Here is a 72,089-nt window from a genome sequence, read left to right on the forward strand (position 1 = left end):
CTGATAATGTCCCCTGTATCCTGGTGACAGTGATTGTGCCATCCCAGCAGGTGACACTAGAGCCGCTCCCCGCTCTTAGGCTATGTGCCCATGAAAACGCTTGTAAAACCGTCTGCCATGCAAAGCAATGTGAATTGGGATGTGCTGTGCACATGATGCGCTAATTAGCGCGCCAAATTCGCATTGCGTTGCAAAACGCAGCATGACCATTTCTACCGCGATTACGCCGCAAATTCGCGGCCATTGAAAAGCAGCAACCCCGCAGGTATATGTGGATTTGCTGCTTTTCAATTAAATTCAATGGCCGAGAATTTGCAGCGTAATCGGGGTGCGTGTGGTACCCAGGATGAAGAAGAGACTACAACTCCTCTTCATCCCGGCTACCAAGCGGTGAAAAAAAGAAATAAATAAGTTAAAAATAAAAAACCCTGTATACTCACCTCTCCGGTCTGCTCCCGGCGGCGATCCTCTCTCCTCGCCTTCCAGCGGTGTACTTGCAGGACCTGCGGTGACGTCATCTAGTCAGCAGATGGTCACGCGACCGCTGACGTCAGCGGTCAGGTGATGGTCACGTGACCATCAGCTGACTAAATGACGTCACCGCAGATCCTGCCAGTACACCGCGCGACGCTGAAGAGAGAGAACGCCGCCGGGAGGAGACTGGAGAGGTGAGTATACAGGTTTGTTTTTACTTTTAACTTTTTTACTATAGATGCAGCATTTAAAGCATCTAAGTTGGTCACACAATATAAATCCATGCCGGTTGCATGGATTTATATTGTGTGACCAACTTGTCAAGCACTTTTCCAAGTTATGCTCAAAATCACTTGGAAAAGTGCTTGAAAAATGCTGAAAAAACACTTCTCTCTGGCAGAAAAAATGCATGTAAATCTGCATGTAAATCTGCATGTAAATCTGCATGTAAATCTGCCAGAGAGAGGCAAAAACGCTCTGCATCAAATCTGCTACGTGGGCACATAGCCTTAGCGTGTATGTGCTGTACTTATCATTCAGGACTGTGCAAAGACCTGCCTGTGACCAAAAGAACAACAAGGCTGTGTGCACACGCTGCAGATTTGGTGCGTTCTTCAATGGAACAGGCTGCCACGAGAGGTGGTGAATTCTCCTTCAATGGAAGTCTTCAAACAGAGGCTGGACAGACATTTGTCTGAGATGGTTTAGTGAATCCTGCATTGAGCAGGGGTTGGACACTAGGACCCTGGAGGTTCCTCCAATTCTAATGTTCTAGGATTCTATGTATAAACACCAGCTGCAATCTTCCATGGAGAAGTAACTGTGGTTTCAGGAGAACTTGCAGCAGAAGGTCTGTGCCTTCCGCTAGCTCCTCCCCCTTCCGCTAGCTCCTCCCCTTCCTTCTTTAAAGAGTATTAATAGCACTAACTGTCATCTATCTCACTAATAGGAAAGTTTGTCTTCACTGAATACAGATTTTACAGATGTTACCGTGAATTGAGACTGAAAGATCAATCCAGCAGGAAAAAGAAGACTTCTCTGATAAGATTATAAAATTACTTATTTTCATGTGTAATATTAATTTACAAAACAAAAATTAAAACAACGGTTATTCTTTAACTAATAAAGCACTTAGGACACGGATTCATTAAGACTGGCCATATTCAAGCTGCTCTTGATGAGGGAGCGTGCTGGAGTCAGACGGTCCAGATTCATTAAGTGGCGCATGAATTATGCGCTTCTGACAAGTGGTGCGTGCACCTTGCCACAAATCTTACTCCAGTCACGGACTGGAGTAAGATTTCTGGTGTAAGGGAAGCCACAGTTCGCTATGAATTAGACAAGCTGTGGTGCCACACTTCCATCCTGCCCCAACTCTGCCCATTTTGGTGAAGCTGGGCAAAACTGACGTGAAAACACCAAACGTCACAACATTTTTGATCAACTCAACAATGCACAAAAATTGTGACTTTTCAAAGTGATTTACACCAGTATTCTGGCATAATTGCATTGATCAATCAGGACTATAGTGTCCTAAGTTTTTATACTTCATTAAAACATCCTCCTCCTCCCAAGAGGTGGTCCTAGGTACTGACCCTCGCAGTGTTCGGTCACTTCTGCTGCAGGACTGCTCGTCCGGCTTCTCGGTACAGATGAGATCCTCTATATACCTTGCCCTAATGAAGCCGGCACAGGACCACGTCCACAGCTGCTCCCTGTGTGTGGGGGCCGTCCACTTCTATTACAGGGTCCTAGTACGGAGTGATCAGCTGGGGATACAGTGGGGTGGTCTGTTCTGGCAGTGTCATGTATACATTGCTGGGGGGCTCCCAGTGATGTCTGAGCACATAAGCTGAATCTATGGCAGTTATGTGATGGATCCTCGCAGTCAGTGATGGAGAGGAAAAGCCTCATGGAAGATTCAGCCGGACAAATCCACAACTGTGGACTGAATGGAGGCAGAGAAATCAGTGGCTGCAAACAAGACATTTCTTCTTGTAGATTCCCCGGATGATTGGGAATAGTTGCTTGAAGATGTAAGACCCCAGTCAGGTGGTCGCTGTTATTAACTCCTTTTGCCTAAAAAAAATACAAATAAAATCTGCAGTCACTTTTGATAATTTTTTGTCACAGCTTCTGGCCTTAGTCTTTCTTCTCTAATTCTATCCAGTAATGGAGATTACAATGATAGCATACACGGTACCATCTAGAGCCCACAATACATTTATATGGAAAGGAGTTATAGAACATCAGAAAATGTCTGTTTTGTCACAGAAACAATCACATTAAATAGGATCTGTCACTTGTCATAAATCTGTAACATTTATTTGGTGTAAATGCCGCTGTTCTTCTGAATCTGGGGTTGGTTTTATTCCCTTTTCCATCGGCCACTCCACTCCTCTTACTTATATATTAATCTTCTCCCTTTAGCTAAGTGGTAGTGATACAAAACTCCTCTACATGGGAGGCTTTTTAACCCCCTAATGACCGGAGCATTTTCCATTTTTGCATTTTCATTTTTTGCTCCCCTTCTTCCCAGACCCATAGCCTTTTTATTTTTAGGTCAATATTGCCATGTGGGGGCTTATTTTTTGCGGGACAAGTTGTACTTTTAAACGTCATCACTGGTTTTACCATATCATGTACTGGAGAACGGGGAAAAAAATTCCAAGTGCGGTGAAATTGCAAAAAAAATGCAATTCCACGGTTGTTTTGTTTTTACCACGTTCACTGAATGCTATAACTGACCTGCAATTATGATTCTCCAGGTCATTACGAGTTTGTAGACACCAAACATGTATAGGTTCTTTTTTATTTAAGTGGTGAAAAAAAAATCCAAAGTTTGCTAAAAATGGCGCCATTTTCCGAGACCCGTAGAGTCCCCATTTTTCGGGATCTGGGGCCAAGTGAGGGCTTATTTTTTGCGTGTCGAGCTGATCGCCCGTTATTTCATTTTATTTCAATGTTGTGACGACCAAAAAACATAATTCTGGCGTCTAGAATTTTCTCGTTACGCCGCTTACTGATCGGATTAATTCTTTTTTTTATATTGATAGAATGGGCGATTCTGAACGCAGCAATACCAAATATGTGTTTTTACTTTATTATTATTTTATTTTGAATGGGGCGAAAGGGGGCGATTTAAACTTTTATATATTGTTTTATCTTTTTCATATTTTTAAAAACATTTTTTTCCACTTTCTGCCTCTTCAATAGTCTCCACAGGAGACCAGAAGCTGCAGATACCTGATCGGCTCGGCTTCAGAAAGGCGATGAGCAGATTGCCTCTATGTAGCAGAAATGCTCATGTGCTATGAGCGCCAACCACTAGGTGGCGCTCATAGCAAGCAAGACATGACAACCACAAGGGTCTGCTGCAGACCCCGGGTTGCCATGCCCACGCATCGGTAACCCGCGATCACGTGACAGGTCACCGATGGGCGGGGCTAATGCCGCTGTTGCAGATTGACAGCAGCATTTAAGTGGTTAACAGCTGCGGGTGCATCGCAATTCCACCAACGGCTGTTGCAGCCACATGTCAGCTGTAAGAATCAGCTGACATGTGCCTGGTTCAGTGCGGGCTCAGCGCCAGAGCCAGCGCTGAACCAGGGGTGATGGCCTGGGGTGTACTAATACGCCCCTGGCCAGTAAGGGGTTAAAGACCACTCCGAGTTGGCTAAAAAGACTACTTTACACAAGGCGTAAAGTGCCATCTTTTAGAAACGAAGGGGCACAGGAAAGAAAAACTAAATGACGCAGATTCATGAGAACGGAAAAAATTACACATTTATGTCAAGTGACAGCTTCTCTACAAAGGAAGTTGTTCAACAGAAAAAGTTGTCTTAATGTACTTAAAATAAAAACTGATGAAACTTCCTGTAACACGGCTGGGTGTGGACCCACTGCTCCTGGGGCCGGGCTGACCCTGGAGTGGCGTGACTAAGCAACTAACTGGTTTTCACTAGAGCCTCTGGTGGCGAGGATAGTCTTGGCCACAGGTATTCGCCAGGTACCACTCCTGATCTCTGCAGGACAAAGCAGGGTTAAATTCCTGCAGAGACCGGCCACGCCCCCTAAGGCCAAATGGAAAACACCATGCTGTTGCAGCTGTGCAGAGGAGAGCGGCAAGAGGCAAACCTCAGCGAGCCGCCCTGATGGGAGGAGACGCCGAACGCTGACGATGGAGAGTAGGACGACGCTGAGGAGGCACGTGAGTTACTGCTGTGACAGCACCCCCCTGACGCCCCACTGTTCTTTAGGCCAACCCGACGGAGAAACTGCTCAAAAATCGCAGGGGGGAAGAGGGGGGAGAACGATGTTGTCGGCAGGCTCCCAAGACCTTTCCTCAGGACCGAAACCCCTCCAATCAACTAGACAGGCAGGTGTGGAGAAATGCTGCACAGTGAAAATGGTTTAAAATGTAGAAGTGTCTATTTTTATCAATTAACAAAATACAAAGTGAATGAACACAATACATCATCAAAGCATCAATTCTTCTGGATGCACTTACACAGTTTTGAAGGAACTCGACAGGGAGATTGTTCCGAACATCTTGGAGATCTAACCACAGATCCTATGTAGGCTTTCGCAAAACCTTCTGTCTCTTCATGTAATCCCAGACAAACTTGATGTTGAGATCAGGGCTCTGTGGGGACAGATCATCACTTCCAGGACTCCTTTTTCTTCTTTATGCCATTTACAGTTCTTAATGACATTGGCTGTATATTTGTGGTCGTTTTGCTGCTGCAGAATAATGTTGGAGGCAATCAGACGCCTCCCTGATGGAATTGTATGATGGAGTCCTTAATGCTGAAAAATACAGGCAGATCATAATAATAAATAATAATCTACTATATAATTGTCTTATCCCGTCTGTCTGTCCAGGAAATCCCACGTCGCTCATTGGTCCGGCAGCGGCCAATCAGCGCCGCGGGATTTCAGAAAAAAGATGGCGGCCGTTAGCGGGACAGAGCTCAGCGGCGTTGCAGCCGGGAGATGAGCGCCGCGAGGCGCTCATCTCCCGGCCGGTACCAGCAGAAGGACCCCGACCGCCGGACCCATCTGCGGGACGGAGATGCAGCCGGGAGATGAGCGGCGCGAGGCGCTCATGTCCCGGCCGGTAGCAGCGGAAGGACCGCCGGCGTCGCTGACCTCCATGCAGAAGAGAGGAACGGTGAGCGGCACTGCGGGTCGGGATACTTCTGCTGCGAGCACCCGCTCATGTCCCGGGTTCTCGCAGCGGAAGTAGCCGAACAGGCAGCGCCGCTTCCTGGTCCTCACCAAGACGATTCGATGATTGGTCGGGTCCGAAGACCGCGACCAATCACTGATCGTAGCGCAAAAGTTAAATACCGCTGTGCTGATTGGTCGCGGACGCTGCGCGCGACCAATCACCGATTTGGGCGCCAAATTTAAATATCGGCCGCGACCAATCAGCACAGTAGTGGTTAACTTTAGCCGCAAGATCAGTGATTGGTCGCGGGCCAAGACCGCGACCAATCACTGATTTGTGCGGCACATTTAAATAGCGGCCGCGACCAATTAGATGTCAGCGCCGCTCCCCGGTCCTCTCTTCACACCCTAGCCGCTGATGTCCCCACAGTATCCGCATGGTGTTACAAAGATCCGGACATTTGTGTTAAAAATTGCTGATTGGTCGCTGGAGCTGCCCGCGACCAATTACCGATTTGGGCGCCAAATTTAAATATCGGCCGCGACCAATCAGCACAGCGGTGTTTAAATCTGGAGCCAAGATCGGTGATTGGTCGTGTAGCACCCCGAGGGCTCGGCTGCTACAGGGGTATTGCACCTCAAACCAGAGGTGTGGTATTCCACTCCCGGGTAAGGATGGAGTGTGGACCAGGACTCGGTAGGCTGCATGCACCACATACACCCCATTTCCGAGGGACAGCCCAACGGTGCTCCCACTAGACAGAAGTGCAGGCACGACAGCATCTGTCCCTGGCTGGAGTGGGGGGGGGGGAGTGCACCCAGTGGTGTAGGAGCAGATAGGGGTGGGTCTCTGGGCATAGGTAGGGGCCCATTGGTTGCTAGTCACCTGGGCTCGGGTGTTAGAAGGAGGTATATAAGGTGGGCACCATCTTAGGACAGTAGTGAGTTGAGTCAGAGGGGAAGACAGGAAGCAGAGCCTCTGCATGGGCTCTGCTCCGCAGGCTGGCCTTGTCCGGAGGCTGGAGCCTGAGAGAGAGAGAAAGGAGAAGGAACAGAAAGGACAGTAAGCAAGGAACAGGAACACAGAGAAAGGCCCAGAGACATGAGTGAAGTAGGAACCTTAAGAACCCACGAGATAACGGGTGAAGGGTTGGCAGAGCAGGGTACCGGAACCCAAATTGGTGGAGGCGACTAATCCTCAGCCAAAACCGGAGGTTGTGACCACATCTTGGTGCGACCCCTCACTACATCCACCAGGAAAGCATACCACATAGGGTCAGGGAAACCGGAGAGAGTTTTCGCCAACAGAAGGCCCGAGGAAGCTGGACAAAGGTGGGTCACTGGTGGGGACGGCCAGAGAAGGGAAGAGAAGGGAGTTCTGTGCCACACTCTGGAATTGCCTGGGAGTTGACCGAGTCCCTCACCTGGTGGACGCAGCACGGCTTGGGCAGTCATCGCCTGCAGCATTGACACGAATAACAACTGTGAGTAAAGCATTGGAAACTGCAACCGCACGTCTCTGTGTTTCATCGCCGCACCAGCACCATTAGTACTGGGACGCTCGCACCATCACTCCCATCATCTCGCACACTAACTGCCCTGGGGCTGCACTCTTCCCGTGGGGAGTCACACTACCTAAGCTGCGTATACCATCAGCCCCAGCGGTCTGCCTTGCAGCGGCGGTCCCCACTGACCGCAATCCACGGGTGGCGTAGTCGGACACTTATTATAACACCAATAGACTGCCACTGGTTTGACCACCCTGGGCACGGACCGGGTCACCGCCACACGGAGACTACAACCCCCAGCGATCCGGCTCCGGGTATCCCCTGCACAGCGCAGGCCCAGGGGGCGAGTCAGTCGCGTCCGATATTTAAATTTGGCGCCCAAATCGGTGATTGGTCGCGGGCAGCGCCAGCGACCAATCAGCGATTTTTAACACAAATGTCCGGACCTTTGTAACACCATGCGGATACTGTGGGGACATCAGCGGCTAGGGTGTGAAGGGAGGACCAGGGAGCGGCGCTGCCTGTGCGGATAGTTCCGCTGCGAGAACCAGGGACATGAGCGGGCGCTCGCAGCAGAAGTATCCTGACCCGCAGAGCCGCTCCCCGGTCCTCCCTTCTCACCCTAGCCGCTGATGTCCCCACAGTATCAGCATGGTGTTACAAAGGTCCGGACATTTGTGTTAAAAATCGCTGATTGGTCGCTGGCGCTGCCCGCGACCAATCACCGACTTGGGCGCCAAATTTAAATATCGGCCGCGACCAATCACCGATCTTGGCTCCACATTTAAACACCGCTGTACTGATTGGTCGCGGACGCTATTTAAATGTGGCGCCAAAATCGTTGATTGGTCGCGCCCAGCGTCGGCGACCAATCAGCACAGCGGTGTTTAAACGTGGAGCCAATATCAGCGATTTTTAACACAAATGTCTGGACCTTTGTAACACCATGCGGATACTGTGGGGACATCAGCGGCTAGGGTGTGAAGGGAAGACCGGGGAGCGGCGCTGCGGGTCGGGATACTTCTGCTGCGAGCAGTCGCTCATGTCCCGGGTCCTCGCAGTGGAAGTAGCCGCACAGGCAGCGGCGCTCCCCGGTCCTCACTAATACGATTCCGCTCCCCGCTCCTCACCAATACGATTCGCTGATTGGTCGCGCTCTCCGCACGTGACCAATCAGCGAGCTTGGCGCCAAATTTAAACAACGCTCTGCTGACTGATCGCGGTCGCTGGCCGAGATCAATCAGCAGTATTGGCGCAAAATTTAAACAACGCTCTGCTGATTGGTCGCCGGCCGCGACCAGTCAGCAGTATTGTCGCCAAATTTAAACACCTCTTTGCTGATTGGTCGCGGTCGCGACTAATCAGCGATTTTGGTGCCAAATTTAAACACGCTCTCCATTCCTCACTAACACTTTTCGCCGATTGGTCGCGGCCGCCGCCTGCGACCAATCACCGATATTGTCGCCAAATTTAAACACCGCTTTGCTGATTGGTCGCGGTTGCCTAACGCGACCAATCAGCGATTTGGGCGCCAAATTTAAACGCCGCTCTGCTAATTGCTCCCCGTCGGCCGCATACCTATTCTAGAATACCCGATGCGTTTGAATCGGGCCACCATCTAGTAATAATAATAAACAGGCAATGGAAGAAAAGTGCACACTACAAATGTGAATAAAGGATGCGCAGCCCTGGAGACATAACTCATGGTAATAATAATATAACAATATTTTTGATAGGGGTGACATGCAGGTATATGTATACATGTGCTGCATTATTGTGTATTAGCATGGTCATAATTTTCATGATATGAAGGGGATAAACACATATATGTATACTAGATGGTGGCCCGATTCGAACGCATCGGGTATTCTAGAATAGGTATGCGGCCGACGGGGCACAATTAGCAGAGCGGCGTTTAAATTTGGCGCCCAAATCGCTGATTGATCGCGTTAGGCCGCGACCAATCATCAGAGCGTTGTTTAAATTTTGCGCCAATGCTGCTGATTGATCTCAGCCAGCGACCGCGATCAATCAGCAGAGCGTTGTTTAAATTTGGCGCCAAGCTCGCTGATTGGTCGCGGCTGGCGTCCGCGACCAATTAGCACAGCAGTGTTTAAATGTGGCGGCAAGATCGGTGATTGGTCGCGGCCGCTATTTAAATGTGGCGCCCAAATCGGTGATTGGTCGCGGGCAGCGTCCGCGACCAATCAGCACAGCGGTATTTAACTTTTGCGCTAAGATCAGTGATTGGTCGGGTCCGAAGACCGTGACCAATCATCGAATCGTCTTGGTGAGGACCGGGGAGCGGCGCTGCCTGTGCGGCTACTTCCGCTGCGAGAACCCGGGACATGAGCGGGCGCTCGCAGCAGAAGTATCCCGACCCGCAGCGCCGGTCCTCCCTTCCGCATGGATGTCAGCGACGCCGGCGGTCCTTCCGCTGCTACCGGCCGGGACATGAGCGCCTCCCGCCGCTCATCTCCCGGCTGCATCTCCGTCCCGCAGATGGGTCCGACGGTCGGGGTCCTTCTGCTGGTACCGGCCGGGAGATGAGCGCCTCGCGGCGCTCATCTCCCGGCTGCAACGCCGCTGAGCTCCGTCCCGCAGATGAGCCGCTAACGGCTGCCATTTTTTTTTCTGAAATCCCGCGGCGCTGATTGGCTGCCGGACCAATGAGCAACGCGGGATTTCCTGGACAGATAGACAGACAGACGGGATAAGACAATTATATAGTAGATATTGTTCTATTGATATTACCATGAATTATGTCTCCACGGCTGCGCGTCCTTTATTCACATAGCGATTTGCACTGTGCACTTTTTCTTCCATTGCCTGTTATCATTATTTTTTTTTAATAAATGAAGATTCATTTCATTAATATGTGTTGTAGCCTATGTACATAAACACAATCATACATGCGCACAAACACACACGTCACTCACCATCCCTCTGCTCGGCTCCTGTCATCCAACTCCTCTCCGGTGCAGCAGTGCAAGGCGCACTGCCTGACGTCACAGGGCCGTGTCTCCTAGCTATGACGCGGCCGGTCCAGCACACAAGAAAGTTTACAGGTGCAGTGCTGGCCCGGCCGAAAGAAGAAGCAGGGGCCCTGCGCAGCTGCTGGGGGAGTGGCACGCCTCCCCCTTCCTCGCCGTCCAGCTCGCCCCTACCCACCGGGATATGTGCGCCACATCAGCTGCGCACACATTATAATGAGGGCGATCTGGCCAAGGGCCCCTCCGGAGCTCCGGACCCCGGGCGGTAGCCCAGATTGCCTTCATTATAATGCGCCTATGATAGAGGCCACTATCTCCTTAGCTTGCTGGTGGTACTTTTCTGCAGGAATCAGCTTGGCTCCAACCAGCCTGAAATATTTTCAGTGAATTATGGCACGACGCCATGGTATTAGCACTGCCCCCAGTACCAGTAGCGAAGCCATCCACAATTTCCTTCTCAGGAATTTTATTTGGTAGAATGAGTAGCTGGCCAAATACATTTGTTTTTCATAAAGGAGCTGAAGATACTGAGTGGCAAGTTTCTTCAGTATGTTAGACCGGAGATTACGTAAGGGAATATATCAGGAGAGATTACACTGTGTTCCAAATTATTATGCAAATAATATTTTCTCAGATTTTCCCAAATTACCTATATGAATTGCAGTCATTGTAATTTTCCAGTCAAATAACTATTAGAGTACAATTGAAAGGTTTTTGTACAAACTGCCTATGATAACAGTATATTTTTAAAAAAAAATAAAACACTCAAACTGCACTCAAAATGCATGTTCCAAATTATTATGCATAGCAGAGTTTTCAACCTTGCAACCTTTTCATTTTAATAAAGAACAAAAAAAATGGTCATTTTTTAAATTATAAGCATTAGCAGGTTATTACAAACTGAAATCAAACAGTTTTCAACTCAAAACTTTATTCTAGGTGAAAGGAGCTTCTGAACTCTCTCATTCATTGAATTTGTCAGGTTTTGGATGGTTTCTGCTTCAATTGTTTTGCATGAGGACAGAATACCCTCCCAGAGCTGTTGCTTAGATGTGAACTGCCTCCCACCATCATAGACACTCCTTTTGATGATACTCCAGAGGTTCTCAATGGGGTTGAGGTCAGGGGAGCATGGGGGCCACACCATAAGTTTGTCCCCTTTTATGCCCATAGCAGCCAGAGATGCAGATGTGTTATGTGCAGCATGAGACGGGGCAATATCATGCATGAAATGATCTCGATGGTCCAGATGGATGGAGTGGAGGATGGCTGGTTGATGGACACCCCATGCAAACACGGCTACGGCGCCAACAAGGAGGAGGTGGAGTAATGTTTTGGACTGGAATCATGGGGAGAGAGATTGTCGGCCCTTTTAGGATCCCTGAAGGGGTAAAGATGAACTCCATAATGTATGTTGAGTTTCTCAAACAGTACTTCCTGCCATGGTTCAAGAAGAAGAACCGTGCATTCCGCAGCAAGATCATTTTCATGCATGATAATGCCCCGTCTCATGCTGCACATAACACATCTGCATCTCTGGCTGCTGTGGGCATAAAAGGGGACAAACTTATGGTGTGGCCCCCATGCTCCCCTGACCTCAACCCCATTGAGAACCTCTGGAGCATCATCAAAAGGAGTGTCTATGATGGCGGGAGGCAGTTCACATCTAAGCAACAGCTCTGGGAGGGTATTCTGTCCTCATGCAAAACAATTGAAGCAGAAACCATCCAAAACCTGACAAATTCAATGAATGAGAGAGTTCAGAAGCTCCTTTCGAACAAGGGGTCCTATGTGCAAATGTAACATCACCTAGAATAAAGTTTTGAGTTGAAAACTGTTTGATTTTAGTTTGTAATAACCTGCTAATGCTTATAATTTCAAAAATGACCATTTTTTTGTTCTTTATTAAAATGAAAAGGTTTAAAATTCTGCTGTGCATAATAATTTGGAACATGCATTTTGAGTGCAGTTCGAGTGTTTTATTTTTTAAAAAATATACTGTTATCATAGGCAGTTTGTACAAAAACCTTTCAATTGTACTCTAATAGTTATTTGACTGGAAAATTACAATGACTGCAATTCATATACAGTACAGACCAAAAGTTTGGACACACCTTCTCATTTAAAGATTTTTCTGTATTTTCATAACTATGAAAATTGTACATTCACACTGAAGGCATCAAAACTATGAATTAACACATGTGGAATTATATACTTAACAAAAAAGTGTGAAACAACTGAAAATATGTCTTATATTAGGTTCTTCAAAGTAGCCACCTTTTGCTTTGATGACTGCTTTGCACACTCTTGGCATTCTCTTGATGAGCTTCAAGAGGTAGTCACCGGAAATGGTCTTCCAACAATCTTGAAGGAGTTCCCAGAGATGCTTAGCACTTGTTGGCCCTTTTGCCTTCACTCTGCGGTCCAGCTCACCCCAAACCATCTCGATTGGGTTCAGGTCTGGTGACTGTGGAGGCCAGGTCATCTGGCGTAGCACCCCATCACTCTCCTTCTTGGTCAAATAGCCCTTACACAGCCTGGAGGTGTGTTTGGGGTCATTGTCCTGTTGAAAAATAAATGATGGTCCAACTAAAAGCAAACCGGATGGAATAGCATGCCGCTGCAAGATGCTGTGGTAGCCATGCTGGCTCAGTATGCCTTCAATTTTGAATAAATCCCCAACAGTGTCACCAGCAAAGCCCCCCCACACCATCACACCTCCTCCTCCATGCTTCACGGTGGGAACCAGGCATGTAGAATCCATCCGTTCACCTTTTCTTCGTCGCACAAAGACACGATGGTTGGAACCAAAGATCTCAAATTTGGACTCATCAGACCAAAGCACAGATTTCCACTGGTCTAATGTCCATTCCTTGTGTTCTTTAGCCCAAACAAGTCTCTTCTGCTTGTTGCTTGTCCTTAGCAGTGGTTTCATAGCAGCTATTTTACCATGAAGGCCTGCTGCACAAAGTCTCGTCTTAACAGTTGTTGTAGAGATGTGTTTGCTGCTAGAACTCTGTGTGGCATTGACCTGGTCTCTAATCTGAACTGCTGTTAACCTGCGATTTCTGAGGCTGGTGACTTGGATAAACTTATCCTCAGAAGCAGAGGTGACTCTTGGTCTTCCTTTCCTGGGGAGGTCCTCATGTGAGCCAGTTTCTTTGTAGCGCTTGATGGTTTTTGCAACTGCACTTGGGAACACTTTCAAAGTTTGCCCAATTTTTTCGGACTGACTGACCTTCATTTCTTAAAGTAATGATGGCCACTCGTTTTTCTTTACTTAGCTGCTTTTTCTTGCAATAATACAAATTCTAACAGTCTATTCAGTAGGACTATCAGCTGTGTATCCACCTGACTTCTGCACAACACAACTGATGGTCCCAACCCCATTTATAAGGCAAGAAATCCCACTTATTAAACCTGACAGGGCACACCTGTGAAGTGAAAACCATTTCCGGTGACTACCTCTTGAAGCTCATCAAGAGAATGCCAAGAGTGTGCAAAGCAGTCATCAAAGCAAAAGGTGGCTACTTTGAGGAACCTAGAATATAAGACATATTTTCAGTTGTTTCACACTTTTTTGTTAAGTATATAATTCCACATGTGTTAATTCATAGTTTTGATGCCTTCAGTGTGAATGTACAATTTTCATAGTCATGAGCATACAGAAAAATCTTTAACTGAGAAGGTGTGTCCAAACTTTTGGTCTGTACTGTAGGTAATTTGGGAAAATCTGAGAAAATATTATTTGCATAATTATTTGGAACACAGTGTAGTTCAGAGATGTACGGAGGAGAAAGGTTGTGGATGGCTTTGTAGGTCAGTGTTAGTAGTTTGAACTGGTTATGCTGGGCAATTGGGAGCCAGTGAAGGGATCTTATAGATTGCAATCTTATAGATTGCTGGAGCCAGTCCACAGTAAAAAAAAAAAAGCAGCCATAGAGTGTCTGGGAACCTTCACACAGACTTTTATTAGCCAGGGCTGCTTCTCAGAAGGGTTGGACATGCCCACCAGAGAATCAGAGACTCCTCCGGTGGGCCCTGGCTTCTCCTTCTGAATAGTTCATAGTGCAAACCTTACAGCTGCTATGGGGCTCTTGAGCGAGAGAGAAAGGTGGACCCTCAGAGAATCAAATCCTCTGGTGGGCCCAATGTTCTTCAGTCTCACACTGCTTCACGGTGAGAGTTGTATTTCACCACAGCCATATTCTTTAGCTCTGTGAAAGGACTGGTATAGAGGGAAACCGTATCTACTCCAGCTGTCATTTCTCCCAGGAAGTCCTCTAATGCAGCTTGTTGCATAAGCAATGGCAGCCCGTCCAACATCAGCTACCACTTCTGGGTGGTGCTTCAACATACAAAGATCTTTCTTTGTGGCTTGAATTTCATGACTACAGAGTTGGGCAATGGCCTGATCTGCAATGCGTTTTGAGAAATAACGTGCATAAGCACGTCCAATCCACAGTAAAAAAAAGCAGCCATAGAGTGTCCGGAAACCTTCACACATACTTTTCTTAGCCAGGGCTGCTTCTAGGAGAGAGTTGTATTTCACCACATCCATATTCTTTAGGTCAGATGAAAGGACTGGAATACAGGGAAACCTTATCCACTCCGGTTGTCATTTCTCCACCACCAGGTTCCGGACATTGTCACACACGACCATGTCTGGCTGCATGTTCAGCGGTGAAAGCCACAGATCTGCCTGCTGTGTTACAGCTTTCAACAACTCTGCAGCGGTGTGTGGTTTGTCACCTAAGCATAAGCATATTATCTTTGGCACAGCCTGTTGCCGCTTGGCCAAGGAAGTGCTGCAGTGCTTCCAGCTTGTGACTGATCATTTTGGAAATGGAGGCCGAACAGGAGGAGGATGAGAAGGAGGAGGTGCAGGAGCTGAACAATGTGATTACATTGAGGTTGTATTGTCGAGTCTGTTTTTTATTAGTGATGAGTGAGCATGCTCGCTACTGCTCGGTGCTCGCCCGAGCATCTCACTGCTCGAGATGCTCGGCGCTCGCCAAGTATTCCCGGGGTTGCTCGGGTCCCCTCCCTGCATGTTTGGCGCTCTTTAGAGCGCCAATCAACATGCAGGGATTGCCTGCCACTCATTGTAATGCCGCAGCCATGGTGGTTGTGGCATTACAGTGGTTGGATGGCCGCACAGCGTCATCAGGTCTATATCAGACCTGGCGCCGCTGTGCTCGTCACAGTCACTCCGGAGTCAGGCAGAGTAGGGAGAGGTGCTGCTGCTTCAGGGAGAGATTTGCTTGTGTATTAGGTAGTGTAGGGAGAAAAACCGTACATTACACTTATCCATCTTAACAAACAGTCATTTTGAGCACTGACTAATCCATATGCAGAGATATCAGGCAGGCAGTGTACATAGGCTGGCAGGCAGTGTATATAGCAGACTGCAGTGCATATAGCACAAGAGGCTCCATTCCAATTCTGCCTTCTGCTGCTGTTAGATATTTCTATACAAAGGCCCAGGTCTCAGGGGCCAGGAATACTTTTTTTTTTTAAATCCTCATTATTTGCTTAAAAAGCAATCCAGAGAACACCATTTTTTTCTGCGCCATTTGCTTGTTGGCACTGCAGAATACAGTCAGGTCCTTTCCATATTACAGCGCTAGAAATCCAGCTAGTTAAAACCGTGTTTTCTCCGTCACATGGATCACATATACGTATTCAGAAAATACTGCCATTTTTGGCCTCCATTCCAATTTTTTTTCACTGTGTCAGCAAAGTTTTTGACACCAGTTTGCTGTTCAAACTAGTTACCTACAGGCCAGGTATTTAAAACTTTGTTTTCTCCGTCACACGGATCACATATACGTTGTCAGAAAACACTGCCATTTCTGGACTCCATTAAAAATTTCCTTCAGTGTGTCAGTGAAGCAATTCACACCAGTTTGCTGTTCAAACTAGTTACCTACAGGCCAGGTATTTAAAACTCTGTTTTCTCCGTCACACGGATCACATATACAGTACAGACCAAAAGTTTGGACACACTTTCTCATTTAAAGATTTTTATGTATTTTCATGACTTTGAAAATTGTCTTTTGTGTCTACTCACAGATAACTTGAGACTGTCTTTGATCATCCTGGAGCTGATCATTGGCTGTACCTTTGCCATTATGGCTATTCTTCGATCCATTTTAAACCATTGGAGATCATTTTAGCTGAACAGCCTATCATTGTCTGCACTTCTTTAGAAGTTTTACCCTCTCCAATCAACTTTTTAATCAAAGTACTCTGTTCTTCTGAACAATGTCTAGAACAACCCATATTTCTTCTCAGGCTTTCAAGGAGAAATGCATGTACAACAAGTGCTGGCTTCATCCTTAAATAAGGGCCAACTGATTCACACCTTTTCTTCACAGAATGATTGACCTCACTAATTGAACTCCACACTGCTATTATTTTGAACACACCCCCTTTCAATTATTCAAATACACAGACTCAAAAACATGCAGATCATGAATGCTGAGTCTGTTGGTTTTCTTAGAATCTATTGCACCAACTGGTAAATTGTTTGATATGTGGTAATATAATTTATATCAAAAACAGTGATTAATCTGGTTAGTCATATTAAACTGCTATTATTTTGAACAGTATGTATAATGAATGGGGGGATGGATGCAGGGCAGGGACTAAGACTATGTGCACACATTCAGGATTTCCAGCAGAAAATTCTACTGCAAATCCTAATGTGTTGGCAGGAAAAACGTTGCATAAAATACGCTTTTTTGCTGTGCTTTTAAAAGGCGATTTTGTTGCAGATTTTTCTCCACTCATTGGAATGGGTGAAATATGCTGCAAGAATTGACATTATGCAGATTTGAATCTGCTGCAAATCTGTAAGGAAAAAATAGGCAGCGTGTGCATGACTTCAGGATTCTCATTCAATTTGCTGGTACAGTAAAATGATGCGTATTTGATGCAACATGTGCACATAGCCTTGAAATTAGTTGGGGGAATGTTAGACACTGACTAATATTTATTTATTGGGCTTCGAAAATTATAGTTAATGTGGGGTGGGGGGCACAGAGCTAGATTACTTATCAGTTTATATTTTTAAGGAGCAATGTGATGGAGACGTTTGTGTGTGTGTGTGTGTGTATATATATATACATATGATATATGTGACCTTATTATTTTCAGGGCTGCGGTGATCAGTGTGACAAGACGCGTCGTGGGTGGAAGATGTCGACATGAAGGTCTGACCAGATTGAGAAGAAACAACAGAAAATGGCTCTAATCAGACGAGATGTAAGTATTTATTCTGATGTGTATGACTTGGAGTAATACTGTTCTTTGTAAAATTCCTTAGGCCACTTTCTCACATTTGTGTGAAATGTCTGTGAGCTGCCAGATTTTTTTATTGGTCGGCACATGGACTCAGGGTTTCATAGATCCATTCACTTATCAGTAAAAATCATGGATCCGAGAATGAGGTCTGCGAGACTCGGGGCATGTTCTGTTTCTGATCTGATTTTGAAGATCAGAATAGGACTTACTCAGTGGGTCTGTGTGCTGTTCGAGAGAAAAAGAAAATTGAGCAGCACACTGATACAGAAATGTAGCCTTACTATATACAGCACCGTCCCTTATTGTATAGTGTACTCCCTTATTATGTATAGCACAGTCATTAAAGGAGTATTCCCATCTCTAAGTTCCTATCCTAATATGTAGTAAGTGTAGTAATATTAGCAAATGGCCACACACATAGTGACTGTTAGTCAGCTGTTAGTGGTCGTAACTAGTGATGAGCTCGCTCGCTCAGTTAACCCTTTCACCGAGCACGCTCGGATACTGACCGAGAATTTTCGGAGTGCTCAACAACTATGTTCGAGTCGCTACGGCTGCATGGGTCGCGGCTGTTACACAGCTGCAACACATGCAGGGATTGCCTGTTTGTTAGGCAATCCCTGCATCTTATTATGTATAGCACCGTCCCTTACATAGCATATTCTTGTTAGTTTTGATAATCACTGCGCCCTCTCTTTATCACATGGTTCTCACTTGTTAGATATATAATGACTGCTGATGAAGCAGCATCTGACCAGGAGACCAGTCCATCATCCGCCTCCATTAGAAAAAAAGCTTTCCCATGCTCCATCAGCCGTCATTTTAATTTATTTCTAACAAGAGTGAACGCAATGAAATAAAGACAGGGCACCAAAATATTGAGAATTTGACATGTAAAGGACAAGAGAGGACACTATATAAAATTATATTACGTGTATATAGCTTTGTCACCACAAAAGGATGGGGGCCCAGACACATTTCTTAAACAGGGGCCCCAACCTTTTAGTGTCCGCCCTTGGACGGTGGTATATACAGTTAGGTCCATATATATTTGGACAGAGACAACATTTTTCTAATTTTGGTTCCAGACATTACCACAGTAAATTTTAAACAAAACAATTCAGATGCAGTTGAAGTTCAGACTTTCAGCTTTCATTTGAGGGTATCCACATTAAAATTGGATGAAGGGTTTAGGAGTTTCAGCTCTTTAACATGTACCACCCTGTTTTTAAAGGGACCAAAAGTAATTGGACAATTGACTCCAAGGCTATTTCATGGACAGGTGTGAGCAATCCCTTTATGTCATTCTCAATTAAGCAGATAAAAGGCTTGGAGTTGATTTGAGCTGTGGTGCTTGCATTTGGAAGGTTTTTCTGTGAAGTAAACATGCGGTCAAAGGAGCTCTCCATGCAGGTGAAACAAGCCATGCTTAAGCTGCAAAAACAGAAAAAACCCATCCGAGAAATTGCTACAATATTAGGAGTGGCAAAATCTACAGTTTGGTACATCCTGAGAAAGAAAGAAAGCACTGGTGAACTCATCAATGCAAAAAGACCTGGGCGCCCACGGAAGACAACAGTGGTGGATGATTGCAGAATAATCTCCATGGTGAAGAGAAACCCCTTCACAACAGCCAACCAAGTGAACAACACTCTCCAGGAGGTAGGCGTATCAATATCCAAATCTACCATTAAGAGAAGACTGCATGAAAGTAAATACAGAGGGTTCACTGCACGGTGCTAGCCACTCATAAGAATCAAGAATAAAAAGGCTAGACTGGACTTTGCTAAAAAACATCTAAAACAGCCAGCACAGTTCTGGAAGAACATTCTTTGGACAGATGAAACCAAGATCAACCTCTACCAGAATGATGGAAAGAGAAAAGTATGGCGAAGGCGTGGTACAGCTCATGATCCAAAGCATACCACATCATCTATAAAACACGGCGGAGGCAGTGTGATGGCTTGGGCATACATGGCTGCCAGTGGCACTGGGTCACTAGTGTTTATTGATGATGTGACACAGGACAGAAGCAGCCGAATGAATTCTGATGTATTCAGAGCCATACTGTGTGCTCAGATCCACCCAAATGCAGCCAAACTGATTGGTCGTCGTTTCATACTACAGATGGACAATGACCCAAAACATAAAGCCAAAGCAACCCAGGAGTTTATTAAAGCAAAGAAGTGGAATATTCTTGAATGGCCAAGTCAGTCACCTGATCTCAACCTAATTGCATTTCACTTGTTAAAGACTAAACTTCAGACAGAAAGGCCCACAAACAAACAGCAACTGAAAACCACCGCAGTGAAGGCCAGGCAGAGCATCAAAAAGGAGGAAACACAGCGTCTGGTGATGTCCATGAGTTCAAGACTTCAGGCAGTCATTGCCAACAAAGGGTTTTCAACCAAGTGCTAGAAATGAACATTTTATTTGCAATTATTTAATCAGTCCAATTACTTTTGGTCCCTTTAAAAACAGGGTGGCACATGTTAAGGAACTGAAACTCCTAAACCCTTCATCCAATTTTAATGTGGATACCCTCAAATGAAAGCTGAAAGTCTGAACTTCAACTGCATCTGAATTGTTTTGTTTAAAATTCATTGTGGTAATATCTAGAACCAAAATTAGAAAAATGTTGTCTCTGTCCAAATATATATGGACCTAACTGTATATGAATGTATGTGTATATGCAAAACATAATACAACAACAGAGGACCTGTGTCTCCAGTCACGCACTGATTGGCTGCCGGCATGTATTGCAGCGCAGGGACTCGGCGGGTCCCCTGCACCGTAATACATTTCAGCTGAATGTGTGTACGATGATGCACATCAAGCTGAAATAGTCGCTGGTATCGGCGGGCCCCCTCCAGCTGCATCAGACATATGTCCGCCCCTGGTGCAGTGAGTAGCTGGGGTCCCTGACATCACAGCTGAGCCTAGAGCACATGCAAGGCCGTCCCTGGGACGCCATACTATGTATATTACTTATACTTCAGCAGTTGGGTGAGCAGTTTTTAATTATAACACAAGTGTTGGCACATTATCATTCTGATACAATTAAGGCTTTTTATCACTATATGCAAATACATGTGAAGTGGTACAGAATAAAAATGAAGTATTGTTATATGAGGAGATGAATATTATTGCAGTATGATTTCCTGATGTACAGTGATTAATCACTGATTATGGAGTAGATCTTATATATACCTTGTTTATGCACTGTGAATGTTCATGGCTTGAGAAAGGCTCACAGTATAAAGAGCTGAAATGTCGCACCTACACGGGTGAATAAAGATCAGTGTTTTTACTATCTCGCAGATGGAGTGCTGCCATTTTCTTGCTGTATTTCACTATAAATAAATATCTATATGAATCTCTAGTTATATGGTTACATTTTTATATGTAAAACAAAAACTGCATAGATTTGTCCTCATATATATTAGTGTAGAATATACGGACTCGAGAAAATCGGCAGGATCTATTGTAAAACTTCTTCGGCTGGTATTCAGACTAAAGCTTGTCACCGCAGGAGTCGCAATGTGACCCTACTCACCTGCATCACGCTACCATGCAGCAGCGGCATAGAACGAAGTTTGGCAGCTTGACCTATGTTGTGACCAAACTTCGTGTCACCCAAGCATAGGCTAGACCATGTGTGTGGGCTAACGTCACTGCCATGAAACGCCAATCCCTGGCACATCAACGTCAGCTGCTGCCCTCTGATTGGCCGGCAGCGTGTATTGTAGTCCAGGGACTCCGATTCTCTGCACCGCAACACACTTCAGTCCTGAGGTGCACATCCGACTGAAGTAGTCATATGGGTCCAGTTGCACTTTATGAGACCGCAATCATTACGCCCCTGGGTAATGTAGGGGACATGGGATGATACTGACATCATTGTGGATGGGGTGTGAGATGAAGTGATCGGTGCTGCACTGCCACAGATAAAAGCACAGGATCACTGCTCAGTCAGTTCCAATGCTGGAATGAATGAGGTCAGTGCTGGGGCGGATTACTAACAGCCAATGAGTGAGTATTGGGCGGGTAGAAGCAAGTGCTGGACAATTGAGCCAGGCAGTGCTAGCTCTGGTTCTGAGTCTACAAAAAAAAGCACAGGGAGCACAACCTAGTCTGGAGAGCAGCATGTAAACAGGGTGCAGCAAATAAAAAGAAATTCAGGAGTAATGAAAGGTAGAAATCAAAAACAAAGTTTATTGGGCTGTCATCCAAAATTGCCAGTAAAAAAATAAAAAAGTGGTATCTATCAAGGCAGGTGGTGGTATCTATCAAGGCAGGTGGTGGTATCTATCAAGGCAGGAGGTGGTATCGGTGGTATCAAGGCAGGCGGTGGTATCGGTGGTGGTATCAAGGCATGTGGTGGTATCGGTGGTATCAAGGCAGGTGGTGGTATCTGTGGTATCAAGGCAGGTGGTGGTATCGGTGTTATCAAGGCAGGTGGTGGTATCGGTGGTATCAAGGCAGGTGGTGGCATCGGTGGTATCAAGGCAGGTGGTGGTATCAAAGAAGGTGGTGGTATCAAGGCAGGTGGTGGTATCGGTGGTATCAAGCCAGGTGGTGGTATCAAGGCAGGTGGTGGTATCGGTGGTATCAAGGCAGGTGGTGGTATCGTTGGTATCAAGGCAGGTGGTGGTATCGGTGGTATCAAGGCTGGTGGTGGTATCAAGGCAGGTGGTGGTATCGGTGGTATCCTATATAGATTGGAGATATAACAAATAATATTGTTAAAGCGCATTAAAGTCACAAAAGTAGTCAGTGAACATCTTGTATAACTGTGTACATTTGGTGTGCTCTCTAAGTAACTCAACACACAGCCATTAATGTCTAAACCACTTACAACAAAAGGGAGTACACCCCTAAGTGAAAATGGCCAAATTGTGCTCAATTAGGTACTTTCCTTCACCGATTTCATGTGGCTCATTAACGTTACAAAGTCATAGATGTGAATTTGGAGCAGGAGCATTAAATTTGGTGTTATCGCTCTCACACTGCTCACTAGAAATTCAACATGGCACCTCATGGCAAAAAAAACTCTCTGAGGATCTGAAAAAAAGAATTGTTGCTCTATGTAAAGATGGCCTAGGCCAGGGGTCCTCAAACTACGGCCCGCGGGCCACATGCGGCCCGTGGAGGATTTTTATCCGGCCCGCCGGGCTGTGGGCAGAGGGGAGCTGTGCCAGCGCCCACCCTTCTTCCCCGCTTTCTCAGAGCCCCGGTAGCCCGATACTTACCTCTCCCCGTGCCTTCGCAGATCCACTGTCTTCCTGGTCTGCGCTCCCTGTGACGTCTCAGGTCAGAGGGTGCGGTGACGTCTTTACACCGCGCCCTCCCCTGAGCCATCACAGGCAGCGCAGAGAGGGACGACGACGCCGCGACGCTGGAGTCTGGACCTGAGCAGCGGCAGCAGGCAAGGAGGGAGGTGAGTATTGGATTTTTATATTTTTTTTTAATGTATGGAGGCATGGGACATAATATTAGGGGTGACATCCTGCATGTGGCATTATATGGGGGGGTGACTTCCTGAATGGGGCATTATATGGGGGAGTGATATCCTGCATGGGTCATTATATGGGGGGGGTGACATCCTGAATGGGGCATTATATGGGGGGGTGACATCCTGAATGGGGCATTATAAAGACAGGGGAGTGATATCCTGCATGGGTCATTATATGGGGGGGGGTGACATCCTGAATGGGGCATTATATGGGGGGGGTGACATCCTGAATGGGGCATTATAAAGACAGGGGAGTGATATCTTGTATGGGGCATTATATGGTGGGAGAAAGGGAAATCCTGCATGGGGCATAATAAGGAGGGAACAGCCTGCATAGGGCATTATAAGGGGGAAACAGCCTGCCTATTGGGGATATTTACTTGCCTATTCGGGATATTTACCTGCCTATTAGGGACCTATGCTGCCTATTTGGGACATTTACCTGCCTATTGGGGACCTATGCTGCCTATTGGGAACATTTACCTGCCTATTGGGGACATTTACTTGCCTATTAGGAACCTATGCTGCCTATTGGGAATATTTACCTGCCTATTGGGGAACTATGCTGCCTATTGGGGATATTTACCTGCCTATTTGGGACATTTACTTGCCTATTAGAAACCTATGCTGCCTATTGGGTACATTTACCTGCATATTGGGGACATTTACTTGCCTATTAGGAACCTATGCTGCCTATTGGGTACATTTACCTGCCTATTGGGGAACTATGCTGCCTATTTGGGACATTTACCTGCCTATTTGGGACATTTACCTGCCTATTGGGGACCTATGCTGCCTATTGGGAACATTTACCTGCCTATTGTGGACATTTACTTGCCTATTAGGAACCTATGCTGCCTATTGGGTCATTTACCTGCCTATTGGGGACATTTACCTGCCTATTGGGGACCTATGCTGCCTATTGGGAACATTTACCTGCCTATTGGGGACGTATGCTGCCTATTGGGGACATTTACCTGCCTATTGGGGATATTTAACTGCCTATTGAGGACCTATGCTGCCTATTGGGGATATTTAACTGCCTATTGAGGACCTATGCTTCCTATTGGGTACAGTTACCTACCTATTGAAATACCGGTTGATTTAACTTTACTTGTTCTTCATTTTAAATATTGTATTTGTTCCTGTATTGTTTTTTTTTACTACAAAATAAGATATGTGCAGTGTGCATAGTAATTTGTTCATAGTTTTTTTAAAAAAACTATATTCCGGCCCTCCAATGGTCTGAGGGACCGTGAACTGGCCCCCTGTTTAAAAAGTTTGATGACCCCTGGCCTAGGCTATAAGAATATTGCCAACTGTTAGAACCCTCCTGTTAGTTTTTTTCCTATTTTGTGGTCACGTGACCTGCTGCCTATTTAAGCTCCGCCCTTCTGGCTTTGCTGGACTTCAGTGTTACTTTGACTCTTAATCTAGCCAGTTGCTTTGTACCTCTCTCTATAGTTTGCTTGGTCCTTGGACCTCTAAGTATTTCTGTGTTTGTCTTTTTGCTCCACTACAACGTCTATCATCCTGAGTCTAATGGACAGACAGAAAGAAAGAACCAGGATGTTGAGCAGTTTTTGCGTTGTTTTGTGGCAGACAATCAAGAGGTGTGGTCTGAGTTTCTGCCACTTGCTGAATTTGCTCTTAACAACCATACATCCTCCTCTGCTGGGTGTTCTCCGTTTTTTGTTGTACTGGGAGACATCCGTCGTTTGGTTCGTTCTCCAAATTGGTGTCTGCTGTGCCGGAGGAGGAGAATTTTTCCGGTGATTTGGAGAGAGTTTGGACTGATGTACGTTGTAACCTTCAAGAGGCTAACAAAAAGTTTAAGAAGTATTTTAACAGGAAACGTCAAGAGGTTTTGTTTACGGTTGGTGACATGGTTTGGTTGTCCTCAAAGAATCTGCGGTTGAGGATTCCTTCTAAAAAATTGGGTCTGAAGTTTGTGGGACCATTTAAGGTGCTTCAGGTGGTTAACCAGTCTGCTGTTAGGTTGGAGGTTCCCTCCTCCTGGAAGATTAATCCGGTGTTTCATGTTTCCTTGTTGAAAAAAGCTGATGTATCGGATAGGGATGCCACTGTCACAGTTCCTCCGGTGGTGGAAGACGGTGAATATGAATTTCTCGTATCCTGAATTCCAGAGGGCATAGAGGGAGATTGCAGTATCTCGTCGCTTGGAAAGATTTCGTTCCTTAGGATAACTCCTGGGTAAGGGCAGATGATGTCTCTGTTCCTAGACTTATCAGAGCGTTTCACAGGAGGTTTCCTGATAGGCCTGGGCCTGGAGGATCCGGAGGATCCTCATAGAAGAGGGGGTACTGTTAGAACCCTCCTGTTAGTTTTTTTTCTATTTTGTGGTCACGTGACCTGCTGCCTATTTATTCAAGCTCCGCCCTTCTGGCTTTGCTGGACTTCAGTGTTACTTTGACTCTTAATCTAGCCAGGTGCTTTGTACCTATCTCTATAGTTTGCTTGGTCCTTGGACCTCTAAGTATTTCTGTCTGTTTGTCTTTTTGCTCCGCTACAACTTCTGCTAGGAGGTGTCCAATTTTGTCCCAGTCCTTAGTACTTTTAGGGACCCCCTCCCTTATATCTATAGGTCTGCGTTCAGACTAGCTGAGGACGAAGGCGGGTCTGTTCACAAGGAACAGGTTGCCCGCTGCATCATAGGGAATCAGCTTAGTCCTATTGTAGGGACAGTTTTCCTATCTTTGCTTAGCTCTTGTAGCAGATCATAACAGTAAGTCCAGCCCAAAATAAAATAAAAAATCCTAAGGAAAGAGATCCGGAGATCAGCATGGTGTCTGTTCAGAAATTGGCTCAACGCCTGCTGGGATTGTATCTTGAGGTGGCCGAGCTCCAGCAACACGTGAGTAGCTGTCCTGGAGTGCATTTTGTTGAACCGAAGGTAGGACTGCCTGATTTTTTTTTATGGTAAACAACAAGATTTTTTTTCCTTTAAAAATGCTTGTTTATTATATTTTTGTTTGAGACCCAGGTCCTCTGGGAATGAATCACATTGCATTGGGTTTATCATGTCACTTTTGCGCAAGGAACCACAGGGATGGGCCTTTTCTCTCCAACCTAATGATCCGTGGTTTAGATCGGTGGAAGATTTTTTTTCTGCTATGGGGTTGTTGTATGACGATCCTGGTCGAGTCTCTTCTGCTGAGACACAACTGAGACGTTTAAAGCAGGGGTCAGGTGATGTTGAAAATTATTGTACACACTTCAGAAGGTGGTCTTCTGAAGTGAGATGGAATGATTCGGCGTTAAAATGTTTGTTTCTTGCTGGTTTAAGTGAAAGGGTTAAGGATCTGCTGATTGCTTTCCCTGCACCTGGAAACTTGCAAGAAGCCATGAAATTAGCTATTCAGGTGGACAGGAGACTGCGTGCCAGGGTTAATGAGGAGAAAACTCCTGCTATGGCAGCTCCTAGTCATCAGGGGGTCTGCTCGGACGACGGAGAACCGATGGAGATTGGGGCGATGCCACTCCGCTCTCAGGAAAAAGACCGCAGGTTTTCCAAGGGATTATGTTTTTATTGTGGTAAATCTGACCATTTTGTTAAGAACTGTGAGCTTCTGTTAAACAAAAAAAAAGGTCAGTTACGCCGTATTGCTTGTTTAAACACTAAGGGAGTATTTCTTTCAGGGAGTACCTCATTGCAGGAGGAATTGATTGAATTTCAAGTATTTGTGGATTGTGGTTCTACACTGAATGTGATTGATAAGGGATTTTTGGAAAAACTTAAATTGGAACCCAAACCTTTGTCATCTCCTATTTCTGTGGTTGCTGTTGATAACACTCCTTTGAAATGTGTTACTCACAAGGTTTTTGAATTTCCCCTCACTATTAATGGTATTGACCAAGAGAATTTGGATTTAGTGGTATTAAATAATTTACCTTCTCCAGTAGTTTTATGTTTGCCTTGGTTAAAACTGCACAATCCTTTACTGGACTGGTCTACTAATGAGATTAAGTCTTGGAGTCCTAAGTGTTATGATAAATGTTGTAACGGTCGCATTGCTGCTGTGGAAAGAGGGGAATTACCTGTATCTATTCAGGATTTTTGGAAGTTTTTTTCAGAGGAGGAGTCACAAATTCTACCTCCTCATAGGGACTATGATTGCACCATTGAGTTTGTTCCTGGAGCTACTCTTCCCAAGAGTCGCTTATTTAATCTTACTATCCCTGAAAGATAGGCCTTGGAGGAATACATACAGACGAACTTGGCTGCTGGTCACATTAGACCTTCTAAGTCACCTGTGGCTGTTGGATTATTTTTTGTAAAAAAAAAGGACGGCGGTTTACGTCCATGTCTGGACTTTCGCGAAATTAATAAAATTACCGTACGGAATTCCTACCCACTGCCGTTAATTCCTGACTTGTTTAACCAGTTAGTGGGGGCCAAGTGGTTCTCTAAAATTGATCTCCGGGGGGCATACAATTTGTTGCGAATGAAGGAGGGTGATGAATGGAAGACTGCTTTTAACACCCCGGTGGGTCATTTTGAGAATCTGGTTATGCCTTTTGGTCTTACCATTGCACCAGCGTTTTTTCAGAATCTTATTAATGACATCCTGAGACCTTTCATTGGTAAGAATGTGGTGGTGTATTTGGATGACATTTTGATTTATTCGCCAGATCTGGAGTCTCATTGGCAGAGTGTACGTGAGTTATTGCAGTTATTAAGTGACAATTCACTTTTTGCTAAGCTGGAGAAATGCGAGTTCGCTGTGCAGAGAATTCGTTTTATGGGCTACATTATCTCCAGCGAGGGCTTTGAGATGGACCCGGTGAAGGTTCAGGCTGTGCAAGAATGGCCTAGGCCTATTAGTTTAAAATCGATACAGAGATTTTTGGGTTTCGCCAATTATTACAGAAAATTCATTAAGAATTTTTCTATAATTGTTAAGCCGCTGACCGATCTCACCAGGAAAGGTGCGAATACGGTCCAGTGGACTACTGAGGCCATTGAAGCTTTTGTGTATCTCAATGAGAGGTTCAGTTCTGCCCCCATCCTTATGCAGCCTGATGAGACCAAGCCTTTTTTGGTCGAGGTTGATGCTTCTTCGGTGGGGGTCGGTGCGGTTTTGTCTCAGGAGAACAAGGATGGAGTACATCCCTGTGCTTTTTGTTCGAAAAAATTTTCTGAAACCGAACTTAATTACGATGTTGGTAATCGGGAATTGCTGGCTATCAAACTCGCATTTGAACATTGGCGTCATTTCTTGGAAGGTGCTAAATTTTCCATTCAGGTTTTCACTGATCATAAGAATCTGATCTATCTAGATGCTGCCAAGCGCTTGAATGCCTGTCAGGCTAGGTGGGCTCTTTTTTTTTCACAGTTTAATTTTTCTGTTACTTACATCCCGGGTACTAAGAATGTTAAAGCTGATGCTTTATCTTGCAGCTTTTCTCCCATGGTTGGTACCGAGGAGGAGGAGAGCATTTTACAGGAAGGAGTTGTGATAGCAGCATTGGACTCCGTTTTGGAAGATGGGATTCTGAAAGCCCAGGAGGATGCCCCATCTAACACTCCCCATGGGAGGTTGTTTGTACCTAGAACCTTTAGGAGAGAGTTGTTTGTGGAGTACCATGAGTCTCGGTTGGCAGGTCATCCAGGAATTTCGGAGACTAAGAGACTGGTAGGTCGCAGTTTTTGGTGGCCTGGGTGGTAGAAGGAAATCATTAAATGGGTGCGTCAATGTACTGTGTGTGCCAGATCAAAGGCTTCACACGCTCCTGCTGCGGGGTTGCTTTGCCCTCTGGAGGTTCCTAGTGCACCTTGGACGCATCTTGCAATGGATTTTATTACTGACCTTCCTGTGTCCGAGGGTTTCACTGACATCTGGGTGGTCGTGGACCGTTTTAGCAAGATGTGTCACTTGGTTCTTTTCATTAAACTACCCTGTGCTAAGACACTCGCTAAGGCTTTTGTCAAGGAAATTGTCAGACTCCATGGCGTTCCCACCGACATTGTTTCTGATAGGGGACCTCAGTTTGTGGCTCATTTTTGGCGTGATTTTTGTGACAGGTTGGGAGTCCATTTGTCATTTTCATCTGGGTATCATCCTGAGTCTAATGGACAGACAGAAAGAAAGAACCAGGATGTTGAGCAGTTTTTGCGTTGTTTTGTCGCAGACAATCAAGAGGTGTGGTCTGAGTTTCTGCCACTTGCTGAATTTGCTCTTAACAACCATACATCCTCTTCTGCTGGGTGTTCTCTGTTTTTTTGTTGTACTGGGAGACATCCGTCGGTGGTTCGTTCTCCAAATTGGTGTCGGCTGTGCCGGAGGAGGAGAATTTTTCCGGTGATTTGGAGAGAGTTTGGACTGATGTACGTTGTAACCTTCAAGAGGCTAACAAAAAGTCTAAGAAGTATTTTAACAGGAAACGTCAAGAGGTTTTGTTTACGGTTGGTGACATGGTTTGGTTGTCCTCAAAGAATCTGCGGTTGAGGATTCCTTCTAAGAAATTGGGTCCGAAGTTTGTGGGACCATTTAAAGTGCTTCAGGTGGTTAACCAGTCTGCTGTTAGGTTGGAGGTTCCCTCCTCCTGGAAGATTAATCCGGTGTTTCATGTTTCCTTGTTGAAAAAAGCTGATGTATGGGATAGGGACGCCACTGTCACAGTTCCTCCGGTGGTGGAAGACGGTGAATATGAAATTTCTCGTATCCTGAATTCCAGAGGGCATAGAGGGAGATTGCAGTATCTCGTCTCTTGGAAAGGTTTCGGTCCTAAGGATAACTCCTGGGTAAGGGCAGATGATGTCTCTGCTCCTAGACTTATCAGAGCGTTTCACAGGAGGTTTCCTGATAGGCCTGGGCCTGGAGGATCCGGAGGATCCTCATAGAAGAGGGGGTACTGTTAGAACCCTCCTGTTAGTTTTTTTTCTATTTTGTGGTCACGTGACCTGCTGCCTATTTATTCAAGCTCCGCCCTTCTGGCTTTGCTGGACTTCAGTGTTACTTTGACTCTTAATCTAGCCAGGTGCTTTGTACCTATCTCTATAGTTTGCTTGGTCCTTGGACCTCTAAGTATTTCTGTCTGTTTGTCTTTTTGCTCCGCTACAACTTCTGCTAGGAGGTGTCCAATTTTGTCCCAGTCCTTAGTACTTTTAGGGACCCCTCCCTTATATCTATAGGTCTGTGTTCAGACTAGCTGAGGATGAAGGCGGGTCTGTTCACAAGGAACAGGTTGCCCGCTGCATCGTAGGGAATCAGCTTAGTCCTATTGTAGGGACAGTTTTCCTATCTTTCCTTAGTTCTTGTAGCAGATCATAACACCAACACTGTGAAACTGAGCTTCAACATGCTGGCCAAGACCATACAGTGGTTTAACAAGATAGGTTCCACTCAGAACTGGCCTCGCCATGGTCGAACAAAGAAGTTGAGTACACGTGCTCACCGTCATATCCAGAGGCTGTCTTTTCAAAAGAGGTGTAAAAGTGCTGCCAGCATTGCTTCGGAGGTTAAAGGCGTGGGGGGTCAGCCTGTCAGTACTCAGACCATACTTTGAAATCAAATTTTTATTGCATGGCTGTCGTCACAGAAGAAAGCCTCTTCTAAAGATGCTGCACAAGAAAGCCCGCAAACACTTTGCTGAAGACAAGCATACTAAGGACATGAATTACTGGCACCATGTCCTGTGGTCTGATGAAACCAAAATAAAGTTATTTGGTTCATATTGTGTAAAGTGTGTTAGGTAGCGAGCAGGTGAGGAGTACAAAGACAAGTGTGTCTTCCCTACAGTCAAGCCTGCTGGTGGGAGTGTCATGGTTGGGGATACATGAGTGCTGCCGGCTGTGGTGAGCTACAGTTCATTAAGGGAACCATGAATGCCAAAATGTACTGTGACATCCTGAAGCAGAGCATGATTCCCTCACTTCGGAAGCTGGGCCAAAGCGCAGTATTCCAACATGATAATGACCCCAAACATACTTCCAAGATGACCACTGCCTTGCTAAAGAAACTGACGGTAAAGGTGCTGGACTAGCCAAGCATGTGTCCAGACCGAAACCCTGTTGAACATTTGTGGGGCATCCTCAAACAGAAGGTGGAGGAGTGCAAAGTCTCTAACATCCACCAGCTCCGTGATGTCATCATGGAGGAGTGGAAGAGGATTCCAGTGGCAACCTGTGAAGCTCTAGTGACCTGCATGCCCAAGAGAGTTAAGGCACTGCTTGAAAATAATGGTGGCCACGAATCATCTATTTAATTCTCTTCCTCTTGTCGGAACTAATCCTCACCTTTAGCTCTACTCAACTGGCACTTCTGTTTGATTTCTAATTTTTGATCTTCCTGTAATATCTTATTTCCAGATGTTGTTCCACCATTGTTGTATCTCTGATTTGTCTTTACTTTTTTGATTCATGATAAATAAATAATTTAAATCAAAATGAAAATAATGGTGGCCACACAAAGTTTTGACACTATGAGCACAATTTGGCCATTTTCAAGTAGGGGTGTACTCACTTTTGTTGCCAGTGGCTTAGACATTAATGGTTGTGTGAGTTATTTAGAGGGCACACCAAATTTACAAGCTGTACACTGACTATTTTACATTGTATCAAAGTGTCATATCTTCAGTGTTGTCCCATGAAAATATATAATAAAATATTTACAAAAATGTGAGGGGTGTACTCACTTTTGTGATATACTGTATCCCCAAAGATCAACGGCTGTAAGCTATTCTAGTGCCTGATCTGCATTGTCTGGTGATGACTGCTATACATTGACTGGGACTACACACTGGAAATCTGGGAGATGAGACATGGGAGCCAGAATGGGAGATGAGACAAGGGAGGCAGAATGGGAGATGAGACATGGGGGCAGAATGGGAGATGAGACAAGAAGGTCAGAATGGGAGCTAACACATGGGGGTCAGAATGGGAGCTATCACATGGGGGGGGGGGGCAGAATGGAAGCTGAGACAGGGGGAAGAATGGGAGATGAGGCATGGAAGCAGAATGGATGATGATACATGGGGGGCAGAATGGGAGATAACACATGGGGCAAAATGGAGAGGAGACACATGGAGGCTGGATGGAGCAAAAAAATGGGGGCAGAATGTAGAGGAGACATGGAGGCAGAATGGGAGATAAGACATGGGGGGCAGAATGGGAGCTGACACATGGGGGGCAGAATGGGAGCTGACATATGGGGGGCAGAATGGGAGCTGACATATGGGGGGCAGAATGGAAGCTGACATATGGGGGGCAGAATGGGAGCTGACATATGGGGGGCAGAATGGGAGCTGACATATGGGGGGCAGAATGGGAGCTGACACATGGGGGGCAGAATGGGAGCTGAGAAATGGGGGGCAGAATGGGAGCTGAGAAATGGGGGCAGAATGGAAGCTCAGAATTGGGTTCAAAATGGAAGCTGAGACATGGGGGGCAGAATGGGAGATGACACATGGGGGGCAGAATGGGAGACGACACATGGGGGGCAGAATGGGAGATGACACATGGGGGGCAGAATGGGAGATGACACATGGGGGGCAGAATGGGAGATGACACATGGGGGGCAGAATGGGAGATGACACATGGGGGACAGAATGGGAGATGACACATGGGGGACAGAATGGGAGATGACACATGGGGGACAGAATGGGAGATGAGACAAGGGGGGCAGAATGAGAGCTAACACATGTGGGTAGGCAGAATGAGAGCTAACACATGGGGGTAGGCAGAATGAGAGCTAACACATGCACATGGGGGTCAGAATGGAAGCTGAGACATGGGAGGCAGAATAGGAGATGACACATGGTTGCAGAATGGGAGCTGAGACATGGGGGGCAGAATGGAAGCTGAGAAATGAAGGCAGAATGGAAGCTGAGACATGGGGGCAGAATGGTAAATGACACATGGGGGGCAGAATGGAAGCTGAGACACGGGAGGCAAAATGGGAGATGATACATTGTTGCAGAATGGGAGCTGAGACATGGGGGGCAGAATGGGAGCTGACACATTGGGGGCAGAATGGGAGCTGACACATTGGGGGGCAGAATGGGAGCTGACACATTGGGGGGCAGAATGGAAGCTGAGAAATGGGGGGCAGAATGGGAGATGATACATTGTTGCAGAATGGGAGCTGAGACCTGGGGGGCAGAATGGAAGCTGAGAATTGGGTTCAGAATGGAAGCTGAGACATGGGGGGCAAAATGGGAACTGACACATGCAGGGCAGAATGCAAGCTAACACATGGGGGCCAGAATGGAGAAATATGCAGGGAGAATGAAGTCACATGGGGCCAGGATGGGAGAACATATCAGGGCAAGATGAAGACATATGGGGTCCAGAATGGAGTACATATGGAAGCAGGATGTGGGACATTATTACATTATTACTGTAGGGGCTAATAAAAGGACATTATTACAAGTGTGATGTATTTTATTTTTGAGAATGCTGTTTTCAGTGGGGAGGGGGCCCTGTTCCTGTGCAGGGTGGCACTATGTCGCTTTTTTTCTTCATTTGGTGTAGTGTAGAAGTTGGTGAAAAATTAGGGAATGTGCTCTGGAAACTGCTCTAGATAACTATGTGTTATTTTCTGCAGAGACGAGTCCTTGCTGGAAGAAGTGATGGCAGTCTGTGCTGGATGAAGAGGAAAAGCGAAGATGAAGGACTTCAACTAGAGACGTTACCGGTGAGTCAGTGTGTTACCTGTACATTTACACTATGCATTACATACTATACACAGAGCTCCTATATACTGTACTTAAAAAGAGTTTTAGGTAAAATAAGAAATGTTTAATAGGTTAGAGTAGAGTAGGGCCCGGCCAGAAGAATCTCCTTGTCGTGGTGGCAGCTTAAAAAAATCTTTTGGCCAAAACAAAAGCTGCTGGCTATGTAGGTGATCTGGTATTCGATGGAACTGTTAATATGTGATTGGTGAGGACGTGGTGCAGAAAGTGGAGTTTTTCCAAGAGTGAGCGGTGGCACTGTGGAAGGTTCGAGGGGTGCAGCTGGTGTGGAGCCTGGGGTGAAGTCTCAGGGGGGCCCAAAAACTTTGGCTGTATGGGGCCCTAAAATTCCTGGAGGCAGCCCTGCAATGTATTCAGGCAGGTCACATTCTCCTGGCATTCACCAAACCTAGAGCCATCCATCAGATGCAGGGCTGCCACCAGTAATTTGGGGGCCCCATACTGACAAAATTTTTGGGCCCCCTTGAAACTCCAGCCAGGTTCCATCCCAGCTCCACCTCCACCCCAGCTCTGTCTCCATCCCTCAAAAGTTCCACAGTCCCACCGCCCACTCCTGGAAAAACTCTACTTTCTGCACCACATCTTCACCAATCACACATTAACATTTCCCATTGAACAGCAGATCACATATATAGCCAGCAGCTTTTGTTTTTGCCAAAAGATATTTTAAGTCACCACCACGGCAAGGAGACTCTTCTGGCCGGGCCATACTCTACGCTAACCTATTAAAAATTTCTTATAATATCCAATATTCTTTTTAGGTATATTTTTATTTATGGGAATGTGTTACATATATTTTTTAAAATGACCAATAATACCACGTATAAGGGACAAATACCATCACACCATGACCAGATCACATAATACCACCACATAGTGACCGAATAATACCACATACAAGGGTCAAATACCACCACACTATGACCAGATCACATATTACCACCACATAGTGACCGAATACTACAATACTGATTATTAATAAAAAAAAGAAAACTAATATTACCATAAGTACCATTATACACAGGAGCTCTGTACAACGTACACAGTGTATAGTGTAAATGTACAGATAACACATTGACTCACCGGTGACATTTCTAGTTGAAGTCCTTCATCTTTGCTTTTCCTCTTCATCCAGCGCAGACTGCCATCACTTCTTCCAGCCAGGACTCATCTCTGCATAAGATAACACAGTTATCAAGAACAGTTTCCAGAGCACATTCCCCAATTTTTCCCCAGCTTCTACACTGCACAAGATAAAGAAAATAAAGCAACCTAGTGTCGCCTTGCACAGTAACATGACCCCCCTCACAAGGTCTTCATCCTGTCCCCCATGTCTCCATTTTGCCTCCATTCTGCCCCCCATGTCTCAAGCTTGCCCCCCATCCTCTCCCCCATGTCTCCATCCCGCTCCCTATGTCTCCATTCTGCCCCCCATGTCTCTATCCTGGCCACAATGTCTTCATCCTGTCCCCCATGTCTTCATCCTGTCCCCCATGTCTTCATCCTGTCCCCCATGTCTTCATCCTGTCCCCCATGTCTTCATCCTGTCCCCCATGTCTCCATCCTGCCCCCCATGTCTCAAGCTTGCCCCCATCCTCTCCCCCATGTCTCCATCCCGCTTCCTATGTCTCTATCCTGGCCCCCATGTCTCTATCCTGGCCCCCATGTCTCCATTTTGCCTCCATTCTGCCCCCAATGTCTCCATCAAGCCCCGCCCCCTACACCCCCTGTACAGAGAACATAGGGCCCCCCCGGTTCGCTAATCATGTCGGCAGCACTGCCGATATGATTAGTGATGGGCCCTCTGGAGAGCGATCTCCCTCCTCTGCCTGCTGCCGCAGTGGCCTTCTGCCTCCCGTGCGCAGCGCGACACTGCCGGAGCGTGCGCAGGAGGTCAGTCTCAGGGTGATGACGTCATCGCCCTGGGACTGCTTCCTGTGCGCGCTGACGGATCCGGCGTCGCTCCAGGCAGCGGCTGCAGGCCTGCCGCTCATCTCGACGCGTGAGTATGAAAAGCAGGGGCCGGGACGGGGGGAGGGATCGGTGGGAGTGACTGGGAGGACCCCTGGCCGAGGCTGGCAGTAAATACTACTGGGCAGTGGGCATGATTATCATCATGCCCATTGCCTAGCATGTCTTGCTTCCAGCCTCTGGTTACTGGTACTATGCCTAGCAGCATGTACTACCACCAGGGGCTGGCAGGACATGCTGGGTGGGCATGATAGTACCAAGGAGGCTGGTGGTGTGGTAGTCAGTGCTGGTGTCAGCTCCCGGGCAAGTGCCGGGGCCCTGAGCAGGCGGGAGGTCCACTTGCCGTCGGGCTCCCCGCCGGGCTATGGGCGGAGGAGAGCAGTGCCAGCGCCCGCCCTTCTCCCCCGCTTGCTCAGGGCCCCGGCAGCCGGATACTTACCTCTCCCCGTGCCTTCGCAGATCCGCTGTCTTCCTGGTCTGCGCTCCCTGTGACGTCTCAGGTCAGAGGGTGCGGTGACGACTTTCCACTGCGTCCTCCCCTGAGCCATCACAGGCAGCGCAGAGCGGGAAGACGCCGGCAACGCAGGAGTATAGACCTGAGCAGCGGCAGCAGGTGAGGAGGAGGGAGGTGAATATTTGATTTTTTTTTTTTTTTTATGTATGGAGGCATGGGGCATTATATGGGCGGGGGTGACAGCCTGCATGGGGCATTATATTGGGGGCGGGTGACATCCTGCATGGGGCTTTATATGGGGGGGTAACAGCATGCATGGGGCATAATATGGGGGGGTAACAGCCTGCATGGGGCATTATATGGGGGGATGACACCCTTCATGGGGCATTATATGGTGGGGTGACAGCCTGCATGTGGCATTATATGGGGGGGGGGGGTGACAGCATGCATGGGGCATTATATGGGGGGTGACATCCTGCATGGGGCATTATATGGGGGGAAGGGACATCCTACATGAGGCATTATAAGGGGGGGTGACATCCTGCATGGGGCTTATATGGCGGGGTGACATCCTGCATGGGGCATTATATGGGGGGGAGAAGTGACATCCTGCATGGGGCATTATATGGGGGATGGCATCCTGCATGGGGCATTATATGGGGGGGAGTGATACCCTGCATGGGGCATTATATGTGGGGGAGTGACATCTTTCATGGTGCATTATATGATGAGTGACATTCTGCATGGGGCATTATATGGAGGGGAAGGGACATCCTACATGGGTTATTATATGGGGGGGAAGGGACATCCTGCATAGGGCATTATATGGGGGGGGGAGTGACATCCTGCATGGGGCATTATATGGGGGGAAGTGGCATCCTGCATGGGGCATTATATGGGGGGAAGTGGCATCCTGCAAGGGGCATTATATGGGGGGTGACATCCTGCATGGGACATTATATGGGGGGGGGGAACAGCCTGCATGGGGCATTATAAGGGGGGGATGGGACAGCCTGCATAGGGCATTATGTGGGGGGAACAGCTTGCATGGAGCTTTATATGGGGGCCAGTATCCTGTATGGAGCCTTATATGGGGGGGCCAGTATCCTGTATAGAGCATTTTATGGGGGCTAGTATACTGTGTGGAGCGTTATATGGGGCCATTATCCTGAATGGAGCGTTATATGGGGGCCAGTATCCTGTATGGAGCATTTTTGGGGGGCCAGTATCCTGTATGGAGCGTTATATGGGGACCAGTATCCTGTATGGAGGATTTTTTTGGGGGCCAGTATCCTGTATGGAGCGTTATTTGGGGGCCAATATCCTGTATGGAGCATTTTTTGGGGGCCAGTACACTGTGTGGAGCGATTCGCCGGTTTCTGAGCTATTGTAGAATTTAAAATAGATATCACTCATATAATATAAGAAGTGAAATCTTTGCATTGTACTATACTTTTATCTCTCTGCAGTATCTGTGCATCATGAATCGTGGTATGTGTTAAAGGGGCCCACTGAGACTCTTTCGCCCGGGGCCCAGAAAAACCTGGATCCGGCCCTTTGTGGTACTATCATGCTAGTACTACTACCACCAGTGGCTGGCTGGCAGGACATGCCGGGTGGGCATGATAGTACCACAGAGGCTTGCAGGACATACTAGGCATGAATCATGCTTAGTATGTCCTGCCAGCCTCTGTGTACTATCATGCCCAGCATGTCCTGTCCTGCCAGCCACTGGTGGTACCATCATGCATGCCCATTGCCCAGTCACTGGTGGTGTGGTACTATCATGCTAGTACTATCACCAGTAGCTGGCTGGCAGGACATGCCATGTGAGCTTGAATGCTAGTACCACAGAGGCTGGCAGTACATACTGGGCAATGGGCATGATAGTACCACCAGTAGACTGACTAGGCGGTCTCCAGGGCTCCGTCTCCCCTTCTCGCTGCTGTTAGGATGGGTTAACATTGCGTTTATGCTGTGCGTTAAAACGGATCCGTTGTAAATCAGCGCAGACGCAATGTACCGTAGACTTGCATTGCAAAAATAGGCATGCATTTGAAAGTATGCATTATTTGCAACGCGCAGGAAAACATGGTCGGCGGCTGGAGGCCAGCTGAGCACTTCTCTGACAACTGTGTTCTAGTGTCATTCTGTGCCTGCTCATCTCTGTCAGCAGGCATATTTGTCTGATCTGATGGCAAAGATGTAGCAGAGCTGGAGACAGAAGATCCGTGGATTACGTCAGGGCGAGGAATTTGTTATTTATTAAAGATGGAGTCCCTACATGTGTTTTGTGTTTTATTTTTATTAAAAAAAAATTTCTGTGTTTGTGGTTTTTTTTTCTGTTTACTAGAAATTCATGGTGGCCATGTCTAGGTTGGCGTGACGCCATGAATTTCAGGCTTAGTGCCAGCTGATAATACAAGGCTGGTACTGACCCCATTATCACCCAGCGTGCCACCCCCACCAGGGCCGTTGTAAGAGCCAGATAAAGTGCCTGGAAATGGCGCTACGATGTATGCGCCAATTACAGGGGTGGCTGCGGGCTGCCGTTTTCAGCGTGGGGGGCCCAGAATGCTGGGCCTTACCATGCTGAGAATCCCACACCCCAGCTGCCTGTTTTTTTTACCAGGCTGGCGATCAAAATATGGCGGGAGCCCACGCATTTTTTTTTAAATTATTTTTTTAAATAATTTAAAAAAAACATTGGGCTTTCCTGACTTTTGATCGCCAGGCAGCTAGAAGTGGCAGCCTGTAGCTGTCTGCTTTATCTGCGCTGAGAATCAAAAATTCTGCGGAGCGCTATGTCATTTTTGTTTTATTATTTATTTTCACACTTCTATATGTGTGACAGGCCCAACAGCTAATCACAGACGCTGACACAGAAAATGGGCGTCTGTGATTGGCTGCTTGAGTAACCTGAAAGCAGCCCATACATAGTACCATACTAGAATGTATGGGCTGATTGTACATTACTCGAACAGCCAATCACAGACGCCCTTCCTCTTTGACAGCATCTGTGATTGGCTGTTGGGTCTGTGACATATAGAAGTGTGAAAAGAAATCATTTTTAAAAACATGATGTAGCACTCTGCAGAATTTTTGATTCTCACCGCAGGTAAAGCGGACAGCTACGGCCTGCCACCCCCAGCTGCCTGGCTTTACCTTGGCTGGCGATCAAAAGACAGAGAAGCCGAATATTTGTTTTAAACTTATTTTAAATATTTTTTTTTAGAAAAAGGTGTGTGCTCCTGCCATATGTTGATCGCCAGCCAGATAAAACAAGGCAGCTGGGGGCTGGGATTCTCAGCATGGTAAGGCCCAAGTGTTCTTGGCCCCCCACGCTGAAAATCGCAGCCCGCAGCCACCCTTGAAAATTTCCAGGCGCTTTAGCTGGCTCTTCTAGCGGCCCTGGTGGTGAGTACCCTGGGTAATAATAGGGTTAGTGCCAGGCCAGCTTTGTATTATCAGCTGATACTAAGCCCGGAATTCATGTTGTCACGCCAAATTAGATATGGCCACCATGAATTTCTAGTAAACAGAAAAAAAACACAGAAATTTTTTTTTTATTAAAAATAAAACACAAAACACATTTAGGCTACGTTCATACGCGGCGCAAAAAATTGCTACTGCATGCCGACGTTGCGCTTTTCTCAGCGTGCTTTTCCCAAGGCCATGTTAACATGTAGCCTATGGGGAAATCGTGCGGAAAAAAACGCCAAGAATTGGCATGTCAATTCTTTTTGCACGGCCGCTTTTGCAGTGAAAGCGCCCGCGCAAATATACCTGGCAAAACGCGGCGTCTGAACGCTTTTAAGTAAAAGCCATAGCTTTTGCTGGAAGCCGTTTCCAGCTTTCTTTGGCACTGCTTTTACGCGAGCGCTCTAAAACGCCGCATAAAAGCAGGAATATGCGGCTATTACTCCGCTTGGGAACGTAGCCTAAGGGACTCTATCTTTAATATAAAAAAAAAATCCTCGCTCTGACGTAATCCATGGGTCTTCTGTCTTCAGCTCTGCTACATCTTTGCCATCAGACAAATATGTCTGCTGACAGATGAGCAGGCACAGAATGACACTGGAGCACTGTTACTGTGTAGTGCGGCACTATGTTGCTTTTTTGTCATTTCATGCAGTGTAGAAATCTTGGGAAAAGTGTGGATTGTGCTCTGGAAGTGATCAGTTATAGCTAACCATGTTATTTTCTGCATAGATAAGTCCTGCATAGAAGATGTGATATATCGGTCTGCGGCAGATAAAGAACTTCACCTAGAGACATCACTGGTGAGTATGTGTATTACCTATACACACACACTGACACTATATACAGAGCTTCTGTGTATAATGTCACTGGTGATGACTGTATAACCTGTACACTATATACAGAGCTCCTGTGTATAATGTCACTGGTGATCACTGTATAACCTGTACACTGACCCAATATACAGAGCTTTTTTACATTTTTATTATTTTAGCATTATTTGTCACTATGTGGTAGCATTATGTGCTTTGGTCATGACATGACGATATTTGTCCCTTGTATGTGGCATTATTCAGTCACTATGTGGTGGTAATATGTGGTCTCATGGTGTGTCAGTATTTATACCTTGTATCTGGTAGCATTTGATCACTATGTGGTGGTATTATGTGCTTTGGTCATGGTGTGGCGGTATTTGTGCCTTGTATGTGGCATTATTTGGGCACTATGTGGTGGTAATATGTGATCTGGTCACGGTGTGGTGGTATTTCTGCCTTCTATCTGGTAATATTACATAGTTACATAGTTTATAAGGCCGAAAAAAGACAAGCTTCCATCCAGTTCAGCCTATTTCTTGTGCACTGCAGCTATTCCGCAGCGTTGATCCAGGGGAAGGCAACAAAAAACTATGCGGTATAGGCCAGTTTACATCATTGAGGAAAAATTCACTTCCCGACACTAATCTGGCAGTCAGATTAAATCCCTGGATTAATTAACTATCACTAAGCATAAGATGTAATTTTATTGTTCTCAAGAAAGGCGTCCAGGCCTCTCTTGAACTCATTAAGTGAGTTGGACATCACCACTTCCTCTCCCAGAGAGTTCCAGAGTCTCACGGCTCTGACCGTAAAGAATCCCCTTCTATGCTGGTGCAGGAACCTCCTTTCCTCCAGACGCATAGTGTGCCCCCTCGTCTTTGTCACCATCCTTGGTATAAACAGGTCATGGGAAAGATCTCTGTACTGCCCCCTGATGTATTTATACATGTTTATGGGGTCTCCCCTAAGCCTTCTCTTTTTCAATGTAAATAGGCCTAATTTTGACAACCTCTCTGGGTATTCTAGTCCCTCCATTCCCTTTATTACCTTAGTCGCCCTCCTTTGTACCCTCTCTAGCTCCAATATGTCTTTCCTGAGCACCGGAGCCCAGAACTGTGCACGATATTCTAAGTGCGGCCTTACCAGCGCTTTATACAGAGGAAGAACAATGTTCTCATCATATGCCCCTATTCCTCTTCTGATGCATGCCATGACTCTATTTGCCTTCGCAGCTGCTGCCTGACACAGGGCACTCCAATTTAATTTGCTATTAACAAAGACGCCCAGGTCCTTCTCCATGTCCGTTTTCCCCAACGGTTTCCCATTTAATATGTGTGGGTGACTGCTGTTTTTCTTTCCCATGTGCATGACCTTACATTTATCGGCATTGAACCCCATTTGCCATTTTTTGGCCTAACTCCCCAATTTATCTAAATCCTCCTGTAGCTGTGCCCTATCCTCATCTGTATTAACTACTTTACAAAGTTTAGTATCATCTGCAAATATTGCTATTTTACTATGCAACCCTTCCACTAGATCATTAATAAATATATTAAATAATATAGGGCCCAAGACAGACCCTTGAGGCACCCCACTAGTAACCCTGACACACCCTGAGCTTACTCCATTGATAACCACCCTCTGCTTTCTATCACTCAGCCAGCTATTTACCCACTTGCACACATTATCCCCCAGACCAAGCATTCTCATTTTATATACCAACCTTTTGTGTGGCACGGTATCAAACGCTTTGGAGAAGTCAAGGTATACAACATCCACTGACTCTCCCCGGTCCAGCTGTGAGCTCACCTCCTCGTAGAAGGCCATCAGGTTTGTTTGGCAGGAGCGATCCCTCATGAATCCATGTTCATATGGAGTTAGACAGTTATTATTATTAAGATATTCTACAATAGCATCTCTAAGAAATCCTTCAAACAATTTACCCACAACAGACGTTAAGCTGACTGGTCTATAGTTCCCAGGGTCACTTTTAGACCCCTTTTTGAATATTGGTACCACATTTGCTTGGCGCCAGTCTAGTGGGACAGTCCCTGTCCATAAAGAGTGCTTGAATATAAAATACAGTGGTCTGTCTATCACATTACTTAATTCTTTTAGTACCCGGGGGTGTATGTCATCTGGGCCTGGTGACTTGTCTATTTTGATATTATTTAGGCGTTTCTGAACTTCCTCCTGGGTTGGGTGGGTGATATTTAGCGGAGGGTTTACTTTATCACTCTGCATTTCCTTCGATAAATTGTTTTCTTTTGTGAAAACAGTGGAGAAGAAGCTATTGAGTAGGTTTGCTTTACCCTCATCGCCCTCTATGATTTTACCCAGGTTATTTTTCAATGGGCCAACTCCATCAGTTTTAATCCTTTTACTGTTTATATAGTTAAAGAACAGTTTGGGATTCGTTTTACTTTCCTTCGCAATTAGTCTCTCTGTCTCCTCTTTTGCTATTCTTATTTGTTTCTTACAGATTTTGTTTTTTTCCCTATAAGATATTAGCGCTTCCTCGCTGCCTTCTTGTTTAAGTTTACCGAAAGCCCTTTTTTTGTTTTTCATTGCCCTGATATTGATCTTGGTAGAGTGGATTGTGGTTGGTCATTTGTTTTACCTGATATCAATAAGGGGAAACCTCTTTATTTCCAATAGATATTAAATACTTGGATGTTTAACTCCTCCCTGCCCTGTGACTATTACACAGCAGCAGAGATGCAGTTACAGAGGTTCACCAGAGAAAGCAAGTTGGCATTTGGTGAGATTTTCACCTCTGAAGTTGACGCGCCCCCTGGGCCGAGTGGGGAACCCGGAACTGGGCCTTTCGTGGGATGCTGGGAGTTGTAGTCACCGTGGCGGCGACCCGGTCCCGTGGCTCAGGGTGGTCAAACCAGTGGCAGTCTATTTGTAAGGTTTTAGGTTAATTGTCCGACTACGCCACCCGTGGATTGCGGTCAGGGTGTACCGCTGCTGCGAGGCAGACTGCTGAGGGTGGTGTTGTATGAGCAGCAGAGAATGGGATGACTCCCCACGGGAGGAGTATAGCCTCAGGGCAATGAGTGTGGATGATGGGAGTGATGGTGCACGAGCGTAACAGGAATGACTCAGAGTCTTTGCAGTGCAGTTCAGGGTCTTTACTGATGATAATAAGGCAGACCCTCCCGGGAGTACTGGCTAGCATAAGAGGCCTGGTCAGTCTGTGAGCAAGCAGGAGCTCCCTTGGCCAGGTGGAGTTGTAGGCCTCCCTGTCTGTCTGCACTCTTCCTGGCTACCTTGCTATAAGCGGGTGATAGTAGCCCACGTCCCTGAGTGTACCGTGTAGTGCTCACCCATATGGCTGGTGACTTGGGGCCTTCTGTTAGCCTCCGCTCCTCGATGGCGGTGCTGGTCCCTTGCTTGTGACTGAGCCTCCGGGCTTCTATGGCCAGAGGACCTGGAATCCCCTGTCAGCTGGGTTCTGCTGTTGGACTTAGAGATCCTTACAGCCTCGGACTCCGGTGTCCGGTACTTAGATTCTTCTGCCAGGGCGAGCTCTGCTCAGCTCCAGCCCCTGGTCTTCAGCTCCTGCTCCTACAGAGCTCCTTGCTGTTACTTTCCCTGTGTCTGCTTGTTCTCCCTAACCCCGCCCCAGACCCAGTTTATAAGGGCAGATTCCTCCCCTCCCAGGACTGGACAGGAGGTGTTGCATGTTTAAGGGCTCCTGACCAGGAAACCTCCCACTTGCTCTCAGACGTAATATTTCTATTACTGTGGTAACCAGACCCCTGGGGTGCCACATTCCCCCCTAGTAAATTTTAGTACTCCGGTACTAAACACATTTTTAAGAAAACACAAATACAGGGTAAAACAATAACAGGAAAAGTACATTTTGTATTGATGGTCACGGCATTTCCGTAACCGGGTGTCCATATCACCCAAGGTGAAGTTTTTTAGAATAGAGTAGGGGACCTGTCCAAAGCAAACCCCGAACGTTGGCCCTGGGCGTGGCTGCAAGGCAAAGCTAACTACTTTGGGCCACATGGAGGCCACGCCAGACAGGTTTTTCTTCGTTTTCGCAAGAAGCACCAAGTGTAACTATCTACAATGTAGTTCCGGTTATTCAGCGTCCATAACCTGTCAGTCCAAATAAACCTGAAGGGTAACTAGAGAAACATAATTAATAAACAGGCAGCAAACATAAACCATTTTCAACATTTGCAGTTTACAGGTAAATTCACATTACAGTTTAGATTCTCCAGCGAGCGGGCATCTGTCCTCTAGTGCTCCTGGTGGACCTACGTAACCCACTATCTGGTTCTGCACTACAGGGTGTAGAAGGTGTTGCGGGTAGGCCTGGCAGCTTTCTGCGTACTCTTTGGCTTACTAGGGGCACGGCAGGCTCACTACTAGCAGAGGGTTGATTCTCCTGGGCTGCTGGTATGGATTCTTCTGCCTCCTGGGCCGGCTGCTCTTCTGACACTCCCTGTTCTTCTGTAGGCCCTTGAGGGGCTGGCTGGAGAAAGGTGAGGACGGGTACCACGACTGCGTTGTTGATTTGAGTCCAGGACCGGGGAAAGTCTCCGAGTACGGTACTGATCATTTCTTCTCTTTCCTCTACGGGTTGAGGGTTCTCTTGATCTTCGTCAGCTCTTTGCAGCTGCTCGGGACACTTTTTCAGGTGGTCTCTGGAAACAATGGCTGTGGTTTCTCCTCCATCCTTACTGATTATGCAGACTTTTGGATTATCATGGCTTGAGGGCAGTACTGTGTACGGGTCCTTCTCCCACTGGTTGTCCAACTTGTGGAGCCGCCTCTTTCTCTTCAAGACCTGCTCTCCAGGTACCAGGGGAACAGCGGGAGCATGCTGGTCATAAGTCTTCTCTTGCCTTTCTCTTGCTTGAGACAGACTTTGCTCGACGCTCTCCTGTACTTTCTGATACTGCTGCTGCCGTTCTGTATCCCAGTCTGCCTCTGGCGAGGTGTCCTCAGGTGTCAGGACTCCCATATCCAGGTCAATAGGCAGCTTACCAGGTCTTGCTCTCATTAGGTAAGCCGGGGTACAGTTGGTAGAACCTACGGGGATGTGGTTATACAAGTCCACCAGATCAGGCAGTTTTTCAGGCCACAGACCGCATTCTTCCAGGGGCAACGTTTTTAGCAAGTCTATCACCACCTGGTTCATTTTCTCACATAGTCCGTTGGTCTGAGGGTGATAGGGCGTTGTTCTTATCTTCCTGCAGCCATACAGATTGCAGAACTCTTGGAAGACCTCCGCTTCGAAGGCTGGCCCTTGGTCAGTTAACACTTGCTCCGGATACCCGTGTGGACGGCAAAAGTGCTGCTGGAAGGCTCTAGCTGCTGTTTGAGCCGTTAAGTCCTTGACAGGGACCACCACCAGGAACCGGGAGTAGTGATCTACGATGGTGAGGGCGTAGACGTACCCAGATTTGCTTGGAGCCAGTTTCACATGGTCCAGGGCTACCAGTTCTAGTGGCTGCCTGGTGATGATGGGCTGCAGGGGAGTCTTCTGGCTGGCACGGTCTCTTCTCCTTAGGCTGCACGGGCCACAGTCTCTGCACCACCTCTCGTGGCTCCTCTCATGCCTACCCAGTAGAACCGTCCACGCAACAAGAACTCCAGCTTCTTCCATCCGAAGTGTCCTGCTCTGTCGTGGTATGCCTCCAGAACCATAGCCGCGTCTCGTCTTGGGACCACTACCTGCCAGGTCAGCTCATGTGTTCTAGAGTTGACCATTCTCCGGCACAGCTTCTCCTTGTAAAGAAACAGTTTACTTTTCTCCTTCCACAGTTGCTTGGTCTCCTCCGGAGCATCTGGGTCAAGACGGGCATCAGCCTGTGTCAGCATTTCCTTCACCAGACGGACTGCGGGATCACTGTCTTGTGTCTCCGCCCAGCTATAGTGGGGTAAGGGATTGAACGTAGCAGAGCGCTTGTCCCTTACACGGTGGGAATACAGGGTAATCCCATGACGGTGGAACGCAGGGAGTTCGACTTCTTCCAGTTCTTCTGGATCTTCCCCTACGTCCGGTAACTTTGGCATTCTGGACAGGGCATCCGCGTTGGCATTTGAGCGTACCGCCCGGTATTTGATGGTGAATTCATAGTTGGACAGGCGGGCCATCCATCTCTGCTCCAGGGCACCAAGTCTTGCAGTGTCCAGGTGTGTCAACGGGTTGTTATCCGTGTACACGGTGAACTTTGAAGAGGCAAGGTAATGCTTGAAACGTTCGGTCACTGCCCACACCACTGCCAGGAACTCTAGCTTGAATGAGCTATAATTCTCAGGGTTTCTCTCTGTGGGCTGTAGTTTTCGGCTGGCGTAAGCGATTACCCGTTCTTTCCCCTGCTGGATCTGGGACAGTACGGCTCCTAGCCCGATGTTGCTCGCGTCCGTGTGGAGGATAAAGGGCTGGCCGTAGTCAGGGTATGCCAGGATTTCATCCCCCGTGAGGGCCATCTTCAGCTGGCGGAAGGACTCCTCTTCCAGCTTTTCCCACCTGAAGGGCGGCTTCTGGTTTTTGGCCTTCCTGGATTGACCTATCAGGAGGTCCTGCATAGGAGCTGCCATTTTGGTGAAACCGGGAATGAATCTTCGGTAGTAGCCTACCAACCCGAGAAACTGCCGCACTTCCTTTATGCTGGAGGGTCTTGGCCAGTCTTTAATCACGGTGATCTTATTGGGGTCGGGAGCCACTCCGTCAGCACTCACCACGTGTCCCAGGTACTGCACCTTTTGTTTCAGCAGGTGACACTTGGAGGGTTTCACCTTTAGGCCTTAGCTTGCCAGGGCGTCAAACACTTCTGCCAAGTGTTTCAGATGGTCCTCGTAGGTTTTGGAATAAACGATGACATCGTCCAGGTATAACAGGACAGTCTCGAAATTCCGGTGTCCCAGACAGCATTCCATCAACCGCTGGAAGGTTCCTGGTGCGTTGCAGAGCCCGAACGGCATACAGTTGAATTCGCTGAGACCCATCGGGGTGGTGAATGCGATCTTCTCCTTGTCTGCCTCTGCTACAGGAACCTGCCAGTACCCGCTAGTAAGATCCAAAGTGGAGAAGAAGTTAGCAGATTTTAATGTAGCTAAAGATTCTTCTATTCTAGGTAGCGGGTACGCATCTTTGTGTGTGATACGGTTGACCTTTCTGTAGTCTACACACATTCTCATTGTGTTGTCCTTCTTTTTCACTAGAACTAGTGGAGCTGCCCAGGGGCTACAGCTGTCCCTGATTACCCCAGCCTCCTTCATGTCCTTCAACATCCCCTTTGCATGCTGATAGTGTGCAGGGGGTACAGGTCGGTATCTTTCCTTTATGGGTGGATGGTCTCCCGTGGGGATGTGATGTTCTACCCCCTTTACTCACCCGAAGTCTAGCGGGTGTTTACTAAAGACTCTTTCATACTCCTGAACCACCCGGTAGACTCCCTGTTTTTGGTGTGAGGGAGTGGAGTCAGTACCCAAATGCAGTTGCTGACACCTGTCCTCCATTTATTTCTTAGAGCCGTTACCTTCCTTTGGTTGAGATGGAGGCAAGGGTTCCACGGCCTTTACAGAATTTTGATTTATGGTGAACAATTTGGCTAGCGTGGCATACCGGGGCAGGTATACTTCTCTCTCCCCGATATTTACGATGCGGACAGGTACCCTCCCATGGCGTACATCGACTACTCCCTGTGCTGTCAAAATGGTGGACCTACTGTCTGAGTAGACGGGCTCTACCATTGCTTGGTAGTCTCTACCTCTTAGACCAATAGCTGCTCGGCACCAGATCATCATCTCACTTTTCGGGGGCATGGTAATAGGGAACGGGTCGCACATTCTCACGCTACCTATCTCACCATCAGATAGTTCCACTTGTTGCCGTTTCATCAGTGCCCAGATCTCTTTTTGGAGGACACGCTGCTGGCTGGAACTGGCTTTCATGGCAACCTGCTGTAAAATGAGAATTATCTCTGCAAGACAATTTTCAATCACGTTAGTACCCAAGGTTATTTTAGGGTGACTCTCACGACGGTCAATGTCCACAATGATCAGTCCTTGTGCCGCCAGTTCGACTTTACCGATTTTAATGGTCACCTCTTTGAATCCCACCTGCGGCACGGGCTGACCTTTGCTGGCGATGATACTCAGGTCGTCATCTGGGTAGCGGGTTATGTCCGAGTCATTCCAGTACCGCTTAAAGAGCACATAAGGGATGGTAGTTACCTGTGACCCGGTGTCTAGTAGGGCACTCATTGGAATGCCATCCAGTACCACAGGCAAGACTGGACGTCCCCCTACATATTTATCACGCCAGTTCGAGGGGCCTGATGATCTTATGCCTGGGGGTTGGCCCTCTGCCCCAGGTTGTGCCCGTTTAAATGACAGTACCTTGCCATATGTCCGGGTTGATTGCAGCGGCGGCAGATGGGTTGTCCGTCCTCGTTGTATCCGTCGCTGGGTCTTCCTCTGGACGATGAGATCCTCCTCTGTCGGCTCCACGGGACATCCTCCGGTCCGGATGCCGGCTGGATCTTTCCTGGAGGAGAGACCTGTAAAGACTGCACAGTTCTAGTTAGCGCGGCTACGCTTTTAGTTAGCTCTTGGACCTGATGGTGCAGGTCTGTAGCCGGGTTGTTGTCCAAAGCCTGCGCACCAGCTCCTATAGGCTCTGCAGACAAGGGCGCCGCCTCCTGGTGATAGGTAATAGCAGGGTGCCGGTGGGTTACAGCGCTACCCGGTGCCGGTTCTCTGAGCACCCGGATGGCCCTGTCTTTGAACTTTGCAAAGTCTAAACCAGGGTTCTGCAAGGCCATTGCACGTAACTGGGTTCGGTGGGCGTTGGACAGCAGACCCTCAATGAATTGCTCAGTTAATAGTTCATCTGCATTCCGCACACTGTCAGGGTCTGCCTGTTTAATGGCTCCCAGGGCCTCATGCAGACTCAAAGCATAGTCTCTTATACTGTCTTGGGCCCGCTGCTTGCACCCATAAAATCTCATTTTGATCTCGGCTGAGGTGCGGGTATCAAAAGTGTCCTTCAGCCGGGCTAAGATCTCCTTTACGGTCTCCTTGTCCCGGACTGACCAGGACTTTACTTCGCGTTGGGCTGCGCCGGTTAGCTGGCCTATCAATATGCTCACTTTCTGGCCCTCCGTCAGGGGGTATACCTTAAATAGGCTGTACAGTCTCTCTTTATAGTCGCTTAGGATATGCGACTCCCCTGAGTATTGGGGCAGCCAGGCCGCTCCGGGGATGTATGGCATTGTGAACGGCATTACTGCGGCAGCGGCCGCGCTGGTGGTAGAGGGTCCCTCCGTGTCCGTCATCTTCCTCCCCCCTAGTTAAGTGTGGCCTACCTTCCGACGATCCTCTTCTGTAGGCCGCGGCTCCGCTGGTGCTGCTCCGGACAAGGACCTTGCGTCGCGTCCTGGTGACGTCAGCGTCGCTCTCTCTCCCTTCCAGGACCTTGCGCAGCGTAGGACGGAGCTTCAGGTCTCGCGCGCTTTCGGCATCCACGCCCCTCTTCTTCCCGCGTGGCGTCCCGAAGATGGCGCCCGATGGCGGGAAAACAGTTGCAGATGGCGGGAAAACGGCTGAAGAGGGCGGAAACCTTCACCACGGCAGGTATGACAGTCTTTTGAAGGCGCGCAGTACCCGGTGGTTGCGGGCACGAAATCCTGCCGACTACGCCAAAGTTGACGCGCCCCCTGGGCCGCGTGGGGAATCCGGAACTGTGCCTTTCGTGGGACGCTGGGGGTTGTAGTCACCGTGGCGGTGACCCGGTCCCGTGGCTCAGGGTGGTCAAACCAGTGGCAGTCTATTTGTAAGATTTTAGGTTAATTGTCCGACTACGCCACCCGTGGATTGCGGTCAGGGTATACCGCCGCTGCGAGGCAGACCGCTGAGGCTGGTGTTGTATGCGCAGCAGAGAATGGGAGGAGTATAGCCTCAGGGCAATGAGTGTGGATGATGGGAGTGATGGTGCACGAGCGTAACAGGAACGACTCAGAGTCTTTGCAGTGCAGTTCAGGGTCTTTACTGATGATAATAAGGCAGACCCTCCCGGGAGTACTGGCTAGCATAAGAGGCCTGGTCAGTCTGTGAGCAAGCAGGAGCTCCCGTGGCCAGGTGGAGTTGTAGGCCTCCCCGTCTGTCTGCACTCTTCCTGGCTACCTTGCTATAAGCGGGTGATAGTAGCCCACGTCCCTGAGTGTACCGTGTAGTGCTCACCCGTATGGCTGGTGACTTGGGGCCTTCTGTTAGCCTCCGCTCCTCGATGGCGGTGCTGGTCCCTTGCTTGTGACTGAGCCTCCGGGCTTCTATGGCCAGAGGACCTGGAATCCCCTGCCGGCTGGGTTCTGCTGTTGGACTTAGAGATCCTTACAGCCTCGGACTCCGGTGTCCGGTACTTAGATTCTTCTGCCAGGGCGAGCTCTGCTCAGCTCCAGCCCCTGGTCTTCAGCTCCTGCTCCTACAGAGCTCCTTGCTGTTACTTTCCCTGTGTCTGCTTGTTCTCCCTAACCCCGCCCCAGACCCAGTTTATAAGGGCAGATTCCTCCCCTCCCAGGACTGGACAGGAGGTGTTGCATGTTTAAGGGCTCCTGACCAGGAAACCTCCCACTTGCTCTCAGACGTAATATTTCTATTACTGTGGTAACCAGACCCCTGGGGTGCCACATATTTATAAGACAAAACCAGGAGTGGGTGAGAAATGCATAAAACATTACCTCAGATTGCTCCACTCCTGGTTTTGTCTTATAAATACAGAGGTAAAAATCTCACCAAATATTCAAAGTGCCACAATCTTCTGACAGTGCGGATTCCACCAATAAATAAGTGATCACCTTCCCAACCTGTGCATCGCTGATAACTTGTTTTCACCAATAAAAACCCTTTAATGCAAACTACAGTAATTGTACATCGCAGTTCTTGTGAGCGCACAGTGATATGCAGGAGCCGACAATATAATGGGTATAACGGCTAACAGGTATTTGCAAATAGCTGAAAGGTGGGTGGGCCCCTGGAGTCAATGTCCCTGGTGGGCCCCAGACACCCCAGTCCGGCGCTGTATGTACAGTAGTATTCAAAATAATAGCAGTCCAATATGACTAACCAGATTGATCACTGTTTTTGGTATAAATTATATTAAACATTAACAGCAAAATTCAAGGGGCGGCAATATGTGTGGGTTGCCCCTCCTGCCAAGTCCACAATTCGAAAATCATACAGTTAGGTCCATATATATTTGGACAGAGACAATATTTTTCTAATTTTGGTTCTAGATATTACCACAATGAATTTTAAACAAAACAATTCAGATGCAGTTGAAGTTCAGACTTTCAGCTTTCATTTGAGGGTATCCACATTAAAATTGGATGAAGGGTTTAGGAGTTTCAGCTCCTCAACATGTGCCACCCTGTTTTTAAAGGGACCAAAAGTAATTGGACAGATTAAATAATTGTAAATAAAATGTTCATTTCTAGTACTTGGTTGAAAACCCTTTGTTGGCAATGACTGCCTGAAGTCTTGAACTCATGGACATCACCAGACGCTGTGTTTCCTCCTTTTTGATGCCTGGCCTTCACTGCGGTGGTTTTCAGTTGCTGTTTGTTTGTGGGCCTTTCTGTCTGAAGTTTAGTCTTTAACAAGTGAAATGCATGCTTAATTGGGTTGAGATCAGGTGACTGACTTGGCCATTCAAGAATATTCCACTTCTTTGCTTTAATAAACTCCTGGGTTGCTTTGGCTTTATGTTTTGGGTCATTGTCCATCTGTAGTATGAAACGACGACCAATCAGTTTGGCTGCATTTGGGTGGATCTGAGCACACAGTATGGCTCTGAATACATCACAATTCATTCGTCTGCTTCTGTCCTGTGTCACATCATCAATAAACACTAGTGACCCAGTGCCACTGGCAGCCATGCATGCCCAAGCCATCACACTGCCTCCGCCGTGTTTTACAGATGATGTGGTATGCTTTGGATCATGAGCTGTACCACGCCTTCGCCATACTTTTCTCTTTCAATCATTCTGGTAGAGGTTGATCTTGGTTTCATCTGTCCACAGAATGTTCTTCCAGAACTGTGCTGGCTTTTTTAGATGTTTTTTTTTAGCAAAGTCCAGTCTAGCCTTTTTATTCTTGATTCTTATGAGTGGCTTGCACCGTGCAGTGAACCCTCTGTATTTACTTTCATGCAGTCTTCTCTTTATGCTAGATTTGAATATTGATACGCCTACCTCCTGGAGTGTTGTTCACTTGGTTGGCTGTTGTGAAGGGGTTTCTCTTCACCATGGAGATTATTCTGTTATCATCCACCACTGTTGTCTTCCGTGGGCGCCCAGGTCTTTTTGCATTGATGAGTTCACCAGTGCTTTCTTTCTTTCTCAGGATGTACCAAACTATAGATTTTGCCACTCCTAATATTGTAGCAATTTCTCGGATGGGTTTTCTCTGTTTTTGCAGCTTAAGGATGGCTTGTTTCACCTGCATGGAGAGCTCCTTTGACCGCATGTTTACTTCACATCAAAACCTTCCAAATGCAAGCACCACAGCTCAAATCAACTCCAAGCCTTTTATCTGCTTAATTGAGAATGACATAACGAAGGGATTGCTCACACCTGTCCATGAAATAGCCTTGGAGTCAATTGTCCAATTACTTTTGGTCCCTTTAAAAACAGGGTGGCACATGTTAAGGAGCTGAAACTCCTAAACCCTTCATCCAATTTTAATGTGGATACCCTCAAATGAAAGCTGAAAGTCTGAACTTCAACTGCATCTGAATTTTTTTTTTTAATTTCATTGTTGCAATGTCTAGAACCAAAATTAGAAAAATGTTGTCTCTGTCCAAATATATATGGACCTACAGTAACTGTATATACCAACTATAGGGATTTAAAACTTAACTTTTACTATCAAGAATAAAAGATTTGGCAATCCTCTATACAAAATTGACAATACACATAACAAATATGTTAAAAAGTAGAAAATGTGCCCATGTCCCTGTATAGGATCATACTCTGACAATAGTCAAAAAAGTGGCAACAAGGCATCAGTGAATACCTATATAAATATATAACATGTTACAACAAAACCAAACAATAAAGTCCAGAAATTGTATACAGTAGGGCCAATGGATATAAGGAAAGATCTCACAAAATTCGCTGGTCTCCAAATTCCTCCAACAGGTCCTCATCCATAAAGGCCCAAATCATGGAGTCCAAGGTGTTGATTATCCCTTTCAGTCCCTATAATGTTGACTGACCCTCAAACGTATTCTGCGCTCCAGTGCACCGGAAGTGACGTGCATACGTGTCGCTAATGGTGCGCCCCATCTACTTGGCACGCAGGGTGCGTTCCAGCGTACCGGAAGTGACGTGCCGGCGTACCGGAAACGAAGTTTGCGGCTCCCCCGGAAATATAGTAGGGAAACTGTGGAGCGCATACAGCATAGTTTGCGGCTCCCCCGGAAATCCTGTGGAGAGCATACAGCGTTCCATAATAGCATAGTGGCGCATACATCCCGGAACCAACCGGCGGTCCACAAACATGAGATATAATATTAAATCTGGTTATAGGGGCATGCCCTCTGTTTATTGCAGGGTCACAGATATGGGTGGTTTTGTAATCCTATTTGCCCAAATAAGGTGAGAATGTCTTGGATAGGTCCACTTGATTAGTTTATTTTTGAATCTACCAATTACGACACATCTACATAACTAAGGGGTGGGGCACCACTCTCCAGGTGTCCACACTCCCTGATTTAGACATGCTATAAATTGCTGGCAGCCTCTATGGAATCTGCCATTGCCTAAAATTACAACCCAGATAGAGGGTTCCCTGCCCAGTTCCCAGCCCTATATTCTACAGTTTTTTGTGCCAATCCCCTGATGACTCAAGATTTTTGAAGAAACGCGTCGGGAGGCGCATAGGGTCAGTTCAGGGCTGTCCAGGTTTTCAGGGTCACCTCTTGACTGCCCTTGTAAGGGCGGGAGTCTTGGGGTTTGAGGGTCAGTCAAGATTATGGAGACTGACAGGGATAATCAACCCCTTGGACTCCATGATTTGGGCCTTTATGGATGAGGACCTGTTGGAGGAATTTGGAGACCAGCGAATTTGGTGAGATCTTTCCTTATATCCATTGGCCCTACTGTATACAATTTCTGGACTTTGTCTGGTTTAGTTGTAACATGTTATATATTTATATAGGTATTCACTGATGCCTTGTTGCCACCTTTTTGACTATTGTCAAAGTATGATCCTAAACAGGGACATGGACATATTTTATAGTTTTTAACATATTTGTTATGTGTATTGTCAATTTTGTATTGAGGATTGCCAAATCTTTTATTCTTAATAGTAAAAGTTAAGTTTTAAATCCACTATAGTTGCTATATATGATTTATAAATTATATTACCACATGTCAAACAATTTACCAGTTGGTGCAGTAGATTCTAAGAAAACCAACAGACTCCGCATTCATGATCTGCATGTTTTTGAGTCGGTGTATTTGAATAATTAATTGTTAGGGGGTGTGTTCAAAATAATAGCAGTGTGGAGTTCAATAGTGAGGTCAATCATTCTGTGAAGACACAGGTATGAATCAGGTGGCCCTTATTTAAGGATGAAGCCAGCACATGTTGTACATGCATTTCTCCTTGAAAGCCTGAGAAATCTGGGTCATTTGAGACATTGTTCAGAAGAACAGCGTACTTTGATTAAAAAGTTGTTTGGAAAGGGTAAAAATTATATAGAAGTGCAGACTATGATAGGCTGTTCAGCTAAAATGATCTCCAATGCTTTAAAATGGAAAGCAAAACCAGAGAGACGTGGAAAAAAAACAGAAGACTACCATTCGAATGGATCGAAGAATATCCAGAATGGAAAAGGTTCAGCCAATGATCAGCTCCAGGATGATCAAAGACCGTCTCAAGTTACCTGTGAGTACTGTGACAGTTAGAAGATGCCTGTGTGAAGCTATTCTCTTAGCATGAAGTCCCCGCAAAGTCCCACTGTTAAAAAAAGACATGTACTGAAGCGGATACAATTTGTCCAAGAACTCATCAACTAGCCTAAAGAGAAGTGGAGAAACATTTTGTGGACTGATGAAAGTAAAATTGTTCTTTTTGGGTCCAATGGGCACAGACAGTTCGTCAGACGACCCCTAAACTCTGCATTCAAGCCACAGTACACTCTGAAGACAGTGAAGCATGGTGGAGCAAGCATCATGATATGGGCACGTTTCTCTTACTATGGTGCCAGACCTATTTACCGCATACCAGGGATTATGGACCAGTTTGCATATATTAAAATACTTGAAGAGGTCATGTTGCCTTACGCTGAAGAGGATATGCCCTTGAAATGGGTGTTTCAACAAGACAACGACCCTAAACACACCAGTAATCGATCAAAATCTTGGTTCCAGTCCAACAAAATAGAGGTTATGGAGTGACCAGCCCAATCCCCGGTGTTACGGATCCGGGTGGTGGAACCTCTGTGCTGCGGTGCAAGGGGGGACCAGAGAGGCGTAACTAGGTATCATCTCGGACCGACCAAGGTCGTACGGCGGTTCAATCGACTCCGTGACCAGGGAAGGACCGAGCAGAGGGACCAGGTGCTACTCTGGGTACCATCCTTGTATGAGAGCAGGTGACTCCCACGGGTCAGAAGGCAGGGACCGACCGGTACAGCAGATGAGCACGGCAGGCAGGCTGACGGGTGATCCGGGCAGACGGACAGGCAGGCGCGACAGGTAACAAGCAGGAGCCTCCAGGTAGGCTGACAGGTAGGCACGGCAGGTAACAAGCAGGAGCCTCCAGGTAGGCTGACAGGTGGGCACTGACATGCACGGCTGGCATGCAGACAGGTAGGCACGGCAGGTAACAGGCAGATGCTTCCAGGCAAGCAGGCGGGTTGAGCCCATAGACAAACTGGCGGACTGGACCGTAGGCAGACTGTCGGGCTGGAGAGTAGACAAGCTGGCGGACAGGACTGGTAGTCAGGCTGGCGGACTGGACTGGTAGTCAGGCTGGCGGACTGGACTGGTAGTCAGGCTGGCGGACAGGACTGGTAGTCAAGCTGGCGGACAGGACTGGTAGTCAGGCTGGAGCGGGCAGGCAGGACTTGTAGTCAGGCTAGCAGCGGGACCTGAGGGCTGAAGCAGAGTTTAACACACAAAGCTACAACCTTGCACGGGCACCTCCATATTGGAGGAGGTGCCTTTTATAGGGGAAGTCCTCCGGCCATTGGCCGGGGACTTTTTAGGACGGCGCGTGCGGCCCCTTTAAGAGGGAGGGAGCGTGTGCGCGCCCTAAGTACAGAGCCGGGGAAGCTGCGTGCACCAGTAGCAGCTGCAGGGAGGCCAGAAGACGCCGGAGCAGGACCGCGGCGGTAATGGGGACGGAGTCTCTGCCGGGCAGGAGGCAGAGACGCCGATGCTACACCCCTATCTTAATCCGATAGAACACTTGTGGGGTGAGATCAAAAATGCTGTTTCTGAGGCAAAGCCAACAGATGCCAAAAAATTGTGGGGTGTAGTCAAAGCATGAAACTACTTGCATTTTGCACTTAGTGCATAGCCTTTATGAGTCTAGAAGTATTACTATATGTCAAATTGACCAGAATGTGTATGAGACCCTCCTTTATTCTAATACAGGATGTATCAGAATCCCTAATTTTTGGCAGTTCTTTCTTCCTTCATAAATTACACTGAAATTACCTATTTGTTAATAAAAATAAAATTTTGGTTTAAGTCATTATACAGGAAAAAAATGATTCTTAAAGAAGTTGTCCAGTACTTTAGATTACCCCCCCCCCCCCAATGTATCCCCACGGGGCCCCTAAGGATTTTTGTAATTAGCTGACGTTGCAGCCAAGGATAGCGCCGCTCACAGGCATCACGTGACCCCGCGCTGACGTCACGACAAGTGAAGCGTGACAGCTGGATTGTGGGCGCCATCACCCCCCGCGTCACACCCAGCATTCACCGCGTGCGTTCCCAATGAATGGGGAGAGGGAGAGCGCGAGGTGGATGCCGGGTGTGACGCAGGGGGTAACCCCACCTACAGCCTGGCATTCACCGTGGAATGTGGAAGAGAGAGACCCCCGGCTGCTGCCAGCACTTGTCGTGACATCAGCGGATATCAGGGCCGGCTGCAGCCGGGGGTCACGTGATGCCTGTGAGCGGCCAGTGATAGCGCCCCTCACAGGCATTATCTGCAACGTAAGGTAATTACAAAAATCCTTAGGGGCCCAGGGGGGATACATTGTGGGGGTAATCTAAAGTACTGGGCAACCCCTTTAACATTTTTGTTCCTGTAAAATGCAATTTCTCATTGATTGGGAATGTTTTATTGTCAGTCCTTAAAGTGGAGAAAAAGTGTCACACCATTGTTCTCAGCAGCGATCTGGGAGTCAGAGATGCCTCCAGGGGTCTTCCCCATGCTGTTCTCCTTCCATTCAGCACTTTTTCCATCCATTTGTACATTTTCACTGCCACCCAGACCTCCTTGTAGGGTCTTCCAGAAAAATGCTCGGATTTCTCATTGACTTCCATTATACTTGTTACTTGAAATGAGCACACGAGCATTAGGAATTGTTCGGTTCGAGTAACAAGCATCTGAGTAGTTTAGTGCTCACTCATCTATAGTCTTAATATGTGCTGTTATCTACCACTATATGGTCAACAAATAGTGGTAATATCGGTTAGTGACCCACTCGGATGTTTCGCCTCCCCTGTGCTTGAAGTCTTAGCTACGATTTTGGTGGATTGTGACTGCTGGGACCCCCAGGATGCACAGCACAGAATCCAACTTGTTCTTGTGCCTGAATCTGAAATAGAGCGCTACTAAGGTAAAAGTATCTGAGTTCTTGTAAAATCAGTGGATCAGGGCATGTTTCCACCTAGCTTGATTGCCACTTTTTGTGCACACAATGTCTATTTCAGGTGGTTTCCTCCTGGTTCCCTTATGAAAAGTACTCAATAAAAATTAAATTGAACATACACTGCAATGTAAAAACAACTTGCTGTGCAAACTGTATGTTTCAGTCTTGTCTAATCTTCTGTTTGGTGTCCAAACCATTGGACAGATATAACATGTATAGCATTGATATGCCATAAATGTCAGTAATATTCAATTAAATTCAAAAGGACATTAATCAATTTTAATTTTTTTTTTTTAATTAAGAATTACATGGAAGGTTGAAAAGATGTTCTTGGAGGCCTTTGACTTTTGCAGATATTTCTTGCTGGTCAGACGGCCACAGGTACAGTAGATGGTACAACTCTTTCCATGCAGGTACAGCATTGATGGTGGATGTGCTGTACTTTCTTCAGGGCACTAGATGTGAGGGTTTTCTGCCCTTGAGATGTTTCTGGTGCCCTGGTGACAGTGGGCAAAAATGCAGCTTTGTCTGATAGTGCGAGCAGCCCTGGATAATCCACGCCGGCAGGATGATATCATCCGGCGGAAGATAGAACCTATAAAAAAGATGTAAAACCGAAGTAAGTAATGGGACTCCATATTAGAGGACACTACTGTGGTGTCTCTGTGGGAGGCCGGTAGAGGAATCTTCTCCATACAGAGGTGCGGGATCATTGTCAGCCATCATACATGTGACAATCCCACCACTGACAGATGACATCTGCTCCACATGACTTATCTCACTGACATCATACAACATGGAGATTATCGTCACACTTACCTCGCCTACTACTTTCCCCCTCTTCCACTTTATCTGTTCTTTGCTGTTTTCTCAGATTTAGTGCAGATTTCTTTCTCTCCTGAACTGGAGGTTCTAATAAAAAGTCAGAAAAAGATGTTGATTATAAACTCCTCAAAGATTAATTTTATATGTTTATAGAGTTACTCAAACTGGTTAATATGCACTTGTAGCTTTTCTGTGTGCGGCCGTGTGGTGTCTCCCTTATTAACATGACATTACTTGCAGCAAACCAAAGTGTTTTTATATAATCCGTCAGATAACACTTAAGCGTAAGTTTAAAGAAGACTCATCACCAGGTCTTAAGTGTCCAGAATTCACTCTTACTTTATTCCCCTGCTCCCCTGAGGACTCTGTTTTTGGTTTTTATTAAAATCCCCCTTAGGCTATGTGCCCACGATGCAGAAATGCTCCGGATTTTTTTTTGAGCGTTTCTGCATCTCCCTGGCACAAAAAACGCATGCGGATTGTACATGCGGATTGTACACGCGGATTGTACACGCGGATTGTACACGCGGATTGTACACGCGTTTTTCCTGCCAGGGACATGCGGATGCGAAGCGTTTTGATCGAAAGAATGGTAAAAAATAAAAAATAAATATACTTGCCTTCTGATGGCCCCCGGAGTCCTTGTCTTGGCTTGCCGGCAGCTCGCGGTAGAATTAAGGACCTGCCAACATCATTGGTCGCATGACCCGTCACATGACTAAATGACGTCAGCGCAGGTCCTTTAGTCTACCGCGATCTGCCGGCAAGCCGAGACAAGGAACCGGAGGCCATCAGAAGGTAAGTATAATATTTATTTTTTATTTTATTCTTTTTTTTACAGGTTCTATGGTGGGAGGGGGTCTGGAGGAGAGTCTCCTCTTCTCCAGACCCGAGTACCATCCGCACATTGAAACAAATGGATTCCGCATGTACAGATGCAGTGATGCGGATTCCATGTGTTCCAATGCAAGTCAATGGCGGTGAAAACGCAGCACTTCTGCAAAATAATTGGTAGTGCTGCGGATTTTTCCGCAATGATAATCCGCAGCGGAAATTTCCGCAGCATGTGCACAGCAGATGCGGATTATCATTGGGGAACATGGCAGACCTTCTACCAAGCGTTTTTTAAGCGTTTCTGCGGCGGAATTGCCGCTGCGGAAACGATTAAAAACACATAGTGAGCACATCGCCTTACAGTTCCACAGACAGTGGCCTTTTTATTTAGTGGTCATTTTTATGGTCTTTACCACACTATAATACTGAAGAAGAGGCTGAAGACACCCCCCCAGATAATCCTGTAAGCACCATCCCCTTGTAAAGAACATAAAAATTAGCACTAAATAAAACTGCCAATAACTCTGGAACCGTATGGTGGATTTTACTAAAACAAAAAATTGAATACTCAGGGGCAGCAGGAATAAAGTAAGTCATTATCTGAGCCTTCATGTGCAGATTCACATTACACTTTTGTATCATAGCCTATAATGGGGTGGTCTATAAATCTGTACATACCTGACAATGAGGGCGAGGATGACTCACACTTTTTAGCAGTGACACACTGATTGTCACCATCATCAGTTTTGGAAGGGGGAGATTCTTTCTGCCTGTTTGGTAGAAGAAAGTCAAGTAAATTACAAGTGAAAACAATACAAAAATGAAGAACACTTGTCTGTAAGGCCATTTGGGACATCATGAAGGGGATACTCTGCTCAGGACCCCATTCTACCAGCAAGAATGGAGTCTAACTAGTAATATTGGCCTATAAAGAGCTGGGAATGAATGGCTGGTTGCAATGATCAACTGATATTGCTGTGTAATCACAAGCCAGATCCACAGTAATCAGTTATCATGGGGTGGTGGATGCTGGATTTAGATTTGTGTTACTCGTGTCTGAGCATATATCAGAGCTAAATCTCATAATAATAATAATCTACTCACCAGTCTGGGTGTTTTTCGCTGTTCTCAGGGGTACACTCTGGAGGTGACATAGGTTCTTCAATGGTCACCATCTTGGTACTGGTGGTATATAGCTAAAAAACACAAAGACATATAAATAGATATATTTTTAAACTTTTTTTCTAATTATAGGTTTTATTCATTTTATTGACCTACATGCTTTAGACATACTTACTTTGGAAAACCTTTGAGAAGATGATTCAAAGTTTTTGATTTCTGGACAGTCATTGTCCTCACTTGTGTCCCCATCATCTGAATTCCTAAATTTATAGCGCACAGAGCGATCTGAAAAGTTTTAAAAGTGTTATGAGAAATTATTAGTATAAGAGCCGGTCAGACAGTCACCATGTTATTACTCATTATGATAGGAACTGATTGTCACACATAATGAAAGAAAAGGCACTCAGCAGTTTTCTGCTGATAAGGTCTCATTTTACTTACTGCTAAAGTAGCAGGTGTCCTCATCTGATTTTAGATCAGGAACGAACAGAGGCTTCTGACTTAGAAGGTTGTTAAAGTTTAAGGCACGCAGAAATGGATGAATTTTGATCTCGTGTGCCCCTCCTGGAAAAGGAAGACAAGAAAGAAATCGATAGTTATTGTCAGAGAAACTACTCCGTATCTATACAGTTTATGGTAATCTGAACTGGAGATTTAAAAGAGCCAACATGAAGGAAATGTACTAAACATTAGAGCATGAAGAATGGGGAATGGACACGTTGGTAGAGACCTTCAGTGCTCATCCTCATGGACACCTTCATTTGTCCCGAGGTGTAATAAGTCATTATTAATACTATTATCATATTACCTGTCCCAAGTCTTTGTTCTGGATTTTTTCTGAGTAGCTGAGTGATGATGCCCCGAGCATTTGGTGGAGGAAAGTAATTACATCTCCAAACAATGTCATCTGTGATATAAAAAGAAAATATTACTGGAAATAAAACCTCTTCATTTATTTACATAAAAAAGCATTTTCCTTAAAAAAAGCTAGAAGCTAAACCAAGGAACCAATCAAACCAAATAACAGCGACATGACAAGCAGTCAGATTATTTTACTTACCACTGAGGATACTACGTAATTTCTCCTTTTGGGAAGCCCTATAAAATGGTGTATATCCAAAGAGAAATTCATATAGGATGATGCCTACTGACCACCAGTCAACAGGTCTTCCATAGCCTTTCTGTAGGATAACTTCTGGGGCCATGTAACTAGACGTTCCAGCAGTCTGGAAAACAACAGAAGAATGAGATGATGATCAATACATACGACAAATAACATCAGTGGAAATGTGATGAGAAATGATCAGAGAAGGAGAAAGAGATGAGATATGTAAAGTAGAAGATCCTGTAAGTAAAGCCGACCTCTTTATCACAGAACTCTTTGGTGATGTCCTTAGTTGGAGCCTTATAGATGTTTGATGTTGGTCTCATGAGGCCAAGTTTTGAAACTCCAAAATCGGTCACTTTAATATGTCCTGTTGATGTTATCAGGATGCTGTAAAAGAAAAGATGGTGTCAGCCCCAAGTAATAACCCATAGACTGTATAAGAAACTAACTTTCATCCCCTTTATTATACCTCAAGGGTCACTTACTTTACAGGCTTCAGGTCTCTGTGCACCACACCATAGCTGTGCAGATATTCCACAGCAAGGACTGTTTCTGCAATGTACAGACGGGCCAAGGTGATAGGTAAAGGACCCCTGTGCTGTAGAAGATTGCCACAGTCTCCTCCTACAGGAAAAAGCAAATATGACAGGTGAGGGTCTGTTACAGAGTAAATTACACATGATGAGTGTGAATGTGAAACAAGCGGAGATATTGGGACAGGATGGTATATATAGAGATACACTGTGTAATGTAGAGCGTATACTGCAGAGGAACCCTGTACATAGAGACAGAGCCAGGCCTCATCTACAAGCCTCTAATTTATTTCTCTGTGAAAGTTCTCATCTATAAAAACTGTTCAAATACAGAGAAATCTTCCTTTCCTCCATAGCAGATATTGCCGCCATGCTCAGTGAGGACACACAAGGCATCTTAGTAACATTATAGTAAATGCGGTGTGGACATGTAACCGTCCATGTGGACATGTTCAGGTTATATATAAGGTGCTAGGATTAGGCAGACGTGGGCTGGATATAAATACAATGGATGTGTCCTACCTGGTGCATACTCCATGACCATACACAGATGAAGTTTAGTAGGAAAGGAGCAGAACATGGAGGCCACAAAGGGACAATCAGCGAATGTAGAGATGTCCCTCTCCTGAAAGGCCCATTTAAGGGTCTTTGGCTTTTTCAGGTTCTGCTTGTCCATTTTCTTCATAGCACATATCTTGTTTGTGTCTGTATGGCGAACTAGGTGGACGGATCTGAGGAGGAAGAAAATCCATGATTTATTATGAATTCTTACTAACAGTCCATCCATAGACCTGATCAAGTGATCTCCTGTACTAATGGTTAATACTAGATGTGCGGCCATCACTAGAAATCCATAAAATAACACTCCATAAATGATCACCTATGGAAAGTCCTCATCCACGTCACATCCTAACTGACCTGAAGAGAGACAATTAGATGTGGACAGTGATGTGGAACCATAATTTCTCTATGGTAGCATTGCACGGGCAGGACGTAGAGACATAGGCATCGTCATAAGGAGCCCTGAGAAATAAATATTATAACAAAGTAAAGCTCACCCAAATCCTCCACAGCTGATCAGTTTGATAGGATTAAAGTCGTCCTTACAAGGATTTCTCCCCGGGTTCACTGATCCGATCAAGGCCTAAAAAGGAATAAGAAATGACATCAAGACAACGAAGCTGCAGGAGGATAAAAGCTCCAGATGCAGGAACATCTTCCGTCTATATTATATCCCCCCTGATTACACTGCAACCGAAGTAGAGGACGTGATAAAAGCCGGACCCCCCACAGACACTATTATATTATAGGGGGATATTCCCCATACACATAAATCATTGTACTGCAGGGGAGGATAAGGGACATCACACGGAGGAGACAGAATAATAACACCACCGTCACACATAATAGGTCTGATCTACATAAGAGCAGAGATATCCCATTGTCATATGGGGTATAATATGGGATGTGTAATTCCCACCCGTCATCTGATGATATACAGACGTCCCATGATACTTACACTGGCAGATTCCTGGATGATTTCTGGTGGCTCAGATGTTCCACCATCAGTATTTGCCGGCACAGTTATTCCTATAATAATGATAAAATAAAAAAGAGACGACATGTATTAGTCTATATCACCACTTATATAACACATCCATATAATAATGGAAATGATAAGACCCCTGTACATGGAATATACTAGATATAAGGATATTCTGCACACACTGTATATATTTATGGCATATCTATATATATATATATATATATATATATATATACTGTATTATGAACGTGTCATTGCGCAGGATCTGACCGAATCCTCAACAATTACATGATTGGGGACCAATGAGCCTCTTTGTACATTTGTGACCCCCTCCATTATAGTCCATGGGGGCTCATGAGCCGCCAGCGGCCTCATACATTGGATGAAGAGTAAATCTCCATGTTCTCTGCCGTTCTCTATAACTTGATATTTGTATGTAGAATATTAGATGACCGGCTTACCTTCCATCAGATCAGGGTTCGGCCCCGGCTGACTGATATCAGGGTCAGCAATGTTTCCATTTTGCCCCTCTTTGGAGTCGCCTTCAGATGTTTCCTGATGGATATAATATATACAATTAATATAACATTTCACAAATACTACATTACCACATACAATAGACAGGAAGGACTAAACATTGGATTTCCTGGATAATTTCAGTATTGGACGAACTGTACAACGCCGCTCCCCCCAGTAAATCCATATTAATATACAACCCCTGGCAAAAATTATGGAATCACCGGGCTCGGAGGATGTTCATTTAGTTGTTTAATGTTGAAAAAAAAGCAGATCACAGACATGGCACAAAACTAAAGTAATTTCCAATGGCAACTTTAGGGCTTTAAGAAACACTAAAATAAATCAATATTAAAAATGTGGTACTCAGTAAGGGTAATTTTTTTTAGACCAAGCAGAGGGAAAAAATTTATGTTATAACTAAATTCTGAAGAAAAAATTATGGAATCACCCTGTAAATTTTAATTTCCAAAACTAACACCTGCATCAAATTAGATCTGCTAGTTAGTCTGCATCTAAAAAGGAGTGATCACACCTTGGAGAGCTGTTGCATCAAGTGGACTGACATGACTCATGGCTCCAACACGAGAGATGTCAATTGAAACAAATTAGAGGATTATCAAACTCTTAAAAGAAGGTAAATCATCACACAATGTTGCAAAAGATGTTGGTTTTTCACAGTCAGCTGTGTCTAAAATATGGACCAAATAGAAACAACATGGGAAGGTTGTTAAAGGCAAATATACTGGTAGACCAAGGAAGACATCAAAGCGTCAAGACCGGAAACTTAATGCAATATGTCTTCAAAACAGGAAATGCACAACAAAACAAATGAGGAATGAATTGGAGGAAACTGGAGTCAATGTCTGTGACCGAACTGTAAGAAACCGCCGAAAGGAAATGGGATTTACATACAGAAAAGCTAAACATAAGCCATCATTAACACCTAAACACAAAAAAAACAAGGTTACAATGGGCTAAGGAAAAGCAATTGTGGACTGTGGATGACTGGATGAAAGTCATATTCAGTGATGAATCGCAAATCTGCATTGGGCAAGGTGATGATGCTGGAACTTTTGTTTGGTGCCGTTCCAATGAGATTTATAAAGATGACTGCATGAAGAGAACATGCAAATTTCCACAGTCATTGATGATATGAGGCTGCATGTCAGTTAAAGGCATTGGGGAGATGGCTGTCATTACATCTTCAATAAATGCCCAAGTTTACATTGATATTTTGGACAGTCTTCTTATCCCATCAATTGAAACGATGTTTGGGGATGATGACATCATTTTTCAAGATGATAATGCATCCTGCCATAGAGCAAAAACTGTGAAAACATTCCTTGAAAGAAGACACATAAGGTCAATGTCATGGCCTGCAAATAGTCCGGATCTGAATCCAATTGAAAATCTTTGGTGGAAGTTGAAGAAAATGGTGCATGACAAAGCTCCAACATGCAAAGCTGATCTGGCAACAGCAATCAGAGAAAGTTGGAGCCAGATTGATGAAGAGTACTGTTTGTCACTCATTAAGTCCATGCCTCAGAGACTGCAAGCTGTTATTAAAGCCAGAGGTGGTGCAACAAAATACTAGTGATGTATTGGAGTGTTCTTTTGTGTGTTTGTTTTCCATGATTCCATAATTTTTCCTCAGAATTGAGTGATTCCATATTTGTTTCAATTGACATCTCTCGTGTTGGAGCCATGAGTCATATCAGTCCACTTGGTGCAACAGCTCTCCAAGGTGTGATCACTCCTTTTTATATGCAGACTAACTAGCAGATCTAATTTGATGCAGGTGTTAGTATTGGAAATGAAAATTTACAGGGTGATTCCATAATTTTTTCTTCAGAATTTAGTGATTCCATTCCATAATTTTTTTCCCTCTACTTGGTATGAAAAAAATTACCCTTACTGAGTACCACATTTTTAATCTTGATTTCTTTTAGTGTATCTTATAGCCCTAAAGTTGCCATTTGAAATGACTTTAGTTTTGTGCCATGTCTGTGATCTGCTTTTTTTTCAACAACATTAAACAACTGAATGAACATCCTCCGAGCCCGGTGATTCCATAATTTTTGCCAGGGTTTGTATAAGGGACTTGTATCTACAACTGATCTCCAATATCTTCTATCAGGACTACAGCATTTATAAGAAGGAAGATTGTGATCATCGAGAGAGACAGAAGCGGAAATACTAACTCCGCACCGCTGAGTACAGACTGTCCTCACAGATGATGGAGCCGCAGAGACAGGCGGTCATAAAATGTCCTGTGTCTGCCTGGAGCGGACAGGGAGGCCTCTACCACCATAAATCTGAGCTTCTGCTATATGACGGTAATCTGGAGAAGATCAGACAACAAGGACATGAGATATAGAAGACGATGGCTCCTTACCAGGCGCTCCAGGGAGTAGGCCGGATACTCCAGTACAAGCAGGACATTCTGGGCCAGTTGTTTAATAAAGGCCAATTCTCCACTATGGGATTTTTCTTCAGCCTATAGAGATGGAAATAAACAAGAAAGGAAAATCATGAGAGAAAGTGCAGAATGGAGGACGCCATTTATATCGCCGTGTTACTCCTGATATCGGCACTACAAATGCTACATGACAGCTGACGAGGGATCCGGTCATTTGTAAACCTCTAAAGGGAACCTGTCATGTAAAGTAATGCTATTAACCTGCAGATATGGAGTTGATATACAGGTTATTAGCATTCTGACACTGTGCTGCCATATTAGCACCGGCTGTCAGTCAGTGCCGGGTGCGGTCACAGCCGCCGCTCACTATGCAGAGAACGGTGACTGAAAGCCTGCCGGCGCCACCGATATGACTGAAAGAGTGAGGCTGCCTGGGGGATACAGTTTATTTCAGTGTGGCGGCTCCATGGTGTCAGAGCGCTATTAACCTGCAGATTAAGGTGCAGATTAATAGCATTATTTTAGGCGACAGGTTCCCTTTATATCTCCACGTCCACCCTCCACACCTAGGGCATGTAAGTAAGACACATGACTGCTTACGACTTGTGTAAATCGGCCTGTGACAATTAAAAATCACATCTCCCCAAACCCTCTATTTATCAAGTACCGCCTTTTAAATCCTCCTTCCTCTCCTCTATATCTTACAGCGTAAAAACCAAGTCTTCACTGGGCCCCATCAACAGAAAAATAAGAAATGTTACGGGTCTCAGAATATAGCGACACAAAGCAAAAAAATGTTTTTGCAATATTCTGAATTTTCTTTGCATATTCGGTATCGCCTTAATCGAACTGACGTGGAAAATCATTTTTCCAGGTCATTTTTACTGCATAACAAACGCTGTAAAAACAAAACCCCCCAAAAACTACTGTATATTTTATGGTAAAAAGAATGGAGCCACTCAAAGCTACAACTCTTCTCACAAACCCCAACAGAAAAATAAGAAAGTTATGGCTCTTAAAAGAAAGTGATGAAAAAATGACAGCAAAAAAATATCAAATTTCCTGGTCCTTACAAGGTTAACCAATCCCATTCACCCCACGGTAACAACCTTCCTGTCCCTATTTCAATTAACCCTTTAGATACCTCAATTTCCCTTGTCATGTAGCTTGTATGCCCTATTTTTGGTCCCCAGCTATTCTTATCTTAGTATTTGGAACAGGTTAAACTTAAACTTGTAATCCCTTATCATATTCTATTATTATTATTATTATAAGATTTGTGCAGATTGCCTGCTATTTACCTGCTGTACGAGTGTCCAGATGTTTTGCTGTAAATGCTCAAGATATTCTGAGCTAATACGACCTTTGTGGTATTTGGTCAGGCAGTCTCTCACAAGCTTCATAACCAGCCGGTAAGTGAAGCTGAGGACGCCATCGGGTAGTGGTAGCACAATGTCAGGGGCGTAGGTGGTAAGAATCCCCTGGAGCAGTGCTAACACCTGAAGTCTGTCTGAAGGAATTTCAGACATTTCAAGTAAATCCAAGCGCAATCAGTATATGATTAGCTATGCAGCTTCTCACTGACAGCAATGACACCGGAATGTCAAAGTGACTATATGGGTGTAAACACTTCTGTAAGTAGTGATGGTTAATTATGATGTCATGATGGAATCTAGTGTTCTCATCTTTTTTTTTTTTTTAAACAAACTTTATTTAATGAGACAAAATAGACAAACAAATCAGGTTATAATCCTAGAATCTCCATGACATTTACCAACACAGACCACATCTTTAGAAATAAGTGTGAAATCTATCCAATCATTTTTTTTCACAATTTTAACAGATTCAATTTTTAGCTCCGCATGCAAAACAGCAAAAAAATACTTGTCTAAAATCCTTATATGAATAGATGTAAAAATAAGTGAATCCATTAGACTTTAAGTAATCCTGTTGCCCCCTATGTTCCTCCGTGTGATACCAGGATGTGTGTCAGAATACTTTCATCAGCTGTGACATATCAGATTGTGTATTGCTATATTCATTAAAAGATCTCAGTTTGTGAAAAAACGCTGTCGTCGACTTTTCTTTTTGTCTTTCTGACTCAAGTTTGTCATAAACTAATAAGGTTTTCAGAGTTTTGATTATTTCAGATAATTGAGGAGTCTCTTTCTTCAACCAATATCTAAGTGGACATTTTTTAACCACCAAAAGAACGACATGTATTATCTGTATAGACAGAACTCTGTCCCCATCCTCCCGATGTTCTGTTACAATATGATGAAATAAACATGCCCGAGGAGACTGTGGTACTTTAATTTTCCAAACATTATCTAAATAGAGAAGGGTCTCTTCCCACACCATTTGGGTGGAAGGGCATCGCCTGATGCTATCAAACAAATTGGTTTTAGGTTACATTTTGGGCATTTTCATAAATAATGTGATGAAGCATCTTTGTAGGAAAAATTGAAAGCATAAATGGCATTATGAATCAGTTTGTACTGCATTTCTCTCCATTGTTCATTGCTATTTTTACTTTATCCAAGCCCGTCAAAAGTTTACCATCTATCTAAGTGTCATTTAGCGCTATACTCCAATGGATAAATGAATCAGGTACCGCAGTGTGCAGAATTTGTCTCCTAATCCTTTGGTATATTGTGGATAGGGAATTTACCCATGAGCTAGACCACATCAATATGTCAAAATCACCCCTCCTTTCCACCTTCCCGAAATCTCTCACCATAGAGCTGTGGAAAGTAACTGTTTGGTGGTACTGTAGACATTGATGATCTCCCATATCATACATCCCTGAGAATTCCTGCCAGGTGAGCAGCCTTCCTTCATTAACATTTAATAAATCCCTTTCTGGTTCCATTGCTTACAAAGCTTGTTCTGTTTACCCTGAATAAATCTAGGATTTTCCCATAAGGGCACTAATTTAGATAGGTGAAAAGGTTGTTTGTATAATTTTCTTAAAACTTTCTACACACCCCCGGGCATGGGGAGCAGTGAATATTCCGCCAGCTGACATCGGCGTGTGGGGGCCATAAACAGTGCCAGCAGGAGACCCTTCCCCATAACAATGCGGCATGACATTTTTTTCTTCACATTTTTTTTCGATTTTCCTCCTCTAAAACCTTATAGTCTGTAAAATACGGTATATTAAAAACTGTGGATTAAGACATAGATTTCAAAAAACAAATCACATATATACATTGCTCATTTAACCCCTTTACCATCTTGGGATTTTTAGTTTTTGCATTTTCATTTTTTGATCCCCTTCTACCCAGAGTCATAACTTTTTTTTTTTAGTCAATATGGCCGTGTGAGGGCTTGTTTCTCGCGGACGAGTTGTACTTTTGAACGACACCATTGATTTTACCATATTGTGTACTGGAAAACGGGAAAAAAATTCCAACTGTGGTGAAATTGCAAAAAAAGTGCACCTCGACAATTGTTTTTTTTAAACATATTCACTAAATGCTAAAAGTGACCTGCCATTATGATTCTCTGTATCATTACGAGTTTGTAGACACCAAACATGTATAGGTTCTTTTTTATTTAAGTGGTGAAAAAAAATTCCAAAGTTTGTAAAAAAGAAAATAAAGGAGCCATTTTCCAAGACCCATGGAATCTCCTTTTTTGGGATCTGGGGTCGGGTGAGGGCTTATTTCTTGCGCGCTGAGCTGACATTTTTATTGATGCCATTTTGGGGTAGATACGATGTTTTTATCACCCGTTATTTCATTTTATTGCAATGTTGCAGCAACCAAAATTCTACATTTTTGTTTTTTTTCCTCATTACCGATCTGATTAATTCTTTTTATATTTTGACAGATCGGGTGATTCTGAACTCGCCGATTAGAGATGAGCGTTGTTCGACTCGAACTGTTCGCCAATCTCAAATTCGAGCTGTTTTGGGCGGTGTTCGAGCCGTTCGGCGAACACGAACGATTTGAAAAAAATTCGGCTGTTCGAGGTTATGTTCGATAACTGTTCGTGCACCAAAATCATAACTGGATTTTTTCTCAGTAATGATGAAAATTAATGTTAATACGCAGTTTGAGTGTACAGCGGAGTGGGGGGAGGGGCAGGGGATGGATCTCTGCAAGAATAATGAAGATCTCCATTTTTTTTTCTCTTTCCCGCATTTACAGTGGGGAGGTGCAATCTGTCAGCCTATCAGCAGCGCTCACACGCAGCAAAGTGCTTTTTTTCACACAAGCAAGGGCATGTGTCATTGGCAGTGTATGTCACATGTCCTTGCCCTATAAGACCAAGCCATTTTCCCCGTCGCCACCATTTTCTCACTGCTGCAGCTGCGTGTTAGACTGCACCGCTGTTGCTGTGTGCGCTATACCTTGTTAATTTCAAGCCAATTTTCGCACAAATCTACAGATAGCTTGGGAGTAGGGAAGAGTTGTGATTGCAGTCCTTTTAAGGACTAGGTTACAGCATTTCCTACGACTTTTATCAGGCAGGTCTGTGCTCTTAAATAGATAGGTTGGGAGTAAAGACTAATTGTAATTGCAGTCCTTTTCAGGACTAAGTTACATCCGTTCCTATCAGTTTTTGCCAGGCAGGTCTGTGCCAGTGCTGTGCAAGTTTTTTTCACAGCATTTGGCTAAATCTAGCAAAGCAAATCCTTTTTGGCCTATTGCAGAGTGTGTTAGTCAGTGGAGTAGCCTATCTGTGTTGCAAGATATACCACCTGTGTATAGAATACCAATTTTTTTACTGCACCTAGTGAAGTAAAATCTTTTGGGCATAGCATCATTCTATTAGTCCATCTATACTGACCTCCATCAGGTTGCAAATTAAAAATATTTTTTTTCTGCATCTGGCTCTGAAAAATTATTTGGGCTTCTAGCAGTGTGTGGGACTTGTTCTATTAGTCCATCTATACTGACC

This window comes from Phyllobates terribilis, unplaced genomic scaffold (assembly GCF_046119375.1).
Source record: "Phyllobates terribilis strain yellow unplaced genomic scaffold, ASM4611937v1 Scaffold_8__6_contigs__length_399053987, whole genome shotgun sequence".
Lineage (NCBI taxonomy): Eukaryota > Metazoa > Chordata > Amphibia > Anura > Dendrobatidae > Phyllobates > Phyllobates terribilis.